Genomic DNA, 72,089 nt, shown 5'->3' on the forward strand with positions numbered 1-72,089 from the left:
CAGTGCCTCTATTATAACTGGATAAAAGCAAGCAGAGGTTATGAGAAAGCAGAAACTAGAAATGAGGGGAAAATACCAGCTCACTGGTGAAGAGGTGAAAAGCAAAGACATCACTGAGAAAAGAGACCCAAGTCTAGTTTCCAGTTCCAGGGAAGCTGGCTTCCTAGGAAGATAAATAAAGCTTATAAATTACCAATTAGTTGTATCTTTACATTAAGCCTATTATATCTGTACAAGAAATCCCTCCTAAGTTAATTAATCTTAAGTGTGCCTCTCTTCCTTTCAATTAAACAAGTCTGACTGAAGAATGTACTATAAATGCGCACATTTTAAATAATGTCTCTGAAATGATAGGTTAAAAATATAGGTGACACTAAACTATGAATGGGACAGTGGAGGGTTATTTATGTTTAAACAGATTCACAGCTGACTAGGAACTTGTTAGATATGGTGGAAGATTATTGAATATGGGAAAATATGCGTGCATTGTAAATTCTTCCCTTAATATCAAGTATAAGAACAAGAATTCTGTTAATTGATGATCTCACTCATGCAACCCTGTGGCTCTCTCCATAACCTCTGCTCATAAAATAAATTTCATGGAAGTGCATTAAATATTGGAAGACATGCTTATTTGGTTGGCATTTCATTTTGTGGGTTGAACCCATGCATCAAATTTAATGTGTATCTGTATACTTTGTAAATGGTAAAACAAATACTGAATAGGTAATATTTCCTCTTTTTTTAATCCTCACCCGAGGTCAGGTTTATAGATTTTAGAGAGAGAGAAATGGAAAGAGAGGGAAACATTGATGTGAGAGAGAAACATCCACCTGTTGCCTCCTGTAGTAGCCCCGACAGGGGATCAAAACCGCAATCTAGGTATATGCCTTGACTGGGGATCAAACCTGAAACCTTTCTGGTGTACCTAATGATGCTCCAACTAACTGAGCCACCCAGCCAGGGCAATAGGTAATTATTTCATTGCAAATTATTATGAAATAAAAACAACGGCAGTGACAAAAACAGGATGGTAAATACAAGTCCTTTCGAAGTTCTGCAAAAGACCTCTTGTTCTGTCAATGAGATTTCAGTTTGTAACATCCGGTATCTGAAGAGAACGCAGGAGGTGGCACTGTGGGGTGTTTTGGTGCAGGCAAGTTGTGCCGCCAGGGGTGTAGAGCTGGTGATGCCCGGTCTGATGGAGCTGGGTTGGGTGGAGAGTGAGGGACAGTAGTCTGGGTGGTGGGAGGAGAAGGTGGTACTGAATGCATATAAATTGCACTAAGCAGGGACCTAAGCCTAAATTCCAGGAGAATGAGCGAGTGCTGTGCTTTCATGGGCTTCTCTTCTTTATGAAGCAAGGAGTGTAAAAGCTGCCATAAAGGACAAACAAGTGAAATACTTTATACTTTACAGTGGTTGGAATAAAAATCGGGATGAGTGGGTTCCAGAAAGCAGAGTACTCAAATACTTGGACACCAATTTGCAGAAACAGCCAGAACTTCAAAAAGCCAATCAGGAGCAAGATGCAGAGGGAAGATAAGAGGGACTGCCCATGAACGAAGAAAAATGTAGAAGTAAAAACAAAAAAACCCCAAACAAACAGAAAACACCTGGAAATGGAGATGGTGGCAATACCAGTGAGACACCTCAGCTGCCTCTTGGAAAAGAGAGTAGACGCTACCGTTGAAAATGAGGGAACGTTGATGAACGGAGTTGAAGTTCAAGATTCCTGAAGAACTAAAACCATGGCTTGTTGAAGACTGGGACTTAATTATGCAGCAGAAACACCTCTTTTATCTTCCTGCCAAGAAGAATGTGGATTCCATTCTAGAGGATTATGCAAATTGCAAGAAATCTCCAGGAAACACAGATAATAAGGAGTATGCTTGTTAGTGAAATTGTGGCAGGGATAAAGGAATACTTCAAGGTAATTAATGCTGGGCACTCAGCTACTCCACAAATTTGAGAGAATACAGCATGCTGAAATCCCCACAGGTCACCCCGATGCACCTGTGTCCCAGGTGTATAGAGTGCTATACCCACTGAAATTATTTGTACGGATGGGAGCAATGTTGGCCTATACACCTCTGGATGAGAAGAGCCTTGCTTACTGAATAATCATCATGATTTCCTAAAATACCTGGCAAAGAATTCGGCAACTTCATTTTGTGGCAGTGATTATGAAGTGGCTCCCCCTGAGTACTACTGGAAAGCTGTGTGAGGCGCCCGCCTGTACGTGTGCTCGGACGTCTGTAAACACATTCCTCTTCTTAGTCCTTCTCTTGTACAAATGAGGTACCTTGTAAGTGGTGTTGTATAACAGAATTGGTATTTGTTTTCTGTTTTATTTTAAACAGAGAAAATAAGAAGGGCTATAGCTCTTTTTTTTTTCTTTTTTCAATTCAAATTTGCTACCAGTGCATCGACAGACAAGGGAGAGACATACATATAGAGTGTTCTATTGCCTGGCTGACAAAGCTGCTTTTGAATGCTGAAAGTTCTATTCCTTTAACACCATGCATTTGTATAATGTGTTAATGCTATTCAACAAAATACTCTGATTCCTAGCGCCAAAGGTTCAATTCAGTGTATGTAACTAAACACACTCATCCATTTGTGCTCCTTTTTAAAAAACTGGTACTTAAAGGGCCCATCCTTTGTAAGTCATCCGTGTTGTTCTTTAGTTATTTTATTTTTACTCAGGTTGTTGAAGAGTGGTGGCCTGTTTCATGGTTTTGTATTTGTGCCTAACACGTGTTTTAACGTGATGGACATAATGTCTTGTGTAGCTATAGTTTTCTAGAAAAGTTAATATTTTAGGAATTGTTTTTCAGATCTTCAATTAAGTTTTTCTTTAATTTTTTTTAAAGGAGAATGGCTTTAGGAGAAGTCATTATGGGGCCACCAAAAGAGGAAGAGTGAACAGAGGCAGAACAATAAAAAAACAGGCGGATTTTGGGTGGTGGGATAGGATGCAAGGTTTGGCCAATTTCAAGCAAGAGTTTAAATGTTTGGTTGTCTAATGAAAATATTAAAGCTTCTGAATTTCTATGGTTTGTTTGTATATGAACATTAAAAAAGAAAATCCTAAAAAATACAAGGGAAGGACTGCCAGCTAAGAAAATACAATTTAAGAATACTATTTATTGTATTACTGACCAGCGGTCTGGGTCAAGAGTCTTCCTGTAGGTAGGGATTTGTTTAAGGTAATTTCTCTGCTTTACAGGTTTGATTTGCCATTTTAATTAAAAGAACAACAGGAATTTAACTGGTTATTTGACACCAGGTTGGTAAAACTAGCAGGCTACTGAGTAATTTCTAAAAGTTCTACTGGTTTAATGGGAGGTTACATTAACATAACTGAATAGAACAAAGGCTAAGTCTTATGGTAAAGGATCATACAGACTATATTTATTACAAATAATATCCATTGTTAAGTTCATAAGGTGATATTCTTTAACCAGGGACGTTTCTTACTATATTCTAAACTTAGTTGCTTTAAAACTTCTTAAGAAAACCTCAACCCAACAGATAATCTATAGTTTATTTGTCAGACCCCCACTGCATTTTTGCTAGTATGTGGGAGGAGGGGCACTTGGGAATGTGAGCTTCAGTCTTCTTTCTGTCTAGGACCTATCATACAACGTTCAGACTCTGTAGTCAGTCCTTTATCTCTTTTCATTTTGGAGGAGGAAAAAACCCAATTTCACTAGACAGCTAGACAGCCATTCCTTTGGCTGTGCTGATCTCTCACCTTTGACCTTATTCCAATGAAAGTAAATTTTAGATCTAAACTCTAGTTCTCAGAACTTCTACTGAGAACAAATGACTTTGTAAAAAATGCTGCTACTGGGAATTCAAAGTGTTACCTAAACCCCGTGGATTGTTAGTTGGTAAAAGAGTTGTATAACAGGCAAAAATGTTAGATTCTATCGCTAGACTGCAACAGTTGTTTGTATGCCAGCCAGGAACTTGAACACAAATGCTTCTCTCTGAACAAAATACACTAAGAATTATTTTTCATCTGCATTGTGAAGAGAGAGGCATTGCTAAAAATGGGGGTAACATATAACTTTGGGAAACAATGACATTATTTGGGTAAGCACACATTGCTATTTACAGCTGTGTTGACAAAGGGGGTTGGAGCATAAAAACCCTTGTTTGTTTTTTGCTATTTATAAGAAATGGTATTTAAAAAATATTTTGTTGTTTAGGACAACCATAAAAATGTAGCATAGTGACATGTTTTGATTATATAGACTATATATATCTATGGATAAATCATATCTAGGGCACTTTAAAATTAATAAAACTATTACAATGTGTAATTATTTCAGTTTGTTAGGTCTAGAATCAGCTTTCTGTTCTCAGGTTGCATTTTCAGAATTCCTTTCATAATAGTCAAGAAAATTTTGGATTTTGGTCATTGATTTCTTTTCTTGATTTAAATTTCTAGAAGACACTAACTACATTTTATTTACTATTTTCCCCTCTACTTATAAACCTACATGTAGGGAAGTAATAACTGAATTATGTACAAAACACAAGTGAAAGTCTGTAGAGAAGCAATTTTCCTTGAGTCTTAAATTGAATTAAATTGTTGCCTATTCTCTCAACTATTCATATGGCTTTTTAATTGATATATTATCCCTAAACCAGTTTTGATTTTCCACACCCTCTTTCATTTAGTTGCAAAGTCCATGTCTCCTCTAGAACATTAAAGAGCAGACATTTCTCTTAAAACTAATTTCTAGCCATTTAAAAAGTCTGCCCGTTGAACTAAGAATGAAAACGAAAGAGTTGAAATCATTGTCTGAAGAATGAATCACACATTCTTAATCTGAATTGTGTTTGGAACAAGAAAAGGTATATATCCTGGAAGGATAAATGTCAATTTAATTTAACTAAATACAAGGATTGTAGTGCAGACCCTTCGAGTTGAAAGTAGAACAACCTTAAGTGAAAAGAATTTTTAAGGAACCTAAGGACAGGATGTGAAGACAAGTGACTGGAAACCCATTTGGATTTACATTTTTTCCAGTCTGCACATCTTTGTCATGTTTTTTCTTCTTTGCAGACAGGTGAACTCTGAATTTCTGTCTCCCATGGAGTGATCTCTGGGGATTGACTAGCATCTCTGTCCAAAGATGGGGAAGAGAAACCTAATTGGCCTAACTGAGGTCATGTGAATAGGTATAGCCAGAGGGCCAGTACCCTAGGTCTGCAGCTGATGCCCACTCCAGAGAAAGGGGCCGAGAAGGCACTCAAGAACTGTTTACTGCAATACAGCTTTCATCAACACATCTCCCTAGACCCCTTCCATCAAACAAGCATTTATCTGCCTCACAGGTAATTATAGTTATTTTCTGGTGCATCTCTGCCTTTTACTTGCTTCACATTTTATGCTCCAGAAACAGAGAACTGCTTGTAGTTCCACCTCCCTATCCTCTACTTAGCATCCATATGCCCTAATGAAATCAATGTATTTCATGCCTAAATTCCTGTGGTCCTCTTTGCTTGTTCTGGTCCCCTTTCAATTCTCTTTCTTGTTTAGGAGTCATGCCCAATGTTACTGCTTCTCGACTTCTTTACCTTCCTGAGCTAGTTATTTTCTTCTTTCTTTATGCATCATAACACTGCAGGTAAATCTCTACCATCATCAAGCTCCATTGCTTGTGATTTCCTACTTACGTTTTGACATCTTTATAACCTGAGACACTGTGAGCCTAGCCTACAGCGGGTGCTCCAAAATAGCTGACTGAATATACTCTCAAAGTTTCCGTTTGGTTAATGATTTGACTCTCTGGAGTTAACAGTGAGTCATTACATGAAAAGCATTGTCTGCATGAACCCCTTAGAACTGTTAACTTGTCAAAAAATTAGATGTCGGGAAGTTCTGATCCAACTCCTCTCCAAGGAATGGCAATGAGTCCACCATTTGAGAAAGCCTGCAGTTTACCTGGAGCCCTCACCAGTTTAAATTCCTCTTTAAACTTGTGTTGGGCTACCGTCTCCTCCTTTGGGAGGCAATGTTGATCTAGTGAAGTAGATCACTAGATGGTCAGAGCATCAGTTTATGAAATTATTTAATTTTTTCTGAATATAAATATTGTTTTCAAAGGCAATTTCATTAACCACATCCTTTAGTTCTGCGGACTTTCAATAACTTTAATTTACAAGGTTGGTCTTGATTTTCAGTCCTTGAGACATTTTCCTAGTCTTAAAGTCCATCCCTGCACTCTAGTCCTGAAGGGTTTGACTACATCTCCCAACTTTGCATCAAATGCACTCTTCTGCACCGTCCCCCCCGCCTTGACATTTTATAAGATAGGGAAATGATGGTTGATCCTAAAAGGAAATTTTGTAAATGGTTGACTCAGGTATTGGTAGTGGAGAGTAAAAGAGCATTTCCTCAGAAAATAGTTTTAAGTTGTATTTCCCCTCCACATAAATTTAAAACGGCAAAACCTCCAGGACCGCCGTTGGGTACTTTGGGGCACGCAGCCCCGCAAGTCCTAATAAATGAATTACCATTTCAGGAAGGAGATCACTGAGGGACTGATATTGATCAAGGTCAGCCGGTGTGTTTGCCTGCGATTGTTTGGGGGGTGGTTAATTGCGTGTCAGTCTCGGCCTGTGTCGTCTCGCTGGCGCCGGGTGCTTTTTGGATTTGCTAATTTTCGTTAAGTGTCTCTAGCCGACTACTCGTCCCCTGTCTACCCAGGAGAACTTAGCGGCTCCTACAGATCAACAGTCTGTCTGTCTGGGCTTTATTGATCACAGGGCAGGCGGCTGGAGGCAGATGCGCCGGGGAGCGGGGGGGTGGTTGACGGTGGGAGGCTGGAAGCAGACCTCAGAGCCCCGCCACCCTTGTTCCTGTTTTCCTACTGGACCCCCCTTCAAGGCTACGCGGGAGCCGGCGGTGGCTCGGGCGACGGCGCACGCCGGGGACCACCCCTACTAGTCTCTGGGGCTTCCAAAGCGCGCAGCGTGGCGGGGGAGGGCTTCCGAAGGCGGCCGCGCGGGTCCCCCGCATATTTTGGTAGGAACAAAAAAGAAGCCACGGGCTGGGCGATGCTGGCTCAAGGCTGAATTATGAGTCTCTAAAGACAGACCCAGAGGCGGGCTCGACGCGAGCCTCCGGAGGTCAGGGACATTCAGGTCTACACTAGGGGGAGCGCTGAAGACAGCAGCCATGGGAGCCTAAGGCCAGGCTCCGGCGCCGCTCGGAGCAGCCGGCTGGTCCCTCCCTTCCAGCGTCTGGATCCGCCCCCTGGGTGCTGGATGATTGACTTGAGCCTGGCGACCAATCGCACCGCGCTGGTGCGAGCTCGGGGGCGGGGCGGCACCAGGCCCGCTCCCCTGGCGGAGCGGTATTTAAGGCGCGGAGGATGGACAGAGGAGGCGGGCGCAGGCAGGAGCTCGCTGCCGGCGCTGTCTGTGTGCGCTTGTGTTCGCAGAGTTCCCGGCGGAGGGCGAGTGAAGCCGAGGGTTCATCCCAGCCTGCGGCACTGAGAGGAGCGAAGGAGCTGGTGCCTGCTGAGTCGGCCGTCGAAGGTCCTCTCTTTTCCTCGGCGTGCTCTATAGCCGCGCTCCATGCTCCGGACGGTGCCTGGCCCCTCGCTCCGTTGCTGACGGCGCCCGCCTCTCTGGGCAGCATCCATGCACTGCGCTCTCCGGGAGTCGTAGGCTGCAGCTGCCCGCGGCTCCGGGACCGGAGGTGGCTCCGCGGCCGTGGGGGCGTCAATGGATCGCCATTCCAGCTACATCTTCATTTGGCTACAGCTCGAACTCTGTGCCATGGCGGTGCTGCTCACCAAAGGTGGGTGCCCGCCGGCCGGCGGGGGCGCGGCACCTCGGGGAGGGGCACGTGGGGTCCCGGGGCGGCCTATGCCGCGAGCCTTTGAAGTCGGCTGCCGGGGCTTTGTTAGCGGCGTGCGAGGCTTCCTCCCGCGTTGGAGCCCGCAGGTCGCGACAAGTTGCCTGTTATTAGAAGTCGCGGCGGTGGCTTTGCCGCCGACCCTTCGGGTGTTTTGGGTCTGGCGGACCTCAGAGCAAGTGGTTGTCAAAATGTTTGTGTAAGTCTTTCTGTAGTGAACTTATGAATGTTTGTGCCCGGGGAGCGGGGCGGTAGTGTGGGCTCGGATGCCGCCTCCCTCTCCCCCTCTGGGCGGGGAAACCCTGGAGGAACCGCAGCCCCTGGCCCCCAATTGCCCTGTGCCAGAGCCTGTGTCCATACTCTGAGTCTCGGGTCTCTGTTGGGTGCCACTCTATTTCAGTAAGTTTCTGTATTTGATTATGTCTTTGTGTTTGAGTGTTTCTGCATTTGAATATGTCTGTATATTTGAGTGTGTCTCTGCCCGTCAGTGTGTCTCTGTTGTGTGTATTTGCATATATCTCTAATTCAGTGTGTCTCTACATTTGAATGCGCCTCTGCCCGTGAGTGTGTCTTTGTGTCTCTCAGTGAGTGTCTTCGTGAACCAGCGAGCGTGTGCCTCCCCGAGTGTAGGTGTCCTGGTGTGTATTCAGTGTGCAGGAGTACACGCTCAGTTCTCAGTGGCGCTGGGCTCTGTCAGTGGTCCCATTTCCATTCACCTCATATTTTGCAAATACTACTACTACTACTAAAAATCAGCAACAAAAACCAGCAGTTTCTTCCCCCCACACCTCCTCGGCAGGCTTTCACCTTTGAGTTTGAAATACGCCAAACTCCATCTAGATTTCAAGATCCCCCCACCTACCCTGCCATGAACAACAGATAAATTTTTTTTAATACCAAGTGTTGTTTAGCTTTTGCACCCCCCACTTTTCTCTAATTGCCATGTAGCAGGCATGAGGTTAAAGGATAAGCTAGCCCAGCAAGGATGATGTGCTACAGTATTTATTTATTTTGGAAGGAAGGGTGTAATTAACCCTAAATAACAGCCCTCGAAGCCTTCAGAGGGGAGCCTCCTGGCCCTATCAAAGGCGGGCAGAACTGGGAGGGACGGAGGCTGACATGAAGTCACAGATACCGAAACTATGTGCCTGATAATGATATAATTAGGGGATCAGAGATTTCTGACTGCTGCTGACTTCAAAAGCTTTAAAAGAAGCCAGCAGTCTCTCCTGTAGCCATCTTGACTAAAGCAGACATTTTTGTTTAATCACTACATACAGTAACAAGAAAGGGGGAAAACAGAAGAGCATTGTTCACTGTTTCAAAATACCAGTCCCCTCTCTGGCCTTTTGCATGCCACAGGAAGAAACTTTATGAAACGACAGAAATATAGTTTTAATACAGTAATACAAAAGTTAATTCAACTTGCTCAAATGTAGCTCCAGTTTTTTTTTTTTAAAAAGTTGTTAGAACTTTTCTAGTTACCTGTCAAAATGTTAGACTTTTTTAGGTCATTGAAAATATATATCATAGTATGTTAAATAGGCTCTTCTAAACATTTAGGCAGCATTTCACTTGTATTCAGTTTTTTTCTGCACGAGGTCTGAGGTGAATAGGATCAAAACGGACTTTTAATCTGTTTTATTTCTACCTGAGGTTTGTATATGGAATTTGTCAGACAGGAACATACAGTTATCACTACATAAGACCAGTGAGCTTTATGCAAAAAATCAAATAAGTTTGAAAAGAGGAGAAAAAGAACCTCTGCAAAGCATGCTCCTAACTTGAAGGTCTTAACTGGAGAAGGGTCTTGGGCTCAGACCCATGATAGGGAATGCAGATTTAAAATAGAAGCAAGACCTCCAGCTTTGGACAGTTAAACTTGGCTTGCCAAAGATCTGTGTATAGTTGGCTGGTCTTTTTAGAACTGAAGCATTAGCAGCCTCCAGTGAAAACTGAGCATGCCATACGGTGGCCTGGAATTTGGACAGATAATTAAATGAGACACCTTACTCAGGCATCCCTAGAGGAGAAGGAAGAAAGGTAGGGGTGGTAAGAGGTGTTCAATTTCAGAGCGGAGGTTTCAGTAACTAGACAGAAAGAACTTCAGATTGGGAAGCTGGAGAGGTGTGTGCATTAGTTCAATTTACAGTAGCATTAGCTGTGGCATGTGACAATGACGAGTCCACTGGGCTGAAAATCATACTAGTGATCACTCTGAGACTCACATGATTTCAACTAGAAATTGGTGTTAAAAGCCTCAGATCTTGCATTGCAGCAAAATGTTAGCAGTGACTTGCAACTCGCAAAATAAGTTTTATAAAGGAAACTTTAATCGCTTCCTGTAGAAAAATTTGAGGTTTCCTTAAGGATTTTTCATTCAACCAGCAGAGGATTTTCAGATTCAGTGTTTCCCCTTTTAGATCCCATGTTGAATTACATGTAAAACTGGGGAGTAAGGGGAGGAGAAGTTAGCCTTGCAGTTTCACACTCTCCCCTCCGCCCCCAGTTTTATGACTTTCCATTTGGGCTGAAAGAAATTGACTTTGGCAAGCAAACCACTAATTGTAAACTGCCTAGTTCCTGTTTTACAATATACTAAAAGCTCCTCTGCATGAAAAGATCTTTATAGGCAAAGTTTGCCTTTTCTAGAGAGGTTGCAAATAACTGCCCAGTTTCATAGTTTTAAAACCTCCTGACTGGAGCAATTTCTAGATTGTTGTGTTTCTAGTTAATAACTTTATAAGGTGTTAGCTAAAGCTCTTAAATCTTGGCACAGCCCTTCGAGGTAGTAAACAATTCAGTAGTTCCGATCAAATATTTATACTTACAAAATCAAAAAGCCTAGTATTTTCATGTTGTATGGTCATGTAGGATTAAAATGAATAAATAATGTAATTTACCTTGTGGGAGGAGAACTTATTGTGATTATTCTTTTCTTTCAAAAACAAAAGTATTATTGTTAATTACTAACTGATCAAAAACCTAAATTGAACTTTTATTCTCCACTACTGGGATTAATACATTTCTAAAATTGTATTCAACTGGATTGAAGTTTAAGCACAGGCTTGCACAAAGGGCTTTTCCAGTCTGCATGACCTGCTGTTGTAAGCACTAAGCTGAGTGTTCTAAAAGTTAGTGCCTTTGAGGTTGGGACTTAGCAGTCTCTTAAGCAGATGTGTTATCTTGCTTCTGAAGCAATTTGATGCAATTTCTCATTGTTTTCAGGTGAAATCAGATGCTACTGTGATGCTGCCCACTGCGTGGCAACTGGCTATATGTGTAAATCTGAGCTGAGTGCCTGCTTCTCTAGGCTCCTCGATCCTCAGAACACAAATTCCCCACTCACTCATGGCTGCCTGGACTCTCTCGCAAGCACAGCAGACATCTGCCAAGCCAAACAGGCACAAAACCACTCTGGCACGGCCATGCCCACATTAGAATGCTGTCATGAAGATATGTGCAATTATAGAGGGCTGCATGACGTTCTCTCTTCCCCCAAGGGGGAGGCCTCAGGTAGGTCTTTCTACCTTTCTCCAGCTTTTCCAGCCAAAATGCTCACCTGAGCTCTATAGGTTTATGACAGCCACGCCTTTGTATGTCTACTATTGATTTTGTTGTTAATGTAATTAGTTGCGTGGTTGAATGCAAAGATGCATCCCCGTTGAGTGGCTTTTATGCCTGCCTGAGCATCAGATGTCTGTCTACATACTAGGTTTTGCCTGACTTTTCAACAGTTCGAAGACATTAAAAGACCATTGTTACTCTGGAATGACAGTCTGTAAACAAATGTTTTTGTAATCTTTTTTGCCTTGTTTTTGCAACATTTATTTCCTAAATATTGTTGACTTAATGGTAAGCTATTTAATGGGGTGCCTGGTTTAAAATTGATCGATGAGCATAAGTATCTATAGGTAGAGTTAACACAGTTTTGCTTGTGCTCCTTTAGGACAAGGAAACCGGTATCAGCATGACGGTAGCAGAAACCTCATCACCAAAGTGCAGGAGCTGACTTCTTCCAAAGAGTTGTGGTTCCGGGCAGCAGTGATTGCTGTTCCTATCGCCGGAGGGCTGATTTTAGTGTTGCTCATTATGTTGGCCTTGAGGATGCTGCGAAGTGAAAACAAGAGACTGCGGGATCAGCGGCAACAGATGCTCTCCCGTTTGCACTATAGCTTTCACGGACACCATTCCAAAAAGGGGCAGGTTGCAAAGTTGGACTTGGAATGCATGGTGCCAGTGAGTGGGCATGAGAACTGCTGTCTGACCTGTGATAAAATGAGACAAGCAGACCTCAGCAACGACAAGATCCTTTCGCTTGTTCACTGGGGCATGTACAGTGGGCATGGGAAGCTGGAATTTGTATGACCGCGTCTTATCTGAACTGAGCTTCTTGGACGCTTGAAGGCCTTTGAGTTCTGCTGGACAGGAGCACTTTATCTGAAGAAAAACAAGCTCATGTAATCATCTTTGAGAGACAAAGTGACCTCTGCAAACAGAATCTTTGGTGTTTCTTCTGAAGGATTATTTGCACAGACTTACATACAGTCAAATGTATTTTTTGCTTTGAAATTATAAAAAGCAAAGAGAAGACTATGTACACACTGTTACTAGGGTGATTTGCATCTGAGGGAGCTGGAATGAGTACCTAAATAAACTAAAGTGTGCTCTATGTAAGCTCCTACATCTTGATTTATTGTGAAGATTTAAATATATATATATTTTTTGTCTGAAATTGAGCAGTGTCTTGTCATAAATTAAAAACTAAGTGGGAATTGTAAGAAACTACATGTTAATTAGGCAAATGAAGATCTGTTGCTCGAGTAGGATCTAACTAGGATTTGGCTGGACCTTCCCCTTCCTCACTCCCCTCCCTCCATCCCTCCCTTCCCTCCATCTCTCCCTCCCTTCCCTCCATCTCTCCATCTCTCCCTCCCTCCTTCCTTTCTTTTTAAACAAGACCAAGATCTTGTTTATTCTTACATGCATATGTGTAACTTTCTTACAGCATGGAGAAATTCTAAATGGACTGCCCATTATTTAGTGTCTTAACCACACTTTTTGTTTGGATCGTTCTGGTTTTTAACTTTCATCTAAGAGATCTTAAACGTATTTATACCAGGTCAGATATGCTTGATCTGTTTCAGAAGTTGCCTTAGCAGATGTACTATTATTTATCAACTTGATCCACTTGCTCTGGAATACTTTTAAATGTGTCTACCTCCAACCAGGAAGAAAAAAAACCTAAACGAATTTTTTTTTGTTAAAGTTAGTCACTGCTGACTTATACTGTTTACTCTGTCTCAAACCAAATTAAATATTTTGGACTCCAAGTTAGCCAACCTTCATTGTACCATGCTCCCAGTTTTCAAAACTTTTTTCAACACACTGTTATATTAACATTTTATTTTCTGCTTTTCAATTTTTAGAAAGGTTTTCCATAGTGAACACTATATATCGAGATTTAAATAACACACAGTGCTTCTAGTTTTCCTCCCCCAAATGATCCTTTTACTAACATAACCGAATAAAACATTGACTGTAGCCACTAACTTAATACACCAGTGTTTCCACTCCTGCAGGGCTTTGTCTGGCAACACTGCCCAGCCTGAATTTAAACCCATTCCACTCTTGTGTACTTTTCTTCCCATTTGTTATCTTAAATGAGAATAATTTGCCATGTAGGATTATTTTCCTTGATTCTTTTGTGTATTTGAAACTTTTGCTTAAAAATTAACCTATAGCCTGCATATTTGAGTATCGGGTTTTCTTTTATGAGTGTTAATGGATTTAAAAAAATATTTTCTGGAATATTTTATGATGAGCATAATATGGGTCCCTTAAGACAGATGCAGTAGCCAAGTTCATGGAAGAATCTGAATTGAAAGGACTAATCTAAAAATGAGAACCTAGATTATTTAATAATAGGCCACAGCCCCAAATTAGGTTATGGAATAAATATGCATTTTAATAAATGACAGATTTGTTTTGTGCTTATTGAGAATGACAGTTTGTACATTCATGATTTAATGATTTATAAAAGGTGTTTTTTAAACAAAGATTTTTTTAGAGAGAGGAAGGGAGGGAGAAACATCATTGATGAGAGGAACCACACATTGATGAGAGGAACATCAATGTGTGGTTGCCTCCTGCGTGCCCCCCACTGAGGACTAGGCCCCCAACCCAGGCACAAGCCCTGACTGGGAATCGAACCAGCAATCGTCTGGTTCACAGTCCAGCGCTCAATCCACTGAGCCACACCAGTCAGGGTGGGTGTTAAGTTTTGTGTGTCAATTTTTGAGGGAGCCAAAGAATTGTTTGACCCAACTATCCAAACCTGTCTAGAGAATTGATCAAAATTGCCATTGGTGAAATTTGCACCTTCATCATTTGCTTTCTAGCTCTAGGTCAAATTATAATTTTTCCACTTAGATCGAAAGACTTAATTTCCTTCTGCTTGCCCAGCTACAATATTATTCTCTATTCATCCTATTTTTTCCCAAGTACCAGTTAACTAAGAACTCAGCAATTCATCAGGAAATACAGCAATGAAGGATTTAAATCCATGTGCTTGGAAACACATGAAAGGCAGTAAAGGAAAAGCCTGGGTCCGGCCTAGAGCTAAAGTCACAAAACTGTAGTGGAAGGTGAATGCAAAGTATCTGCACTTGGTTCTCTGTTCTTATTCTTTCTACTGTAAATTCATGAGGCTGTTTACACCTCCCTGTTCGGTGGGGTGGTGGCACTGTGCCCGTGCTCTGCCAGACTGGGTGTTCTGGGGCTCAGGTTCTAGCCACTTAATAGACTGGCCCTGTCTCTTTTGCTAATAACAATCCCCTTTTAAATCCTCTCATTCACTTAGCATTTGCACATGTGTTACAGCCATATCTAGGTATACATAATTTGGCTTTTCAATAAAAACATTGCAGGTTTCTCAACTTTGATTTTTACTAAGAACTAAATATAGATTCTACTTTTGCTTTCCTATGAGAGTGTAGAAGATAAAGGACCCTTCATGAGATTGCTCCCTACCTGATTCAGTGATGTAAGAATGGTAATCACCGGTTTATTTGTTTTTCCCTCACAGAGATGTTTACTGTTACTTTGAGGTGTCAGTACAAGGCCAGGCTAACCAGGAACAGCCCTTGTTTAATATTGACATAAAACTCCCCCCAAAGTAATTTTCCTTTCTAAGCGGAAATTTGCCCAAACCAGAGACAAATGGTACCAAATTTTCTGTATCTATGCCCCTTACATTCTACCTCATTAAAAAACTGATCTGTACGTGATTATGTCTTTTATGTTATTTTCCCCCTTATTTTGAAAGGCTCAGAGGCTTCCTAGAAGTTGACAAATGCATCAAAATTTCTGCTGAGCTGATTTTATTAAAAACTGCACCATAGGGGGTTTGACCTTCTAAAATACCAAACATGTCTGCTTTAGAAAAATCACAAAACTCTCCCCTGAAGAGCTCGTAAATCTGGTTTCAATATGGGCTGATTATAGGCTGCAAGCTTGAAAGCAGTGGCATCCAGTATCATGAGTCTGAAACTAGTCTTCTGGGGGCCAGGACAGCTTTTTTCCCTTCTAACCTCTAATTGGACCTCTTTTCTGTCTCAGTTCAAATAACTTCAAACCTCCAAAAGTTACCTGGTGTGATGGGGCTGAACTCATACTGGGTAGGAGTCAAGCTCACTTTGCAGTCTCATAGCCTGAGGTCAAAGCCTGCCTTTGCCCCTAATAGCTTCATGAACTTGGGCTAAGTTGCTACCTGGGAAATGAGTCAATGATAATATACTTTATGAGATTATTATGAGGAGATAGTGGCCCCACATCTTTCCAAATTTGAGAACATAGCTATTTGTATAGTGGATATTTTTACTTGACTTTTTCATATTTCAGATCTTTGCATCTTTGCCCTCTAGTCCTACAGGCTGGATTTAGTATTTTTAATATTTGCTTTCAATTTACTGCTTTTAGCCTCATATCTAATTATGCTGGCTTGTAATTATTTCCTTTTGGAATAATCTAGATGGCTACTGATAAGAATATTTTAATTTCATGCAGGTATTTTGTTTTTCGGTATTAGCAGAATGAAATTCTCTCAGAGTTTCAGTTGTTCTGGATGATTAATCCATTGAGAAAACCGAGAGTCAAGTTAAGTGACAGATAATGTTTCAGAATTGCTTGAGCAGTTTATGTCTGATTGATGAGTTCTGGACAAGTGCAACCATCAATTTCAATTTGCTACACAGGTGCTCCCAAGGGAATACAAATAGTTGCACAACTAGTTTATGGACTTTGTGAATTGGGTGGGGCGGGGACTGGAGAGTGAAAAATCCATTTAATTTCCCTGGATGAAGTTAATTTAGTTAGTTACTGTGTTGGTCACAGTTGTAAAGGGAAAAATATAACTGCTTCAGACACCAACTCACTCCCTTCCCCTCTGCCCAATTCTTTCTGTCAGGGTCGCTCTCCCTCTCCCGACTTAAAAAGGCAGACTAGCGATCTGAGAATTTGAGAGCCAATGAGATAATGAAATTAAATGCTATTTCAAATTTCTACAGCTCTTTTGTTGGGGTACAGTCTTAGACTTCAAATATGTCCTTGTTTACTTGCTAACTCTGCACCACTCTGCAGCCTAGTGGTGTAATTCACTTGTCCACATTACAGAAATTTGGAGAGGGAGGAAGGAAGGTGACATTGAGTTGAACCAGATAAGGGCTTATTCTCGCAGCGAGGCAGCAATTTTCCAATGGATCTGCTTTGGGGTGTTGGGAAGTGTTTATTATTAGGGGAGGCCACCCAACCGTGTTCTGCAAACTTCCGCCATTCTATGAATATGGAAAGCATCAGCAGAAAGGCATCAACAAGCCATCTAGGGAGATACTTCAAGTAAGCAGTTAGATAATACCTCAAGGCATGTGTCATTCCTCAAGACTTAAGGGATTCATTCTACCTGGTGGCCAGTGGCCAGATGCCTCTCAGAGGTAATCTCAGATTGTGTTTAGCTACCTATATCTTGTAGAACCCTGAGCAGAACCCTGGAAAGATGAGTTGGTAATTATTTATTGCATGCCATGTGTATACAGATATGTCCTGCTCGCCCAGTGGTTTTTGTAATTCTGGAATAATTTTGCATTTAACAATTTTCAAGGCAGTGTAGTGTGTAAGCAGAAGATGGAATTTGTGAGCATTCAGCAATTTGTTTGTAGACATAGGAAGACCACGTTAGTTGTGACGAATTAATAAAGTCAGAGGCTGTTGTGTAAATTTACTCTGAGCGATCTTACATTACAAACCTAATGGAACAAAAATTGTTTTAGCAGTGAAAACCAAGAGAAATACAGAAAGCTCTTTATCCCTGGTCTCTTCCCCTTGGAATTTCCCCAGGGAACTGATGAGGATAGTGGAAAAACACCACACTTCTAAAAGCAGTTTCTTACTTTTTAAGTGTTAGAAGTCCACCTTGAAGAATTTTTTCCTGAATTTAGTAGATGTGATTTTCATACTATAGACTTCGCAGTGGACTTCGTAAATGGGGTGTTTCTCATGTGGATTTAGGGGTTAAACTGTGAACTCCCAGTGGGGAGGGGGAGGTGCAGAGCTAGATCAGCAACCTTTGAACAGCTCCATCATCCAAGCGAAGGACAAGACTGGGGCCTCTTGTCGTCAGACACCTGCATTCAGATTGTTGGTAAAGACACAAATGCTTCTCTCTCGTTTCCTTCTCTACCCTAAACTATTGTCTTACAGACTTATATACATATACCTGTATGCGAGGCCTAAAGGAAAACAAATTACTAGTAAGGGAGTTGCCAAGAAACAATTCAAATAGGTCTGAAAATTAATGAAGCACTGCTACGGTCAACCTGCTCAGCCCACCTTTTAAATCTGGGGCAGTCTCCAGGCTAATTTAAGGGTACTAATTCTCACTGAGAAGCTTATTATCATTCCCCATTAAGCTCAGAGTTGTACTTTCATGTAAATATTGCAAAGTATTCAAAGCTTTTATCGAACATTGTTTCTCTAAGGAGGTAAGAACAAGTCACTGAGAGTTTCCTTGGCCCAAAAGGTGAATTACCTGGACTCAGCAGGTTGACTTAGTACCTCAACTTCGATGCCTTGTCCCAGCTACACTGGGGCAACTTTGGCAAATTCTCTTTTCTCCTCCTGAATGAAACTCTGATCAGAGGCTATAATTAAAGCAACAAATAATGTGCTGAATCTGTTATTCAAAGACACACCAAAAGTTATAAACTACCATTCCTCCCACCAAGCACTTAGCATCTTCATTCAAAGATTACTTTTTACTTCAAAACTCAAAGGGCTGTTATGCATCCATTCACAGTTTTATAATTTAGACTTTTATGTTTATTTTATTATATTATTATGTAGTGTTCTCGTAAGAAAATTACTTATCCATAGATAAAATAACGAAAGGTAAATTAAAAAAATATGTGTGTGTGGGGGGGTAATCGTCCATGCCTTTCCAATCTTTATTTCTAGTTTCCCATATTCCTTGTATTTATTTAAAAATACTTTACATGTACATTTATTTCTATTTCCGATGAGCCCTGGCTCAAACCAATGTCAACTTGCTTCCAGTAGTGCTTCTTAAAAATATGAATAAAGTGTGGAAAAGAGAAACCCCATTTTTAAGAAAGCAGCACTATTGTCAATTTTTTCAAAGGCAAATGTCTTTGCTGCAAGGAGGAAAACTTATTCTCTCTGTAAAACCTGGTGGAGCAGTGATCCTGCTGGGTTGGAAGCTCAGTGTCCTCTGGGATTCCCCTCATCTGGCCACCGACTTCACAGGCCCACGAAGCTCGGAGTTGGCGCTGCTTTAGAAGGCTGTCAAGGCAGATGTGTGTGTCCATCCGGGATCACTAAATGTCAAGGGTCATTTCCCTGACCTGACACTTGATTGTGAAGCAGGTTAAGAAGTAAATCTTCCAAGGGGCTGAATTGTGACAAACACTATAGTCCGACAATAAAACCCGAGCTCCTCACCCAGCTTGTTTAACAGTGGGAGGTTGTTTGCCAGCATTAGTATGCAAATTGCGGTGAGTAGCTAACAGGTTGCTTTGAAATGCTCAATTTGTTTATCCCGACCTTTTCTTCGTGGGCAGAAGATTTATGGAGCTCTTTTTCATGGTTCTCAGCAATGAATGCGGTCCAGCAGGGTCTCCAGCGTGTCATTAACTCCAGTTGGGATGCAGGAGCGGAAGTGCTCTGCTGGTGCAGGGAGGGACCCAGACGGAGAGGACCTGCTGGGGAGCCGCTGGCTCGAGGAGTGCTGGAGTTCTTCTAGGCTCTCCCGGCTGGGTTCAGCCTCCGAAAAAGCAAACAAATAAAAGGGAGAAAAAAACCCTCCTGTCTTCAAATATCTGTCACACGAATGCCTCATCCGGAAAAAAGATAAATCAGCCATTTTCTTCGGTTTCATCTTTCTACCTCTTCTGGGTAAATGCCCTCCCCTCTACGCCCAAAGGAAGACCTGCCATTGAGGCTCTCACTAGGCTGAGTCTTTGTATAATCTGTTTTGGTCAAAGTCATTTGTTCAAAGTGCTCATCCTGACGTTTGTTTTTATCGTCTTCATGGTGGCTTTGCCTTCGGAGCGACCTGGGTTCAGTTTGGACTTGGTTTGTTACTAGAGGTGTGACTTTGGGGTAATGAACCCCTTCATTGCCTCACTGACCACTATTATTAGTGGATAATAATATTTATTATCAGCACTTTGCCTTGTTGGGAGGATTAAATGAGATAATGCAAATAAAGCTTTAGCTCAATTCCTTGCAAAGTTGTAAAAGTTAGCCATTACCAATAGGTATTGTTCCCTTATAATGCCTCCCAATGCGTAGAACCGAAGCACCCATGAGTCACGTCCTGTACTTTACAGACCAGAGGGCCAGACTGGATGGATTCAAAGATCCAGTGATGTTTATTCCTTTTTATTTGTAAGTATCTTTAATCTGCCCAATTTACCCTTCTGTGTTTATATTTTGCTCAGGACAATAGGGAAATACTTAATTTTAATGTAAAAATATTGAAAGTACCATATCCCTTGCACAAAAATGTTACTTACTAGGAATAATGTCAGTGTTTGACATCAGAACACAGCAGTTGATGTTAACAGTCTCCAAAATCAGGAAGGGCTTGTTATCTGCTCCCTGATACAACAAATACTCGTTTTGCACATCCTCTTAATGAATACACACCTGTTGAGTGTGTTAGTTTGCTCTGCTGAGTTGACAGAAGGCCAAGCCACAGGTTGATGCACTTGGCGCTGCCCACTGTCTTGCTGCTTGGGGGTCCGGGTGAAGGGCTGGTGAAGACCATCCGTACAGGAAGGCAAGAGATGCATTAAAATGTTGTTCCGGACCACACCTGTAAGCCATAAACTATGTGAGGACTGTTCTTATGAGAATCTGTGCTTCTAAGAAATCTGTGGGACTAAAACACAATACAGCTTTGATAATAGGAACATTAATTGCACATCTACCATTTTGTCATTTACTGTGTCTTGCTAAGAGCATTGTTACATCCATGAGTTACATCTTTAATGTTCTTGTAAGTCAACCCAATGTGCATGTTCCTTCAGAAACTGATAAATCAATGAGACTCCCCCAAGCCCAGGAGTTTTTCTGGGTCCCACATCTTCACAGAACCTTTAAGTAGCCACCAGCCACTTCTGGGAGGCACGTGCTGAGTGAGACAGGTAGTTCCAAGCACATTTCTCATGATCTGACCAGCTCTTGAACCTTTCTACCAAGTCTGAGCCTTGCCCCTTACCCCGTTTGTTTTGATGGCCATGGGCATGGGTTTTATTGCTGAGGATGGCATTATGCTCCTCTTTTCCCTTAGATTTGAGATTTCTTGCCTATGACTCTGTACCCCGCTCTCTGGGCTTTGCCTCAGGCTGGTTCTGCCCCCTTGTGCTCTGACTTAATGTCATTTCTCTCTTTCAATCATGTAGTTGGGTTTTCCTCTTCTGCCCAACCTATTTATCTTCCAGTGACTTGACTGGACACAGAACTTTGACTTTGGCTTCTGTTGGGAAGCTCTCTTGTGTCACCCTTGGAGCTGTGATGTGAAGCTGGCAGACCAGTCGTGGACCAGGCCTGAGTCATCTGGGCTGAGAGCACTGGGTGCTTGCTTGGGTAGATAAAAACTTGGCTGCACACTCAAGAGTCACATTTTGACTTGCCTCACTGAGCTCCCAAGACACTTATAACCCTGCATTTCCTCACCCAATGTGTTTCTCACCCAATAATAATTTAGGATTGGAACCTGTGAACTTAGAACATCTGAGGCAAATTTGAGTGTTCCCAGCCAAGCTGGTGGTTGAGGGAAGAGGCCACCACCCTTGGGACAGAGAACACCTGGCAATTTCTCTGGTGTCCTGTGGCCCCTGTGCTCTGACTCATTGTCACTCTAGAAGGCTGTGCTCATTCCTCCAACACCCTTGTCTGACCGTTTTCAGTGAAATCTGATACAATTGCCCCGTTCTTCTTGTAGGCAGAACAATCTATGACCATTCACACTATGGTTTTCTGATTAAACCAAGCAGGTGACATTTCTAGTCTGCTCTAGTCTCTTAACATGACTGGGAAATGAAGGGAGAGCCACCAGGGATGTCTAAGAAATCAAGGTGGGGTTCACGGTAGAGCTGGGAGGAAGTGTGGACACATGAGCCTTATGTGCTGCCTGGGACGAGAGAGAGCTCATCAGAGCTACCCCAAGAGCACACGTGCCCACTTGGCCTCTGCGTTGACAGGCCCTGGAAGGACGGCCCAGGTCCTGGTGGGACAACATGTTGCAGCTATTCTGGACAAATTGGTGGCCCATGGCAGGTGCTAGGCAGGCTGGCACCCACATGCTAACTGGGCTGGAGACTCAGCACAGGCTACCTGAAGGGCTGAGCCCCCCTTGCTGGCCACCCCTAGGGGGAATGTACACTCCCAGAGGGCCCACTGGACTTCTGTTGTAGCAGCCTTGTTCCCCTGTGCCAGGGGGACCCACGGAGCACTGGTCTCAGGCTGGTTGAAGACGGCACTGCAGCTCTGGCAGTACTTGGAAAGGAAGTGCAGGTCTTCCTGCGTGTTCTGGTTAATTCCTTGCGCAGCCTGCAGCACCATGCCTGGCACAGCGAGGGTGATCAATACAAGCTACCACAGCTATTGCCATTCCTCTGCTAAAGTGGTTCCTGGTCGCTACTGCACAGCTATGATGAAGTCAGTTTTCAGTGTTTAAAAAATAAACAATTTGTTCAAAGATTTTATACTGACTAGTGAGATTTAGTGAATCGCGCCATCTCCCAGCTTCATCTTTTTTCATTCGTAAAATGAGAGTCACAAAAACACAGTTTCCTTCCTACCTCAAATGTGTGCTATGGGAATTCTGCAGGGCTGGTGAGGCCCCTGGATCTCTTTGGGGAGGCACTATGAAATAGGAATTGTTGTTAACATACCGTTTGAAATGAAGATAACCTCTTTTTATGTGTTTTTTACATGTTTGTTTCTTCTACAATTTTATTTCTATTGCTCTTTCAATATAGGCTTTGATTCCTTTATCCTTCCTCTAATAGTTATAATTAAACCATAAATTTTGCTTGAAGGAGACAGAAAAATGGCATATACAAAAGTTATATGCTTAAGGCCATCTTTCCTTCTTTCCACCAACAAAAGCACTACCCATTTGGAACATTGTTTGTAATTGAATTTATATTTAATATAAACCTCAGGCTTAGATTCTGGGCTAGGGTGGGTAGAAAGAGAAGAGAGAAAAGTCCAAACAGCACAATTAACAGACGTGGTAGCAGCATTGTTGTGTACAGTGTGAAGCGAACATGCTGACTTTTCTTAGAGTCCTGAATAAAAATGAAACAGAACAAAGCAGAGAGTTCAACTTGAAAAAAAAAGAAAAAGAAAAACCAAACTTCAGAGACAATTTTGCTTAAAAATAACTTTAACCTTGTACTTTTCCTGTACTTAAATATTATATAACAATAAAGTTGTCTTTTGTTTTTGAAAAATTTCTATGATTTGCTGAACTGTTAAGATTTGGTAGAGTGTTTTGTTTAGGAACAACAGGAAGGAATATTTATGTTTCTTGTCGACCTACACCTAACTGTTTAATACTTAGATGGTGCTTAACTACTGCAAATTTGGGTGTTCTTCTGCCAACCTCGCAGCTGGGAAAACTGGCTGACTTGCCCACGGCAATGCTGGGAGCAGGGGTTTCTGCCCAGGACGCTGCTATGGGACATAGTCTCCACAATGGATGTTGAAAACTTGTGAGAAAAATAAAATCAAGTTCACCAAGTTTTATTTCTTTTCTTTTTTGAGTTTATTTGAGCCAAACTGATGACATATGCTATGGGAACTAGATCTCAAATTCTTCCCACAAAGTTTTATTTCTGAATGGAAGCCTTACAATGGTATTTTGTCTGAAACACGGTCTCTACCTTTCAGGAAGGCAAAACCACGCTAAACCCAAACCCTATGGCTTCTGCCAAATCTCACCCCATCACTCCCAGTGAAACCAGGAAAGAATTCTTTGCCTAGCTTATTCTGGGGGGGCTTGGGGCTGAGAAGAAATTTCTTCTCTTCTTTCTAAGTTTAATTCCTCAGGGAAGAAGAGCCCATGTTTTTTTATATGTTGTTCTGGCGGGAAGGGATTTTTATTCTCCTCTCCGATGACTTCCTTTGGTGATAAGGTGAAGACATGTTAACTGTCCTCTTCTTGGCTCTTGGGAGAAAGGGAGTTATAATGCAATTTCCTCCTCTCTGTAATTCTTAGCTGCCTCATACCATTGTACAAACCACCCTCTTAACCAAAAGAAGCAGAAACCAGTGAATTCTGATGACCCTTTTTGGTTTATATTAGTGAATCTTTCTGAAAGATTTTTTTTTGAGTCAGTAATTTTTCTCTTGGAAACACAGAAATACTTGTAGAAAAAAATATGTCCTGAATTCACTCTTTTAATAGTCTTGATTTTTAATTCTTATCTAAGAACAGAGAAATCCTGGTACAATTTCAATGGATAGCTTTTGGATATATTTTGTAAGGTCATAAAATGTCAAACTCCATATAAATTGTATTTCTAAAGCCTCCAGAGCACTCAGAAACTATCATAATTTTCCAGACAGTGTCTCTTCCAGCAAAGGAGACCTAGTTTTCTTCATGCCCATGCTTCGACAGCTTCATTCATTTTATTCATAACACTATCCTAAACGAATTTCCTGTTAAGAAACAGTCAAGAACCCAACACACTGAGAATTTTCTAGTGATTGAATTCATGGAAGAAAAGCATTATATTTCCGGAATAATATTTTAGAGACATTCAGCTTCTCACTGGCAATGAATATTTGGTGTTTCAGAACTAGAGAGAGCAGTATAATGGGAATTGTGGAGCACTGATGAAATGCTGGAATCAGAAAATTAAGACACCGGGTTACATGAAATGCTCCAGCTGGGTCTAGCATACAAAGGGTCACTGGCATGACTAGCATTAAAAAGTCAATGTTTAACTTTTCCAGGTTTTGCTTAAATGAAATGTATCAGAGAGGGAGAGAGAGAAAAAAAATTCTTGGTTGGTTGTATCAGTGCATTAAAATGTGCTCTGGATAGAGAACGAGGAGATTTTAACCATTTTCAAGAGGTCTTCATGTGCTACTCATATCTAATTTGTCTTGATTTTCTGTATTTTAGTATGCATGAGAGAGAGAGGAGGAGGAGGAGGAGATGAAATAAAAACAAACGAACAGAAGGAATGAGGGGAGAGAAAGAAAACAAGGAATGTTACAAGATTAGGAGGAAATAAAATTTTTTCTTGGGCGTGGAAGAGGGAAACAAATGAAACAGATTAACATTTAATAAAACAAGCCCTAGGGTCACATGGGCTTCCAAATAGCAGTTAATTCTGGTATCTAGAGCCTTGAGACTTTAGACCATGATGTAAAGAAATGCAGGGTTGCCAGCAAGGGCTTTCTTTCCCCCAGAGGTTTGTGCTGATTTGCAGCAAAGCTAGGCCCTGGCCTCTCTTAGACTATGGGTTCTTCATCATTTTTCATAGCTCTCTTCATTTTCCTTGGCCCTGCTGGCAAAACTCTAGGACAGGTGATTTGAAGGGTGGTCCACTATTGGGGCTGGTCCACACACTGTTTTGCACTGGTTCATGGTGAGATTAGTAAAAAAATAAATTGAGAGTAAGCATTTAGAAACTTTTATAGAAATTTGATGGAGAAATTTTATGTCTAGTGAATCTAATTAAAAGTGGAACTTCATTTGTATATCTTTGGGTTTTAATTTCATTTTGGCTAGTTATTTATTTTTATTATATTTTATAAGGTATCAGTCTGTGATAAATTGGGAAAAATTGGTCTTATATCACAGATAGTTTGAGAAGCACCGGTTTGGAGAACCAGGAGATATTGTTTTGAAGACGAAGGTATCACCCTCTCCCAAATGGGAATGGAGTTTATGAAGTGGAGGAGGGTCAAACATTTCTTACCCTGAAGAAGGTGGTCAGAAACAATGACCTCTACTTAGTGGCATTATTTAGAGCAATGGCTTTCAAAAATATTTGTCTTAGGACTCTCGATACATTTAAAAAATTCAGTTTCCACTTGTTTACTGCAAATACATAGTAATACAATTGGTTTATAAACTATTTTCTTCATATTCTGTGACCTTGTTTATCTCACATATTTGGTCTAGTAGTGTTTTTGTTTGTTTGTTGGTTGGTTTTAGATTCTTTGTGATTTTCTACATAGAAGGGCATGTTGCCTGAGAGTAGAAGCAATTTAATTTATCTATCTTTATTTTGTTTATTTATTTATAATCCATTACCTTTTTTCTTTTTCTTGCCTAATTTCCCTAAGGCCTCTGTTATAACATTAGATGGGAGTGGTAGCAGCAGACATCCTTGTCTTATTCCCAATCTTAGAGGGAAAGAATTAAATTTTTCACCATTAAGTATGGACAGTAGTTGTAGTTTTTGAAGAAAGCACTTTATGAGATTGAGGAATATCCCTTCATGTCCTAATTTGCAGACTTTTTATCCTGAATGGATGTTGAATTCTGTAAAAGGCTTTCTCTAAATCTGTAGAGATGATCATTTAAAAAATATATTTTATTTACTTTTTAGAGAGAGAGAACATAGGGAGAAAGAGAGGGAGAGAAAGATCACATGAAAGAGAAACATCGATTGGTTGCCTCTAGCACCTGCCTGAACTGGGAAGAACCGGAAACCTAGTCATGCAGTGCGACTGGAAATCAAATGCAGGTGACCTCTCGCCTGCGGGACAAGGATCAACCAAGTGAGCCACATCGGCGGTGTGGTTTTTTCTTTAGTCTATTGATATAGTAAACTACATTGATATTTGAATTCTGAATGTCTTACAGGCTCAGGATAAACCCCTCTTATTCAAATGTATTTTCATTTTAATATGTTACTGAATTGAATTTGCTAGTATTTGGTTGAGGATTTTAAATTCATGTTCATAATGTATGTTGGACTGTGGTGATCTTTCCTTGCAACATATTTTTTTTAACATTAAATACAACCCTATTTTCACATGCATCTTTAGATCAGAGCATTCATGGCACATTGCCTCCTAGTCCTTAGAGATGTTTTCAGAAATTATTATGAAAGTGATGAGAAAGCTAAGATAATTTCTGAAGGTAAATAACTATAAACCTGGACAGAAGTTTTCTCGCTTCTTATCATCTAGAAACAGCTTCACAAATCATTTGGAAAATCATCCTAGAGGTAAACATAATAAACCACATTTCCTGTCCATCCTTGAAGTCAATCTTTCTCAAGAAATGATCAAACAGCACCTGTTTTTGAAGTTGGCAGTAAGGCCTGACCGTGATGCTCAGCTCTGGTTCTGGATCAGTTTTCTGGCTTAGACCTGGTCAGGAGTCACTTCCTTCAGCATCTCCATCAGTGAATTTGAGTATGCGTTAACATTACCTTCTCTTTCAGTTCTGCAGCCTTTTCTGGTAGAGGCAGGTTTTGAATATCCATCTCAGGTGCATTTTCATAGCTTTTGTTTTTAAGAGCTAGCACACCATTTTGTCACAGGAAGGGCAACTCTCAAGGCAGCCAGGGTCATATGGGGGGAATACTGTTGGAAACCAGTGGGAATCCCACAGGACTACAGGATAAAAGGTTGTAAGAGCTGCGTTTGAGTGAACCTTCAATGCCAACTAGGGAGGAAGCTTCCAAAATCACGTTATTTGTAACCTGGAGAAGACAAGGGCCCTGAGGGACCAGGAGAGGGCCCAGGTGAGGTGCACTGAGTCACAATGCACCTCTCGGGCTGATGCCACGACAACGCCGTGGCTGAGCGGCAAGGACTGCTGCATCATCTGGGTGCCCCCACTCCATGGAAGTCTTAAAAGAAAGTTTGTCCATTGTCTTAGGGCCATCAAGAGTCCCCCTCGCACAGCTTTGCATATCGCCAACCATGCTGCCTGGCGGAGCCGCCATCTTCCTGCAGCCGCTGCCTGGTCCTTCTAACATTTTCGTCTGGTTTTGGGATCTGGGCAATGCTAGTAAGTTAAGAATGAGTTGGGAAGTGTTGCTTCCTCTTCTAGAGTAGAGTTTGTGTAGAATTGGTATTACATCTTGCTTAAAAATGTTCTGTAACATTGTCCAGTGAAACAATTTTGAGCTTGGAGGTTTTTTGGGGGTAGGCTTAAAACTACAAATTCAATTGTTTAAATAGATATAGGACTATTCATATTACCTATTTCTTCGTTAGTGAGCTTTGGCAGTTCATAGCTTTCAAGGAATTTTTCTATTTCTTCCAAATTGTTGAATTTATGGGTACACAGTTATTTATAATATTGCCTATTATCCCTTTGATTTTTATAGGATTTGTAGTAAAGTCCCCTCTTTCCTTCTTCACATTAGTAGTTTTGTGTCTTTCCTCCTTTTTCCTTTCATTCGGTCTCATTAGAGGTTTATCAATTTTATTGATTTGAAAATGTCTTTGGCTCCTTTTATTTTTATATTTTTAATTTTATTAAATCTTTTATTTTTATTATTTCCTTCCTTCTGCTTGTGTTGGATTTAATTTGTTCTTTTTCTAGCTTCTTAAGGTAGAAGTTTATATACTTGATTTAAGACCTTTCTCCTTTTCTAATGTAAGCATTTAATGCTATAATTTCCCTCTAGGCACAGCTTTATCTGCATCCCATAAATTTATATATATTGTTTTTATTTTCACTTAACTGAAAACATTTACTAATTTTCCTTGTGATTTCTTCACTGATTCATGGGTCATATATAGAAGTATGTTATTTAATTTCCAAATATTTGAGGATTTTTACTAATATTTTCCTTTCACCAATGTTTTATTTAAGTTCATTGTGGTCTGAGAACATAGTTTATATAATTTCAACTTTAAAATATGGTTAAACTTTGCTTGATGGCCAAGAATGTGTTCTATCTTAATGAATGTTGGGTGACAGACTCAGAAAATGTGTATTAGACTAAAGGTGGGAGTTCTGATCCAAGATGGTGATACAGGAGACTCCTGAACTCACCTCCTTCCAGGGACACACCGATTCTACACCTACACATGGAGCAATTTCCTCTAAAAGAAATCTAGAAACTAGCTAAGCAACTCCTGCACATCAGGTGGGTGAGAAAATACCCACACTGAAATGGATCTAGGCACATCCTCAACTACTGGGAACCAGTAAGAACAAGGCAAGCAATTTGGACAATCACAAAGGTTTGAGAGACAGCCAAGAACTCAGGCTGGGATCAATGATGAGGCTCATCTCCTACATCAGACCACTCTGTCAAGACAGGGAGAGGAGGCTGTTTTGTCTAATGCACAGAACATATAGAGAGTCAAGGAAAATGAAAAAGAAAAAAGAAAGGAATATGTTACAAACAAAAGGACAAGATAAAACTCCAAAAACAGACTAATGAAATGGAGACAAAAGGTTTACCTGAAAAAGTGTTCAAAATAATGTTCATAAAAATGCTCATGGAGGACAGGAGAGCAATGCAATGTGAGAATTTCAAGAAAGAGATAGGAAATATAAGAAAGCACCAATCAAATTACAGAGCTGAGGACTACTATAACTTAGCTATAAAAAAAAAATCAATACAGGGGTTTAATAGTTGACTAGACCAAGCAGAAAAAGGATCAGTGAATTTAGAGACAGGGCAGTAGAATTCATCCAGTCAGAGGTGCAAAAAGAAGAGACAGAGATGCAAGGATGGTTCAACATTTCAAAATCAATAAATGTGATATACCATACTAACAAAATTAAGGATAAAAATCATATGATTATCTCAATAGATGCAGAAAAAAAGTATTTTACAGATTCAACATCCAATTCTGATAAAAACTCTCAACATACTGAGTGTGGAAGGACCATATCTCAACATAACAAAGGCCACATATGACAAGCCCGAGCTAACATCATATTCAATGGTAAAAAGCTGAAAGTGTTTCCTCTAAGATCAGGAGCAAGACAAGGATGCCCACTCTTGCCACTTTTATTCAACATAGTACCAAAAGACCTAGCCAGAATAATTAGGCAAGAAAAATAAAAGGTATTCACATTGAAAAGGAAGAAGTAAAACTGTCTCTATTTGCAGATGACATAATATATGTAGAAAGCCCTAAAGACTCCACCAAAAAACTGTTAGAACTAACAAATGAATTTAGTAAAGTGGCAGGATACTACATCAATATACAAAAACCAGTTTCATTTCTATGCACTAGAAACAAACTGTCAGAAAAAGAAAACAATCCCATTCACAACGTCATCAAAAAGAACCCTGGCTGGTGTGGCTCAGTTGGTTGGAGAATCATCCTGTAAACTGAAAGTCTGGGGATTTGATTCTCAGCCAGGGCATGTGACTAGGTTGTGGGTTTGGTCCCTGGTTGGGGTGTGTATGGGAGGCCACCCATCAATGTTTCTCACATCGATGTTTCTCTCCCTCTTTCTCTCCCTTTCTTTCCCATCTCTCTCTTAAAAAAAAAAAATCAATAACCATGTCCTTGGGTTAGGATAAAAAAAATTAAAAAAGAATAAAACACCCGATATAAATTTAAGCACAGAAGTCAAAGATCTGTGCATTGAAAACTATTAAGACATTTATGAAAGAAATTGAACAGTATGCACCAGTTCCTAATTTGGAGACCATCGCTTTGAACGAGAAGCAAGAATCACTGAAGCCCTTTGTCCCCAGGGCTTGGTGAGCCTTGTTCCTAATGTTGTGGGCAGTGAAGAACAAGATCAAGGGATAATAAGCTCAATAGTTCACTAGCAGGTGGAGACCAGGAGTCAGGTGTGGCACCAATGGCAGCTACAGGAAATCACGTGGAAGCAGCATGGAGGAGATGAAGGAGACGCTAGGGGCCTATACCTGGTAGTGTGGAAAAGGTCACTGGGTATGAATCTTGGTCTCATGTAAGAGACCTTGAAACATCATTTCAAGGACTTTTATTCTGTGATGGAATTCTGTATAAGAGTAATCAGAATTCCAAGTTTCATGTGTAACAGCACCAAATTCATTGTGCCTCAGTCAGGGTCCTTCAAGGTAAGGGTATTACTGGTGGGTTTGCTTTGCTCCTTTCTGGTCCTGGAGTAGAGCATTGGGTACTGGATTCATGGGGAGACTAGACTATTCCTTGGCTACTTCTGTGTGGTTCCAATCTTTTCCTAACTCAAACAAAAACATAGTTTATTTTTACCCAGTTTTCAAGGGTGATTATCAGAGTCCTATAGTTTATGAGTATCAAGAGTGCATTAGTTATCATTTGCTGAGTAACAAATTATACTCAAACTGAGCAGCTTAAAAGAATAAACATGGGTGATCTCATAGTTTCTACAAGTCAGGAATAATGAGTGCAGCTTAACTGGGATCAGTCTCTTACAAGTCTACAGTCCAGGTGTTGGCTTGGGCTACCATCAGCTCAAGGCTCAAACTGGAGAGGATCTCACTTGTGTGGCTGTTGACTGAAGACAGCAGGTCCTTGCCACATGGGCCTCTTCATCAGTTAGCTCACAACAGTCTGTTGGTTTCCTTTGGAGAGAGCCAGTGAGAGAACACGAGAGCATTCTCATAATAGCTGCCTATGGGTTATCTTCCTCCTCTTTATAAGCCTAGGATGGAAAAAAGTCATCTTGAGAATACATTATCCATCACTGGAGCTGATAGGGCAAAGGTAATTTAGGGAGGGGAAAGAGAAAGTAGGTGTGAATAATAAAATGCTTTCCCTTGCTATCATCTCTACATGGTGAGTGAAAAAGGTTCTAGGGGAAATTAGCACTGGCATTTCCCATTAAAGTAGTAGTGATAACAATAACAACTGAACATTTATAGAATGTATTTCATGCCTGAGATTCCACTGGGCTTTACATCAGGAGGGTCTGATTCACATCTACTACCAACAGAATGAATTTCTTTCCAGGTTCAGGTCGGCTGTGAGGGACTACTCACAGGAGCTTACATCTATCAGATTGCAGAGCTAAGTATGGCCAGAGGTAAACTAGTCCAATGACTTTTTCTGATAGTCCCAGAAAAGTCAAGTGACTGGCCCAAAGTTACACAGCTACTTAGTGGAACTGCTAGGACTAGAACTCAATTATGTTTCCTTTGAATCTTCGCTTTCAGTTTCTAACTAGGTATTTTTGGGAACGTCACCTAACCTCTCTGAATATCAGTTCATTATCTATAAAATATGGATAATAATAGCACCTACATTATATAGCAGCTATATTAAACATGTGTTGTGAGGATTAACACATGCTTAGAAAAATTCCTGACACAGTAAATATTCAATACATGCCAACTCTTATGAATTATTATTTTTTAAGGTAACATTCATTTTTAAAAAGGCTTATGTGACCTGTTCTCACTTGCCACATATATAAAACAATCAATTGTGAGGCAAATGACAGGTAACTGCTGGTGGCCTGAGTCCCTTTTTGCCCCAAATCCTCGTTAACAGGGGTGTTAGATTACAGCTAGCTTGAAGCAGTCCTGGCTCCATGGGCCTCTTCAGTTCCAGGACAGTTTCAGAGACTTGGACAAAGCACCTGGATCAGTTCCTGGCTGTGTCTTCAGTGGAAGTTCTGTGTGGCTGCCAGGTAGAGTCTGGGAGGAAGGTGAAGTATAGTCACTCTGGTTTGGTTTGGGACTGCCTGACCTAATTAGAGGCAAATTACTGGAAAGTACTAGAAAGCACTAGAAAGTACCAGAAACCACAGTTAGGGGCTGTTTTGTAATTTCAGAAGCTCTGCCTCTCTTTCTCCTCCTTTTCTCCTACCCTATTAGTTAATGTCTGATCTTTAGAAACTGTTTCTTTTTATAAGCCATAGGACCCCGATTAATAAAAATTCTGAGGCAAGTGCTAACATTTTGGTCTATTACCAGTTACACTCTAGTGTGAATAGGTTCTATTTGTTCTTGAAAGGAAGTTTTGATGGCAGGGAAGAATGGAGGAAGGAGTTTCAGTGGGATGGGAGAAAAAACTCAGAATTCATGGTCAGATGTGTTGGACGATGATGGCTGCTTCACAGTTTAGCCTAAGAGAGGAGCTGCTGGAGACCAAAATACTCTTCTTCCCTCAAGTGACAGTAACCTGTTGTCATTTTGCATTCCCTAATAGCACTGGGTAAGCCATAAGCCTTGTGGGCTTGGGTACTCTCTATAAATGCTACTTTCTCAAACCATATCTCCATTTGAGTAACTGAGCTCCCTCTTTCTACCCTCGGCTCCGGGTAATTTATCAAATGAAATGATTTGTGGAAAGGGTCCTTTGGCATGTAAAACATTATAAACATGTTTTGATGATGCTATGGTGGTATTGATATTTTTCACATTGGGTGTGTCACTTGCTGAGTAACTGAGGTAACTACTCAACGGATGAGGAATAAAATAGCCATGTATTTCAGGTTTCGGGGCGGGGAGGTTAAAGTGGAGGGGAAAAAAGCTGCTTTCGGCCATGTTGCTTTTGGAAGGAGCTCTTAAAAATTCGGATTTCTTCACCAGAGAATCAGTGGATGAATGGAAAAGATGCCTTCTTTAAGTAGCTGCACAAGGGCAGGGACCCAAAGCTGACCAAACTGGGTAGAGACTGCACAGTGAAACAGGCTAACTCTGAAGGAGCAGGTGACCTTGTGTGTCAGGAAAGCCTGCCCTTGCTCCTTCGACAAGTTGCCCAACCTCTTTGAGGCTCCTATCTGCTGTCCCAGAAGGTTAAGTGAGAAAACATATGCAGGGTGCTTCGCACAATCCTTGCACAGAGTAGCTACCCAACAAGTGGTTATTACCATTACCATTGAGGCAGAGTTCACGTGCCTTTTCAAAATAACTGAGATTTCAAGCTATCACAAATAGACACTATCAGCCAACATGCTTCTTTAGCCTCTTGTGAAGAAATCTCAGCTTCTGAGTTTGTCTACTTTTTTTTTTCCACTTAAGTATTGATGCCCTGACTGGTAGAAATTTTGGTGAGTAAATAATTTTGGGCCCATTTGGCACAGGAAAGTTCTGACGATGGCTTTGAATCCTGTTCTGCACGAATCCACAGTGGCAGCGATGTGCTCCCATGATAAAAGCCAAGAAACATGCTGCCTTTCATTAAAGGAGACCGGCATTAACTTTCTTTCCCAGCTCAGTTACTCGGGACATTAATCAGCCCATAAAAATGGGATTGAGTCAACTCTCAATTTGGTTTTGTAGTTCAAATTTAAAATGTAACTTCTCTTTGTGTTTTAACATCAGGTGATCACATTTTAGATGCAATGAAAGAGCAGGGATATTTTCCCACAAATTTTCATGTGGATTTCTGTGACTACAGGTGGACTCCTTCCTGAAGATGTAACGAACAATTATTCAGTCTGGGGAATGTCTTGGGAGGAGCCATTTCAGCTGAGGGCATATAAAGTCAATTTCATAAAAGCTACATAGTAAGAGACTGGAGCACCCCAAACATATAGCCATCCATTCTATTGTTTATTGCCTTATGAATATGCTATAATATAATTAGCCCATCAGTTTGAAACTTTGCTCCTGCTCTGAATCCCCAAAGGCAAACAGATGGATTTTTAAATCCTTCCTTGTAAAGTCTTACTGGATTGCAAAGCTTTTGCTGAAATGTGGAGCCTGAAATTTTCCTGAGTTCTAAAGCATCCTCCTTGGCTTAGAAGGATCTACCCTGACTCTGCCCTACAGGTTTGCTTTTTATCTTTTTCAATTTTTCTGCTCTAGAATACCATGGTGGAACGGACCTCAGAGGTCATTCAGGCCAGAGTGTCTACCCCCCCCCCCCAACTAAAGAGAAAAATTAAGCCCTCGCCAGGTTGCTCAGCTGGCTGGAGCACTGTCCTGATGCCCCACGGCTGCAGGTTTGATCCCTGGTTGGGGCCACATTCCAAAGGCAACCAATGAATGCATGAATGAGTGGAGGGGCAGACAGATGTTTCTTTCCTTCATTCTCCCTCTCAAAATCAATAAATCTAAGAAAAAAAAAAAATAAAGGCAGTAGTGGAGTTTTCCCAAGAGACCATATTTATTCCACTTAAAGGACCAGTTCTTACTCTGTGATTTTGTTCTTTCTCCCTTTTGGTGTAAAATATTTTCTTTTATTAGATGATTTTTTTCAAAGTATGTTTTTGAGATAAAATAAAACATTTTCCCAAAAAGCTTTCCTTTTAAAATTTTGCTGTAAAAGCCAAGAGTCTGGGAACCAGTGGTTTAGCGTAGCCCTTCCATTTTGCAATTAAGAGTCTAAGGGCAAGGCCATGGCACTTCTCCAAGGTTGCTGAGTGAGTCCGTGGCAGAGCTGTCTAGCTTCTGCCTTCTAGTCTGGTGGCTTTTTTTTCCCATCAGGCCGTCGTTTGGAAGCTGACAGAGAAGGCCTTGCTAAGTGGACAGGGGAAACCATGGCTATCCCTCTTGGCAATGATAAAGGTCATTAGAGTGCTCCAAAGGGTCTGTCTCTGGAACGTGATTCTCACGGCGGTCGCGTCAAAGCAGAGAGAACCTCACATGCAGATGAGGCCAGAGCTACGGTTTATGTTCGAGGGTCTGGAATGTGCAGGCAGGCAAAGGTTTCCCTGTCACCTGTGATGCCCACAGCCCAACCTCAGGCACTTCTTTCTTTGGATTAGGCTTTGCCTTCTCTAGTTGCCTATTTTTTCTCCTTTTAAGAGCAAGTTTTCTTAGAATGTGTACCCAGAAATCCATGTTGGTCATTAACAATCTCAGAATTAATACATTTTTTCTTTTCCATTGGAAGTCAGCTAAGAGGTGAAATTCTAATGGGGAGGGGGTGTGGAGAGATAATTTTAGACTCAGGGGAGTTCAGAATGGAAAATAAGAAGCAGATCTAGATTGGATGGTCAGAGCGGGGAGGGGAGGCTGGAGTGGACAGAGATGGTGTAAAGGCTCTGGTACTGGTGAGTGAAGGTGTCCAGAGGGGAGGAGGTTCACCAGATTGGTGGATGCATGGGCAAAGTGGAAGAACTTGGCCATCTTGTCTGGAGTTGTTTATCTGGGAGGAAGGACTGCACTGAGAATGTGAACTCTCTGAGAGCTGTGCTTGAGCCAGAAACTTTCAGAATGCTTGATTCTATCTTCAAGAGACCCTTACGTCCATCAGCTTAGACCAGGCTCAGGACACATCTTTGCTGATATTGCCAAGTGTCCTGTTTCTTAAAAGACACCCTGAAGGCAATCTCAGAGCCTCCAATGAGTAAACTTTTGTGGAAGAAGCCAAGGCCCAGACAGGGAACTCTGAGTCGAGCGTCTGTTTTTGTCCTTGGGAATGGAAACAGAAGTGGGAGGGAAGGCAACACCATGTTTTAGCAAGGCTTTTTTAAAGCTTGGTGTTTGTGCAGAGACACTTGTTAGTAAAACTTCTCTGTGAAAAATGAGAGAGCTCCCCCCGCCAACTCAAAACAAACAGTTCTCCAGAAGTAGATCTTTCTGGGAGTCTAAAATAGGGACTTTTAAGGCTACCTACCAGGTGCCGTGTACTAGGTCCCTATAAGTATCATAGGGTAGGATTTTAGTTGGTGTCAAAGGTGAAGTTTTTGCAAACTCTACAGTCTCAAGGTGCCTAAGGAAAACTCCAAGTTGAGAAGTTTCATTAGGTGGAAGTTCAAGCCTATAGACATTTCTCAATAGATAAAACTTTTTCTTATTACAAGAGAATTTATTATGTATTTGAGTATTTGAGCAAAATTAGATATTATAGATAAATAATAAAGAAAATAGAAAAACACCATAATCTCAACACTCAGAAAACTTACTATTCAGGAAAGAGCACTATTAACACCTTGATATTTGTCCTTCCACATCTTTCTTTATGCTTACACAGGCACACGCACACAGATACACACATGCACACATATGCTCTTGAGAAAAAAGCAACATGGGTGCATACTATATAAGCTGGTTGGAAAGCTGTGTTTTTTTTTATGTAACATGTACTAGACCTAGAAGAAGAAACTGCTACAACTTTGAATTGACAGAATTGGCAATTGTATAGATTGAACATCTGTGTTCCCCCAATTTCATATTTTGAAATCCTAACCCTTGAGGTAGTGGCATTAGGAGGTGAGAACTTTGGGAGGTGATTAGGTCATGAGAGCAGAGCCCTCATGGACACAATCAGTGCCCTCATACAAGAGGTGTGGGAAAGCTCCTATGCCCCTTTGCACCATGGGAGGTGACAGCAAAAAGACAACAATCTAGGAAGTGGGCTCTCATCAGACACCAAAACTGTTGACACTATAATCTTGGAGTTGCAGCCTCTAGACCTGTGAGAAATGAATATTTGTTATTTATGAATCATGGAGTCTATCGGGTTTTATTATGGCAACCAGAATTGACTAAGATAGCAATGTAGTGGACAAAAGTATCTTACAGAAGCTAAATCTCTAGTCTCAAGGTATTTTAAGGTTGGCTGACAGTGCTGACCTGAGCAGAATGCAATATTGCTGTTCACCTCCGCAGCCTCTCTCAGAAGGGCCTGCATTTGAGGGTAAGGCCATTGGTCATGGAAGACCTAAGCTGGAGTTCCAGCTCCACCAGTTTCCAAGTCTGTGACCTTGGCATTGGTCCCCATCATCACAGTAGTTGCCATTTGTTACCACTCATTAGCGACATGTGCAAGGCACCTGGCTAGGTTCTTTTTTACTTTAATTCCACTTCTTATGGTAGCCACACATTTAGAAATAAGGAAACAGAGCACACTGACCACAATTGCCCAGGTAGTAAGTGGCAAGTCTGTCTGAGGCCCGTCTGGGGCTGAAGTGCGTGGGTCCACCACCATGATGGGCTGCCTTGGGAGTGCTACCATTTTCTTATTTGAAAAATGACAACAATAAGGCAAACAGCTGACTTGTAGAGCTGTAGTCAGTATCACAGGAAATAATGCATGTGAAAACATCTTATCAATCAGCCAGCAGATTATCAACAGCAATAGATGTTATTAAGAAAGAGGAAACAGGGGCAGATATTGAGAGCTGTGATTCTCCTAGAAAACACATCCAGCAAAAGTGAAGAGTGGCAGGCGAGGGCCCAACTAAGGCAGCTGACGGATACATTTTCTTTGGCTTGTACCATGCTTAATATTTTTCAGTTGTCATTTAAAATCAGGAGATTTCATGTACACATTTGAATTTCCAGCATTTCTCTTAAACGTGTAAGATCTGCTGTCGCTGGGTCCATCTTCTTCAGTGCTCTGCTCGCTGGAGCTGAGTAGCAGTCTCCCCTTCTCAGAAGGGCGTGTGAGTTGGGTGTGTCCACACCCATCACAGCTGGCATCTGCGAGTGTGATGGTTCTGGAGAACGAGGCATGTGCATACACCCTTGCTCAGGGTGGAGGGGGGAAGGTGCTTTTAAGGTGCTGTGAAGGGCTCTGGCCACCTCACAAAGTATTGTGAGGTTAAAGCTTGAACAGAACTGAAATTCTGCTGAGTGGTTCACAGGCCAAGACCAGATGAGCCCATCTTAGATCAAACAGGAAAGCCTCTTAGGTCTGAGCAGAATTTCTAAGAGGGCTCTAGCTTCCTGAAGAATCGTTTGGTTCCCACTTAAATTCCCAAGATATAAGGAAAGGATCCTGAGGACAGGTATTGATATTGCTTTGTAAGCACAAATTAAGAGCCTTGCTGTGACTTCCCCGGGCTCAGGCTGCCGGGTGCCCCAAAGAGGCCCCTGCCCCCCTCGTTTTCTCCCTCCACCCTTTTGTACTGCACTACACAGCCCATCTTTATTCTGGGTTGATGGGATCAGGGTCTACATGTGTGTGCTGCTGAACAGAGAAGCATGCTGCCCCCCATGAGAGAGGAACTGCAGAGTCCTACAGCCCCGGGAGAGGTCGAGGGCCAGCAGCGACTCTAAGGGGTAAAGTGTTGCCCTTTGTGTAGCTGAGTGGACCATGAAGTGAAAGTTCAGACAGACCCAGAGTGGCTTTCAGTTAGCACCTTCTTAGAAGAGTAGAAATGAACAAATTCTGATCTCATTTGATGTCTGTGATTTTTAAATTTTATTTTATTTTTAAATCCTCATCATTGACCTGAGAGAAAGAAAGAGAGGGAGAGAGGAGCATCAACCGATTGCCTCCCATATGTGCCCCAACTGGGAATTGATCTGGCAACCTTTTTAGTGTATAGAACGATGCTCCAACCAACTGAGACACATGGCCAGGGCTGATGCCTGCAGCTTGCACAGTATAGTTCCCTCAAGATACCGCTGCTCTTATCATGCAGCCTGCTAGACCAGTCACCTCCCACGAGTTTATTCTAGATAGAAGGCTATTTTTTGTTTTAAAGGAATGCTGCTTAGAAAGATCATCAAAAGGTCATCAAACCTCTTGTTTATTTACTGGTTTTGAAGATGAAGTTTACTGCTAATAGATATGGAACTCTAAAAGAGAGAAGGACTCCCGGTCTAGTCTTTGCCCGAAGGACTCAAGTTTACAAAGCATGTTGAAGAAAAAGGGTAGTTTCTCCTTTAAGGGAAAGGAAGCATGTGGGAGCAAATTTAATCCCTTACGGTTCCCAAAGTTTTTAAAATTTTTATAGAGCTGAAAGCCTTCAGAAAAGATCCAAATAATGTTCTTATCTGCAGTTTTCTTTGGAAACTGTTCAGCAGTAGATATAGATGTCCAAACATGCATCCAGCCCGTCTTAGGGAGCTATATATGGGAGACTGTTGCCAGAGGCTAACACACACTGCTCCCCTGGCTCCCCTTCCACTCTCCAAGTTAAAACTATTTTTTATTCACACACTTGACCTTCAAAATGCCAAGTTCAAGGATGGCTATTCAAATTTTATTTATCTTGAACAAAGTACACCCAAATTCTCTTTGATCATTCTTTATCTTTCCATTGAAGTTGGGGACTTGAGCACAGAGCACCAAAAATGGAAAGTCCTCAGGCCGCCGCAGCCCCAGAGTCTACACTCTGCAGCCGAGAGGGTGTGTGCTCTAGGAAGCCCACTTATCTGAGCAGGGTGCATCTAATTGAAGCATTTCGCCTTCAGTATGGGCTTGTCCTTAACAGCATCCAAATGGTTGTTCTTTCTAGTTTTATTAAAGGAGCCGGATCCTTCTCATAAGTTTTCCATTAATGGGATTATAAATTGATATAATTTTAAGTCCAAGAATGCAGAACTGGTATGTGGTAAACACAAACATGTGTTTGGTGTTAGATGTAAACTAGTGTAGCCAAAGTGGGCAAGTGCTGTAAACTTCAAACATAAAACAGATGTCAGGTAATTAGAGGCATGAAAGTGATGACAACAGCAGTGAACTGTAGCAATGAAATGAATTGTTAGTTTAGGCAGGCATCGCTGTGGCCCTGCTGGATTTATCACGTTTCTAGCTGCTGTGTGAACTTGATGTTACCCTTCTCTAGGAGCACACAAGAATTGCTTTTCTTTTATTCCAAGGCAGGAAGGACAGCTTGGAAACATGCATGCCACGGGCTTCTTTTCTGAGTCTGAAAAAATGAAGCGGCTTTGCCTGTTTCAAAATGGAGTAACTAGTTGTTGAGTGATTTTTAAATTGTATTTTAACGATTCTCTCATCTTAGGAGAAAGCACTTAGCCCACTTTGGGAGAAAGTCAGCTGAACTGTAGGAGAAGTCTGTATACTGGGCCTCCTCCTGGCAATGCTGGGGGTCTATTTACTCTGTGTGGAGGTGACAATAGCATATTTTAAGGAATACTTTTAACTTTGGAGCAAGTTTCAAAGTCGAGTGAAACTTAAGTGAAAGAAACCCTTGCTATAATTTTCTGATGCACAGAAACAAAAATTTTAAGCAAAAAATCTTGGATTTGGGGAGAAAGAGCTGTGGGATTTTCCTCCTGAGCTGAGAAGAACACCTTTGATCTAGCTTTGTGTAGTGAGAAATCGCTATGGTACTGTTTGGTTGTCAGAGGATCATTCCAACAAGTTACTTTTGATTCAGAGGGATCCAAATCAAACTAACTCTGAGGTCATCAGTGTGTACTGAAGTCAGGTTTCACAAATCATGCATCAGCTCAGCTGACACAGAGCTGGTTGTTGTAAAATCGTGCCCTTTGTCTGTGTCCAGCTCTGGAAAGCAGTGGGGGAAGATGTGTATTTGGTGATGAAGGTGCAGAGAGCCTGCGAGTGCTATGGAGGAAGCGGATGTGGAGAACACCAACTCGTTATTGGCCGGACAGAGGCCCAAACCAAGAGAAGCATGGAGTTAAAACCACCTTGTATTTCAAAGTGCAGCCCTTCCGGGGATGATGAAAGCACTGTTGACGCCATGGGTCCTCTTTTCTTTTATGGAAAGGACATCTGGATTTGGAGGTTAGGCAGCTGTCACATCCGACCAGAACACTTCAACTCTCTACCTGCAGGCATAAGGTTATTAATCCCCATTAATTTATGAATGTTCACTGTCTCTCCCACAGTCGCCAGTTTCCAGCTTTGAAACAGTTGAGGGAGTGCTCTAAGGAACACTTCCTCCGTTTTCTTCCGACGCTTGTGTCTGTCTAGGTGAAGGAGCACTGGACATGGGGTGAAGTGGCCTGCCACGACAAGTTTAAGAAGAGTGATACGCGCTGGCCCTCAGATTCTACCTTTGTATAATGGGGATAATGATATTTGTCCCCCCTACCCACTGAGTCCTTCAGTGGAATGATAAATATAAATGTTTTGTCAGTCTTATTCTTACCATGTGTTTATGCTGTCTGCCTTGGTTTGGAACGTTCTTCTCCTGCTTTATCAAGCCATCTCCCATACAGCCTTCAAGACCCTGTTAAAATGTTCCCTCCTCTGCCAAGCTCTGGGCTCCTCAGTGCAGAGGAGCATCTTCTCCTGGACTTCTAAGATATTCTGCTTCTATCACTGCCAACCAACCACATGGTATTGTCACTGTCTGTTTACATGTTCACCGCTACCACCATTGGGCTCTGAGCTCCTTGAGCAGAGGGACAGTGTCTCACTCACTTTGTGTCCCCATCTTCCAACATCATAGCTGGCTGTAGTGGGTGCTCGAGAAACGTATGTGTGGAGGACATTGGTTGGATTACCTCTGATCTACATGCTTGCATGGAGGATTCTCGGCCACAGAGCTCTAGTGATAACACCCAGCTTTCTGCTTTGCCTACTGTGCCGGAAGATGGCCAAGGAGAAAAGCCTCCCCTGGTCACAGTCAGATCCAGGCTGTGTGGGGGTAAATCTCTTTCAAGGCTTCCTTGGAAGTGAAAGAAGAAACCCCCCTTAGTGCTATCATGTTCATGCTGCTCACCGAGAGACTCAGCTTTCGTTCTCTTGTACTTAGGAAATACACGTGAAAGGGTTTGTAGACTGCAAAGCACCAGACGTGCTGCAAGGCCTCATTCCATGTGTGCTTCTCCCCAATTCAGTAGTGAGTTTTTGAAGGTCCAGAATCACGGCCTTAGCCTTCTTTGTACCCGCTTCAATGCAGAAGACATAGTCAATGACCAATATTTATGTATTGATTAAATAGGTCCTTACTTTGACCATTATAATTTTTCTTTTTTTCTAGCCACATAACAGACAAGAGCAACACCAAATACGCATTGCTCTTCCCTTACTCTTCTTTGTACTTTTGTATATATAAGTTAATAAATTATTAGAATTTCACTTATAGAGATTTTCACTTAATGCTGTGGGTATAAGTTTAAGTGAATATTTGTAGTTGAAGCCATTGGAACCTTTCTATATCATACGAGGGGGGATCCCCCCAAAACAGAATTATCTTCTGGATGGCAGGCCCCTTGTGGTACATGCTTCCCCCGCCAGGTGAGTGTTCTAGGAGCCCACCTGTATAACTGCACTAGCTGGCGTTGCTGTGAGAGGCTGCATTCAGCTTCAGTGAAATTCTTTTGAAGATTCAATGTGTTTGCCCATTTCATGATGGGCAATTTACGAGCGCACCTGCCTACACCACACAGGTTGTTCAGCAATTTTTGACCAAAAAAGGCATGACCTTCACCCTCCACCCACCCTATTCACCTGATGTTACCCCGAGTGACTTTTTTTTGTTTCCCTGGATGAAAATAGGCTGGAAAGGGTAACAGTTGGCCGATGTGGAAGAGCTGAAACAAAAAAACAGCAGAAGCACTAAAAGACATCAAAATTGACGAGTTCAAAAACTGTTTTGAGCAGCGGGAGAAAAAGTCTTGATAGGTGCGTAGCATCAAGAGGACAGCACTTTGAAGGTGACTGAAGTTTATACATGTAAGAAAAATACACAATTTTATATAAATAAAGTTTGTTTGTTGAGCTCTCCCTTCATATCTCCCTCTCCATATCAGTCTAAAAATTATTATAATTAAATTAAAGAGAAAGATATTTTTTGAGAACTTCTGCCATTGGTTCCAAGTGCCAAAAATGTTGGGAAGTAATCTTTATTTTTATTCCTGTTATATTTCCTTGGGTGAAAAGAAAATAATGAATAGTGCCTTCCACTGTCACTCAATATTTACTTATCTATTGGTTTGAACTGAATTAAAGCACACTATCTATGGCACGTCTATGGCATGTAAAGTGCAAGCTGTGGGGACCGTGCAAAAAAATAGATGTGATGTTGTTACAAATAGTTTAAATTATGATTTTGGAGATAAGGTACAATAAAATAACATGATAAAAATCAATGTATGATTTATAGACCCATCTATAAAGTGAGATAAGTGCTCTGGAATTTCAGAAAAGGAAATCTCTGAGGGAAAGTAATAATCCTTCGGTTCTACCAACAGTAGGGGTGTTTGTAAGAGGCTTCTTATCTAAAGATGTTCAACACGTATTGATATGTGGAAGATGAGGAAAAGGTGGGCAAGAGGGAGGAGAGAGATATTTTGATTTAATAATAAGCTGTTGAGTCAACTTGCCTGAGTTTCAATCCCAGTTCTAAGTGGACTTTGGCACATTTCTAAATCTCTTTAAATCTGTTTTCTTTTCTATGAAATGTAAGTAAGAATAGGATCTTCATAATATTGTTGTAAATATTAAATAAGAGAGATGTAAAGCGCTGGACATGTAACTCATACGCAGTGACTTTTTTCTATCTAATATTTACTATAGCACGTATGTGTCGGGCAACGTCTAGGGTTTCCCATACATGCTCCCATTCTGTCTTCCCGGCAATCTTTGAGGAGGTCACACATGCTCTGTGTGTTTCCAGATGAGCTACCATAGGTGACTGCTTTGCAGAGTTGCCTGTGTCAGCGCCTGCTCAATAAATTATTCATTTGTTCATTAACTGAATTGTGCAAATTAAATGTTACATATCCAAAGTACTTAGCACAAAGTGAGTGCTGCATAAATGCTTGCCCTTCTGGTGCATTCTTCCTGCCTGGCGCTGTACCCACCGGGGAAGTGGGGCAAAGAACCCAGGGAGCCATTTGGTGGAGAGAAGGCTCAGCGTCTGGGGAAAGAGCTGCCATTGCTGTCTAATGACAGTTTTCCGGAGTCAGGGTGCAGATGCTGGGAAGGAGAGGCACATCCCTTGTAATTAACTGTTTGGCTGCTGAGCTGGGGGTGGCTTTGAAAGACACCCAGGTGACAGTGGGGTGCCTGTGGTCCCAGACTGTAAAATTACACTGACTCAAGAGTTAAATGGCCTTTCGCATCTACTCATTTTCTCTTAAATTACATGTGATTAGGAATATAATTACCATTCCTTACTCTTTCCCCCCAAAACACTATTTTTCTTTGCGAGGGCAGTGCTTTGATAGAAGAACACACCGAGTTTGAGCTCAGGGGTGTGGGAGGCAGAGGACCTGAGGGAGGGGAGAAGCCAGGCAGCAGCAGGGGGATGGAGGCCACCCTTTGCGGCACTGGCCAGCGTGGAAGTCGACAAACAAAAATCCTGGGGCAGGAGTGGTGATTAGAAAACGTATGCGAAATGCGTTCATTACTGAAATCGCACCTGCCCCCAGTTCCTGGGAGAGCCTGAGATAATACGTGTGCTTGCATTAGAATTATAAAGCTCAGCTGTTGATCTTTTTATTTTTGGAATGTCTATCCCTCTAATTACTTTACAGTCCAAATGATTAAAAAAAGGAGCAGAGAGCAACAGATGAGCCCAAATTGCTGTGTTTAAAGGAAGCAGGGCTGTCTGCGTGGGGCTCTCCCTGTAATGAGAGCCCCTGCTGGGGGCTGTTTAGACAAACTCCTAGGACAGTCTCAGCGCTTCGGAGCCATCTAGGCTTCCCAGTGAAAGGCAAGTTCGGCTTGGGGCAGCGTCTGTCGGAAAGGGGCGGCGGGAGGAAGCTGGTGGCTGTGTTTTGAATTAATGGGTTCAGCTTCATTTTGAGTACAAGGTTATTTTAGAAAAACCTTCCCAGGCTGGCCGTCCCTGATGTGGCCAGTGCAGCCTTGGAGCAGACAGTCTGGAAATAGCAATGTCTCGGAGTCTCAAAGGCAAACGCGGGGGCCTCCCCTTCAAGGAGCGCGGCCTTGCACCAGCCCTTGGTCCCCGACGCCCCGCAGCCCTTCGTGACTCGTAGCTTCACCACCAGCCAGGGTGGTTGGAGGAGTCTCATCCGCACTAGCTGAAAGGGGGTGACCCCAGCAGCGAAATCTCTCTGAAATGTGTTAAGTGGAATAATGCAAAGGCCCCCGTCCCCATCCGGTGGTGAGTCTCTCCAAGAGCCTTTTCGGCGTCACAGACTCTAGTGCCAGGTGCAAATATGACTTGGTAGAAGTGGCTTCAGACACCGCGGGCGATGGCATCCCGGTGCCTCAGATGACTCCTCTCGGCTACAGCCACGTGGGGGTCAACATTCATTTCTGAGGAGGAGCCTTTGGAAGGGGGCTACAGGCATGCCCACCCAGGAAGGGCTTGCTAAAGAATTTGTGTTATTAAAGATAACTTAGTCTCTTAGTGACTCGAAGAGAAGTTAAACCAAAGGCATTTCGCTTTTGCATTGTTTTCTTAATTTAAAAATATCTTTCTTTTCCTTTGGCCTAGGCCAAATAACCTTTGAACATCTGGTCAAAATACTGGGTTTTTTTTCAGAGTGTTGAAACTATTTTTCTCAGGTAACTTAAAAGAGACCCTCACTTCTTGATGATTAAAAAGATAGATGGGTCCCTTATTTGCAAAATCTTTAAAGTCTCTAACTTGTTCTGGAGAAGGAAGAACAGATTAAGTCAATACAATCTGGCCACTACATTGGTTTTCCAAGTTGATGAACTTGGACACATTTCTATAATTACAGGTTTCCCTTTGATGCTTGAAGAATTAATTTTTTTCCCACGTAAAGCATCTCCATATGCTATTTATTTATTTATTATTAAGGGGGATGTTTTGACCTAACAAGCTAAAATCCACATGAGTGATATGCTCTCTACACAGGTATAATGGACTATGAAACGATCCACGTTCTGAACTTTGATGAGGCAAGACATAAATCCTTTTATTTTCCCCACGTGAAGTAATGCTTTTGGGAGTTATATGGTATCAAGTTTTCCAAAGGGCAGTCATATTAAATGTTTTAGCCTTCTACCTTCCTCTTTAACCTTGAAAAGTTAGTGTTTAATCCCAGTTTACGGATGGGCAAGAGGTAGGCAAGATCGTCTGGGTGCTGGGCTTACATTCGCTTATGCTGATGGAAATGAGGTTTGAAACTGCTGATGGTGGCTAGTTTGGGGTTCGTTTCTGCCGGGTTGGGTTGCCAACCCTGACACAAGCCAGAACCTTAGATCAATAGCTCTTCACACAGGAGGCGTTCTCATCAGATTGCTCATCTGGCAACCACAGACACAATGGCAGGCTGCAGGTTTTAGCCAAGAAAGATATTGGCAGCACTGTATGTCAGCTCATTAAAAATTTTGCATAGGAGGAAGTTAAGCTTATAAGATGGTAATATTATCTTCTGTGACTAGGTAGAAATTAATTGATGCATTTTGGTAGAATACCATAAAGAGTAACTTTGAAGTTGAACTTGATTTACATATTTAATTTTAAGACTGAGGACAACCTTTTTCTCTTCTTCCCCCATCCTCCCCCTAAACCAAATTAACAACAATAATAACAGTGTTTTTTAATGATAGTAAGAAGAAAACAGATTAAGACATTAAGTTGGGAGGTTTGGACTTTGGACATATGGGGACCCTATGAAATGGGCCAAAAGGTACTCCTCCCATCCAATTTACTTCAGGCTTGGCCCGATGTGGAGAAGGATGTTCCTTCTGTGTTATCATAGATTTTGAATTAAAAAAAGAAATCTCGACTACCAAACTATTTATCCTTTTCTGGGAACAGCTTTTATCCTCATTTGCATATTTTGGAAGGACAAAACTGACCCCTTCTCAGTTCCCTCCTACTCACACTTCCACACAGCAAGTTCCACTTAAACATGGCCACCAGGGGCTTTCCCTCAGGAGTTTGTACACTTTTTTCATAAGGGAACAGAATATATTGTGGTAACACGGTCTCAGGTAAATCATTCATTTAAAGCAGTTCAGAAGAAACGTCTGTAAACTGTAACCGTTTGCAGGGTTGTAGCACTCAAGTAAAGAAAATGCCAGCAAAGAGGATTCAGAGCAGTAGTCAAATTCTGCAGTCAGAGACAGGCATCGGTGAAGAATTGTTACAGGGGCTAACTCTGTAGGAAATGATTTTTCTTGTGCCATATATTGTAGTTGGAGGACAATTTCAGTTTTGTTTCGTTTTCCCCAGGGTGGCACATTAATATGAAGATATTTAGAAACCTTCACTACAGAGCATGATTTCAGAAATGATGAAACAATAAACAAGAATCTGGTATTAATAATCTGTGGGTTTTAAATTTGGTGCCATTAAAAGATTTAAGGGTTGGTAATTTCATGTGTCCTACAAAGTAAAACATGCCTCAGGACACACAGACACATGACTCGTGTGGGGCTTGAACATCTGACATTAAACACACAGGTGGAGGCCTGGTGTCCATGGGCTCCGTGGCGATAATACTACCTCATTAATTCAAACCTCACAGAGCCAGACTTGGGGATGAATCAGGTTGAAAAGACATGGGGCTGAAGTTTACATTTGTGTATTTGACAGACTTTGCTTAAAAAAGACAAAAGACCTAAGAGTTGCCCATAGTTGAGGCAAAGGTGATCAAAGAGAGCACACGAAACCAGAGGAGCACCAAACACAGATAAACCATTGGGAAGCTAAATATAACTGATGTCACCTCAGCCTCAGAACAGGTTTCCCACAGGCCTCAACAGAGCAACACTTTATTAACCAAAGTATGCTCCAGGAAGAGTACGAGAGCAGTCCTTCTTGCAAAACATCTCTCGAGAGGGTCTGAATTAACAAAGGGTTTTCTTTACCCATTCATCTTTTATAAAGAACACAATTGAAATAAAATTATAAGAAGAGCTATTTTAATAAAGGTGATCAGGGAAAGTGGTTCCATTGTGTTGGTTCAGGAGAGGAGGTTTTCTTTCCTCACACACACCAGCCACTTCTGCCAGAGGCATTTCAGGCGCCAGCTCTGCAGGTTGTCATTAGTGGGATTTGCAAGCCCTTCTCACCACCAGCACTTGCCTTTGCAAGTGCCTCTCTGATTGAGGAGGATGAAGATGATGAATGTGGCTGGGACATTCTGGATCTTGTACTTCGATAAATTTACCCATACGTTAACCAGGGTGTTCTCTGATCCAACCAGGACATCCCAGGACACACTGCCTGGTGGCCAGACAAGCTGGGCTTCCCCTGGCCTCCTCCCCAGAAGTAATTTGTCATGGTGTCTGTTCTTACATGACACGTAAGTGCCTTTGTGAAAAGCTGCTGCAAGCATGCACGCAGCTCTGTGTGCTTTCAGCTTGAGGCTGGTACACTCTAGAGCCACTGAGTGCCCTGGGGAATGCGAGAGTGTTCTGAATAGCAGAGAGAAGCCAGGACGTCAGTTTTTAGCCACATGTGTTGTGATTTTCTGAAAATCACAACAAATTTCTCTTTCTTCCCTCTGCAAAAAAGGGACTCCAAAATGCTTCTCACTTGACAAAGGTCAATTTTGCTCTTTTTGCAGTGGCAGTATTTTATGAGTCAGAATCCTGTCATATCATATTTTATGTGGCTCTTTCCACTGAATTAATTGCACAAAGTCCTGTTCTGCTAGAGAAACAAATACTTCTGTAAAATATTTATCTTCTCTAATAGTCTAATCCTATGCCAACATAACAGTAACACCTGCCAAACAGAAAACCCTTGATAATCTAGGATTAAATAACATTACTATTATTTTTTGTAGGCCAGCAGGATTGTCCAAAGGATCAGTGATAACGGAGATCCATGCAGGTGGGTAGACTTCAGAAGATAACACTGGAATAACATTCTGTCTTTATACCAAGTGAAGGGGACACTACACAATTTAAACAAGAGAAAGTTCAGAGTGGAAAATAATACCTTGTGTTTTGTAGCATGCATTGTAGCTTATGAGATGTTTTCATATATGTTTGTCTTTCCCATTTCTGCAGACTCCTCGTTGGGCATTAGTAGTTCCCTCTAATGGATGAGAAAACTGGGGTTCAGAAATATTACTGACTCAGCTAGTAGGTAGGAGAACTGGGCTGAAAACCTAGGTATTTAAATTCTGACTTCACTATTTTTTCATTACATTCCCACTAATAGGGAATATGTTAGAATGAATCAGTGTTGCTTTATGAATTTCTGCATAAGATTTTTCAAAGTAAAATTTGTATCATGGAATGAAACATTGAACCAGCTCACAGGGATGCTCCTCCAAGACCTTTCCCTTCAGAGATCTCCAGGAAGTTATCTCAAGAAGGAGCATCTCAGATGTGTGTACATTAAAAAAAAAAAAAAAAAAGGAAAGAAGGAAGGAAGGAAGGACGGAAGAAAGGAAGGGAGGAAGGTCAAGGTCAGGTAAGTAAAAAACAAAGCAGAACCAGACTGAGGGAGAAGTGGCCTTTGTGAATGAACCCATCCACCCACCTAGGCCTCCACTTGGAGAGTTCTGTGGGGTTGCCCTATTCAGCAAGGAGGGCCTGAAGCATGCAAGGGTGTGGGGAACTCCAAGAATGTGGGTTTTGAGTCAAAATAGAAATTTTCCTTACATTGACTCACAGGGGATTAGAAAGTAGTGGATGGATTAGAAGGAAATGCTTCAGTTAATGATTTAATCCTATTAGGCAACAGTAAGTCATTTTTCTTAAAGGCTCTCTTGCCAAAAAGTAGAAAAAGAAAAGGTACATCTACAGTTTGTGAGATAATTGTTTCTGAAGAGTTGCTTGCCTAAGGCCTCTTGAATGCTACATTTTCTTCCATTTTGCATGACTTTCTCTTCTAAAGAAAACAATGAATTTTATTTTGGGTGTGAGCTGGGACATTAGTATAAGGCTTCCCAGCCTGGCTGTCCCAGCTTGTTGTTTGAGTCCTTCCTAGGAGGGCGCTGACAGGAGCAGCAGCAAGTGAGGAACTCTGGCTTCCATTCCCGTTGTCAAGTCCAGTTATGCAGGGGAGTGAAATAGAAAATGAAACCAAATGGTTAACCTGATTTTTACTTTGTAGACTTGAAAGCTGAGCTCCTCCCACCCCCTTCTTGCTTCACAAGACTCTCCTTGAAGGGTGAGAACTTTGTTTAAGATATTTTGTTCTGTCATTTCTGTTGTATTTAAATGTCCCTTAGTGAATACAGATTGGTACAGCCACTATGGAAAACAGTGTGGAGGTCCCTCAAAAAATTAAAAAAAGAAACTGCCTTACAACCCAATACTTCTATTGTACTTCTGAATGTTTATCCCATGACATCCAAAACATTAATTTGAAAGAATATATGCACCTCTATATGTTCATTGCTACATGATTTACAATAGCCAAGATATGAAAGCAACCCAAGTGTCCATCAGTAGATGAGTGAATAAAAAATCAGTGGTACATGTACACAACGGAATATTATTTAGCCATAAAAATGAATGAAATCTTACTATTTATAAGAGTATGGATGGACCTAGAAGGTATTATGCTTAGTGAAATAAGTCAGACAGAGAAAAACAAATTCCGTATGATTTTACTTATATGTGGAATTTAAAGAGCAAAATAAAAAAGCAAAATAGAAACGGACTCATAGATGCAGAGAACAGACTGATGGTTGATGGAGGGGAAGGGGGCTGGAGGGCTGGGTGGGAAAGGTGGAGGAAATAAGAAGTACAAATTGATAGTCGCAAAATGGCACTGAGATGTAAAGTACAGCATAAGGAATGTCGTCTATAATATTGTAATAACTATGTATGGTGTCAAGTGGGTACTTGAAATATTGGGGGGACCACTTTGTAAAGTATATGATTTTCTAACCATTATGTTGTACACCCCAAAATAATGTAAAATAATTGAATGCAAACTGTAATTGAAAATTATATTAATAAAATGAAATGTCCCTTAGTGGAAGAGTGGTCTTGGGGTTCAGATAAATTTGTTGACATAAAGGAGGCAGAGGAACATGTATTATTTTCATGATTTGCCCACAGAGCTCCCCATCCAACGCAGATGAAAATAAGTCTACCAAGACATGATCTGCCTGGGGAGGAAAGGTGGCCGAACTCTCAAAGGAGAAGGACCAGAAGCCTTTTCCCCAATGGGCTTTTATTGGGTTGCACAGGAATACAGGTAAAGCTCATCAATCATTGTCAGGCAGTAAGAATCAAACAATAGATAACATTCAAAGAACTAGGAGGGCTTATTCTGAGTCAGGGTCAGTTAGCTTAAAGGGCTACAAAACTTTGGGAAACAAACTCATTTCCTGCTTGGACCTTATCAGAAAATTGAGGGCATTCTTAGTAAGGCAGGTTTCACAGGATTTTATGTATTCTTTCTTAGGCCTGATTGCCCCAGGGAATTGCCCATTCCTGCCCAGGGCTGCACCGCCCTCCTGCATTGCTTCAGGCTTAAGTCAGGCAGGGGAAGTAAGGCAGCCAAGAGATTAGGAGGCTTCTGGCAGACAGAATGAGGACTCAGGCTATGCCAAAGCTGAGGGGTGAGGATCCAACATCCCCCTTTTCTATAGCCCCCCAAGTCCTTCCCTGAAGACCCCTTCATGACTGTGCCTGTCTTAGGTCATCCCTGCCTTGAGGAAACTTACCTGTCATTGGCTAACCAGTCATCCACCTGGGGCCAACCAGGGTGAAGTAAAAGTGGGCAGAGGTGGTGCCCCTGCCAGGGATAAGCTTTGTCTCCTTAGTGGCTTATGGTCCCAAGGTCTCTTATTTAGCTTTAGCCCTGGGGCAATTATAGCTTCTGAAACCAGGCAGGGCAGTTCCCAACATCTCCCCCTTTTTTGTTTGTGAAATCAATTGTAGTTGTTAAGCCTGTGAAACCTACTATTTACTGTTCCTGAATGCAATCTCAAGAAAACAACCCCCATATACACCATAAAGCACAAATAAGGAGAAAGACAAGGAGACACCCAAGGGCTGCCATGACCCAAACCCATAAATTCAGTCCGTTGAACCAGTTCTTAGGGTTCAACCATTGTAGATTATCGTGGAAGATCTGGAACACCTTTGGTCCAGTAAGGCATTTAATGTCACTGAGCTGCTTTTGGAGCTCAAGCTGGAGCTGATCAATTTGTCCTTTGAGACTGGTAGAGAATGTGCCCTGCAGACAATGATGAATATCTGCCCAGGAATGTTGACTGGAATTCCACTTCAGGGAGGTGGCACACAGTTTAGAGAAATCTGGATCCGGGGAGTCCAATGGAGCAGTGGTGAGTCGTGGCTGGGGAAGCCTTTTCTGTGATATGGCTTCACCCTCTTAACCAGCAGCTCCAAAGGTCCTTCTGGAGAGTAAACACAAGCATACTCTCTCCCCCAAGTTAATAGTTCAACTGGGCCTTCCCATTTTCCTTCCCCTAACAGGTCTTTGTATAAGACCAAGGGTTGTGGGCCTGCAGGACTGTTTTGTACAGCATGTCTGTCTATGGGTGACTTTAGATTATCATCACAATTCAAAAAATTGTATGTACATAATGCTAGCATGGTAAAATTCCTGGGGGATGTTTACTGACTCCCCCTTTTTTGTTTATTTAATTATGTTTTAAAGCTCTGGTGAGCTCTTTCAACAATTGCTTGGCCTGTAGGTTTATAGGGGCAACCTGTTTTATGCCGAATTCCCCATTTTTCTAAGAAAGCCTGAGTGGCTTGTGTAATATATTCTGGGCCATTATCAGTCTTGATTTCTTGTGGATGGCCTAGGTGGCTGAAGGCCTCGAGCTCTAACATTGTTTGCTGATTCCCCAGTGAGGGGAGGGGCCTGTGGAGCACCTGAGTGTCTGCTTGGAAGGACAGGCCCCCTGCTGTTTCTGCAACCTGCAAGCTGCAAAGAGTTGGAGCAGTGAGTTAATTACCCTATTGTTCTCAGGACCTAGTAGTTCCTAGGTTTAGAATTTGCAGTGTTTCAAATGCTTAGATGCTTATTATTCCTTTTATTTCTTTTCCCATGTCACACATGAACAAGGTATCTATCTTTTTCTTTTATTCCTTCTTACCCTTTTCCTTCACAATCCTACACTTTTCTTTCCTTCACTTTCTTAATTCCTTACTTACAGACCATCTACGACTTACTTGAACTTTTTACAACATACATAATCCACATAACGTTCCTAAATAAGCTTAATAAGTCTTTTAAAACTTAAGCCTGACTATACTGCCAAATGTTTCACTTAAGGAGTATATTATGAAATGAAGAGGGGCAGAGTGAGTAACATCTGTTTGCCAAATCATTTGAGGTTGCAACCTCTAGGGTTAATCCCAAGAGTAGGGGGTGCTTTTAAAAGCACTTGACAATCTGGACATTCTCTGATAATCAGTTTTGCTTGGGCCCATGGAATATTAAATTCTTTACGTAGGGCCTGACTATTTTGGTGAAAAAAATTGATGAGAGATCACTGCATATTGAAAAGTATCTGCTAGGCTGACAAGGGCATCAGCCCAAGAATTACCCTCTGCCATAGGTCTGGGCAAGCCCAAATGAGATCGGATATGGGTAGCAAATAAGGGGTGCTTCCTTTTATCTAAAAGACTTTGCAGGGTTAGAACTAGACTTAGTAACTGAGGCTCAATGGACCCTTTTAATAGAGCCTGATCTATATGAAGGAGTGTATATACAGTATAACCAGAGTCACAAACTAAGTTAAGAGGCTCTTGGGCCAATGCTGGAGGGCAAGAATAGCCCTTGAAATTTCCGCCCATTGGGTGGAAGAGTGCCCTCCAGAAAGAAAATGTTTCCACTCATTCCCTTCTTTCCAGGTGATAGCAGCTTTCCCTGTTTTTCCTGAACCATCGATAAAGATGGTTCTAGCTTTAGGAATAGGAGTGGTGCTGAATTTTTCCCCTATGCAGATATTAAGAGTGGGGAGGTTTTGGAGAAGTCTATTAGAAGGTAAATGAATATTAAGATTCCCTACAAAATCAGTGACTGCACATTGAAATTGTAAAGATTGACTATAAAGTTGTAGATACACTTGGGTGAGGGGAAGATATATAACAGCTGGGTGGTGGCTAAAAAGCGGACTTACTCTATCATGGCCTTTGGTAATAAGCTGACGTAGCGCAGTAATATAAGTAGTAATAGTGTGCTGGGGTTGATGGGATAAAAATAACCATTCAATCATTTCTAAATTAGGTGACAACTGTCAGGTTAGGCCAGGAAGCATCCCTAGTGTGGGGAAGCAAAAAAGTCTGACAGGTAATTGTCAGTTTACCTTAATGAGCTGCCTGGAAGAAAGTTACTGGTTAACTAAATCTAATTCCTGTCTAGCCTGATCACTTAAGGATCTAGGAGAATTTAGGTTTGAATCTGGACAGTGGCCGCTATGGAAAAGGTGGCAGGGTGATTTGTATTCCCCACTGAGTGAGGAGGTCGCTGCCCCAGATATTAAGTGGGGCAGGGAGGATGTAGCGTCGAATTCGTCTAACTTGACCATCTGGACCAAAGCTTTTAAGAGTCCACACACTTTTGTGGGGCTGAGAAATGTCCCCTATTCCAGGTATAAAAATGTAAAGAAAATAGAAATCCTTTTCTCAAAATTAAGCATGCCAACAGCCTCCCAAAGTGCGGGGCTGCTGTCCCTTACCTCAGAGATGACCTGGCTGGAACTCCCCTTCCAGACGTGCTGTATGCGCCAGTTTTACGCCTGCTGCTAGGTGCTGGTGGACCTGGCGGGCCAGGACCTGCGCCTGGCATCAGGTCAGGGGAAGGTTGCGCCCTCGCACACAGGGAGGCGGGGATTGGAGCCCATTGTCCTTTATACTTTAAGTCTTTGAACATTTCATAAGGTAGAGGTTCATGCACCAGATTTTGTCTGCCTTGCCAAGTAACGATAGGGAAGGCAGCAAAGGACTGCCAGTCCCCCTCCCTGCCTGCGTCTTTAAGACACTGATACATGGTAGTGGTTACTGGCAAAGGGACGTAAGTGGTTGCCACCGTCCAGGTGGAAAAATCAGTAAGGGAAACCTGATCCTTAAAGTTTTCCTCCCAATTAGAAGTGGAGGGAGGAATCAGAGGCAGAGAAGGTATCTCCTTGTTTTTAAGGAGCGGACTTAAGTCTTCGTTATAGGAGGCGATTGAAGTGGCCTCCCCTGCCCTCATATGACATGGATTTTCCCTGCCCCGTTAGTCTTGCTATCTGAGTTGGGAATGTGAATGGGCGTCAAAGCAGTCCTGACCATTCCCCAAGTAAAAAGATTCTGATGCCCGATAGGGGTGCTGCTTTCCTGGTGCCACTTCAATTTCTGTCCTACCTTTCCCCATATTTCCAAATCTAAAGACCCCCTATCGGGAAACTAGGGGCAGTATTCTTTAACAATATGAAGTAAGTTAATTAAGTTCTGCTTTTTAACCTGACAGCCCGAAGCCTGAAGAAGCTGCTGAATTTGCCTGAAATATTGGTCCTGTTCCTTAGAAAGCCCATTACACATGGTTGAGAATTTGTAGATATGCTTAAAGAAATTCCTTAACAAATAAAAGAAGCTTTTCTGAAATTCCTCCTGCTGCAAGTGCAGCGATTACGAAACCAGTTCCAGTTTTATTTTCACTCCATCTGCACCCTCAGATCATGTTTCTTGCTAGTGAGGAGAGTGTAGTGGGTCGAAATGTGCTGCTGGTGGAAGACAGTCAGGGAGGGCTGCCGGATATTTCGGGTACCCTCACCCTGCTTATGTGTCTTGGGTTTCCCCCCAGTCATCTAGACCAGCTGGGAGAGCTCGGAGCACTGAGTGACCAGCCCTCAAATCGCGCTTCCCCTGATGAGCCAAAAGTTAAATTACGTGAGGTGAAATTCTCTGTGAGGCCCCTGTGCATCTCAGGGATTCGACCCCAGACACCTCCGTGAGGCCTGCACTCACGTAGGGACGCCTGAGGTCTCCAGCTGGAGGGAGGAATGCCTCTTTGGCGCTCAGCAGAAAGCTGAAACATTCATAAATACCTCGCTACAAAAGCTGATAAAAGGGGAAAGTCTTTGCTTTCTCCTCCCCAAGCCTAGACCTAGGCAGGGATCCTGCTGCAGGGGATGGGACTGTGAATGCTTTTACAGTGTGCCTCTCGTTTCATGGACTTTTGCTCGTGGCTGGTGAGAAACCTAGTGTTCTGTCCTGGTCCACTTTCCAGCTTATTCTCTCACAGGAATCTTCTAGCAGCGAGCGCCCTAGTGGCCTTTAAATGCTTGACCTGTGCCCACGAAATGCAGCAAATGCTTGGGAGAGAGAAAGCAAGACTCCTATTCATGGAAGAGGGTGCAGGGGAGAGAAATGAGAAGAAAACCGCTCAAGGGGCAGCAAGACAGAAACCTTTCCTCTTATCTGTAACACGCCTGGGGGCCTTACTGAGAGATGCCCCTGTCCCTGAGGGGATGAAAGCGATAATTTCTGTCCTCTTAGGTGTGTCATCTGTCATGATGGCTTGTAGCCTCTGGTTGAAGCAGATCCCAAATCCTCAGGTCCCTGTTTGGGCACCAGATGTGGGGGAGCTTTGCCCTCAGGGCCCCCCATCCAACGCAGATGAAAATAAGTCTACCAAGACATGATCTGCCTGGGGAGGAAAGGTGGCCGAACTCTCAAAGGAGAAGGACCAGAAGCCTTTTCCCCAATGGGCTTTTATTGGGTTGCACAGGAATACAGGTAAAGCTCATCAATCATTGTCAGGCAGTAAGGATCAAACAATAGATAACATTCAAAGAACTAGGAGGGCTTATTCTGAGTCAGGGTCAGTTAGCTTAAAGGGCTACAAAACTTTGGGAAACAAACTCATTTCCTGCTTGGACCTTATCAGAAAATTGAGGGCATTCTTAGTAAGGCAGGTTTCACAGGATTTTATGTATTCTTTCTTAGGCCTGATTGCCCCAGGGAATTGCCCATTCCTGCCCAGGGCTGCACCGCCCTCCTGCATTGCTTCAGGCTTAAGTCAGGCAGGGGAAGTAAGGCAGCCAAGAGATTAGGAGGCTTCTGGCAGACAGAACGAGGACTCAGGCTATGCCAAAGCTGAGGGGTGAGGATCCAACATCCCCCTTTTCTATAGCCCCCCAAGTCCTTCCCTGAAGACCCCTTCATGACTGTGCCTGTCTTAGGTCATCCCTCCCTTGAGGAAACTTACCTGTCATTGGCTAACCAGTCATCCACCTGGGGCCAACCAGGGTGAAGTAAAAGGGGGTGGAGGTAGTGCCCCTGCCAGGGATAAGCTTTGTCTCCTTAGTGGCTTATGGTCCCAAGGTCTCTTATTTAGCCTTAGCCATGGGGCAGTTATAGCTTCTGAAACCAGTCAGGGCAGTTCCCAACAGTTGCTGTTAAGAATCCTCCTCTGCTCAGAGTCAGTGCCCATGTGTCTTCTTGCACTTCCATTATTTCATTTAAGCTTCATTACATTTTTGGAAGGAGGTGATTTTTATCCCCACTTTCACGTATAGGTCCAGTTGCCTAGGGATGTAAAATATGCTTCATGAACTTACACACTAAGTGGCAGAGATGGGATTCAAAATCAGGTCTGCCTTTGAATTTAGACCACCCACTCTTCCTATGTTGCCTCCCCAAAGTTTCAATATTCACACTTTAATTAGACAAGATGGGGAAAAAGTAGAGTTTACAGTTGTTTGTATGGAAAATAATATGATTATTAATAATACAAGGATAAACTCTGTTTTTTGCATACTCAAAACTGTAAACCTACTTTTTCCCACCCTGTGTAGTTGTGTCAGGAAGTGATGCATCTTTATAAATTATTTTCCAGGATGATTAAAACTTAGTCGTTTAAGCACCAACAATTTGAAAATCATTGTAGCCATAAATATTTCTAGAATGTGTTATATATTTTTCTACCTTCAACAGAGTACATTGAACAGATTTTAAATTAGCTTGATGATTCACAGGATCTTTATGAACATCACTTGTTATATAATGCCATAATATAGGGATTTTAAGTATCTTGCCCCAGGCTAGACAGCTGTTAAATGGGGAAGCCTTTCAAACGCAGGCAGTCTGGCTCCAGAGCCCATCTGCTTAGCAACTATGCTATGATGCCTCACCAAGGGCTCAGAAAAGTCAGAGAGTACTGTGGGCTCGACATGACTTGTCCCAGTTGTGTTGATTATTCCAGTAAAGAGCAAGGAGGCAGGACCTGAAATCTTTAAGCAATCATAACAATGGCAGAGATGAAGATCCATTTTGCTGACATTTCAAGCAAAGAAATACCAGGTCACCTCTGAAGTCCAGAAAGAATTAGGTCAGAGTTACAGGTATGTTTCATTAAAAAAAAAAAAACAAACAAAATATAGCTATCAAGGAATTTATGAATAGAAGCCTGATATAAAAGTCATATGTTAGAGTTTCTTTGGGAGACTGATAAATATCACCCCTCTCTCCTGCTAAAGTTCTGAAAAAAAACCTTGGAAATCCAGAGTAGCAGATGGGGCCATGATATTCCTGTGTTATAGTTGAAGGCTAAGTTAGAAGCCATAGCTCATTGTGAGAATGAGATGGACCTGCGAAGTAATTCCACAACTGAATATATTTATCCCACATTCATGGTGGCGTGGACCAGCTTAAGACTGAGAGTGCGGAGGAACAGAGAACTCTTCGTGCCTGCAGTCAAGTTCACTCCCAAGAGAGAAAAGGGTGGAGCTGAGCTAAGAATGCCCAGTACATTCTTCTGAGAAGTTTCTTCATCTTCTCTTGGACAGAGTAAGAGGTAGAGAAAGGCCAGAAATCACATTAATGGAAGTTCTTTCACATGGAAGAAAACATCAGCGGTCCCTCTAACATTATAATGAAGAAATTTTAATGGTGCATGCTGCAATTTCTACCAGGGATGTGCAAACTTTTGGTGTCTGTGGACCACACTGGAAAAAGAAGAGTTGTCTTGGGCCACACATTTAATACACAAATATTAATGAAAACTGTTGAACAAAAAAAGGTTTTAAGTACATTTATGATTTTGTGTTGGGCAGCAATTCATAGCCATCCTGGGCCACATGCAGCCTGTGGGCTGTGGGTTGGACACCCCTGTAAGCCATACCGTGTTCATCTAGACTTGGTAATACTTGTCCACCCTATCTCGACAGTGGTGATCAGGAAACACTAGCGCAAGATACAGGAATAAACTGGGATTTCAGAGATCAGTTGGATTTCAATAAATAGAGAGCACAAGAATGATTACTCCAGGCAGGAGAAAATGATTTGAGCCAAGAATATTCATTTCATATTTAGAAGACAAATATGTTGATGAGTTTGGAGAAGTTTGGAAAGGTAAGTTTGCCCAAACCATGCTTGCTGAAGTAGTTGCAGGTTTTCAGAAGTTTCATGGCTGAGCTTTCTATCTGAAAAGAAAACAAATCCACAGATGTATAAAAGTTCTACACCTTGATGCCAGTTGTTTGCTGTTACATCTATTTCCTACCCTCCCCTTGCTCTGCTCTATATTGTAGGGAACTGAACTTTCCAGGATTGCTTAGCTGACCTCTGGCTGGGTTTGGTCAATAGGAGGCATTGGCATGAGATCGGAGGGTAAAAAGTTGGAAAAGCTAGAACATTTTTTGTTTTCTCTCTCTGCTCCAGGTGACATCTCCAGTAGTAACTTCTCCTTCTAGGCTCCTGCTCCTGACAGATATCCCAGTTGTGGTTCCAGCTTCTCCTGGGTGGCCCCAGATTTGAGACTAGTCACACTGCCTCCTTCACAATAATCTCTTGATGGCCCCACTGCCTTTTGGGCCCCCAGACTGTCCATCATTTGTGTAACCACTTCTCTGTATATTAAACTCCTTCTATTTGAAATATATAGACTAGTTTTCATTTTCTTGGCTGGACCCTGACTACTCCACCACTCATGCTCCCACTCAAATAGAATAAGATGACATTACGATGGAGTTTCCAAGTGGGACATGTCAAGATTTGCTCCTTAGGATTTGACTTTGGTGGTGAACACACAAGGCAATATGCAGATAACATGCTACAGGATTTCTGTTACATACAGAATAACATGGAGCCCTGGCTGGTGTGGTTGAGCACTGGACTGTGAACCAGAGGGTCACCAGTTTAATTCCCAGTCTGGGCACATGCCTGGGTTGTAGGCCAGGTCCCTGGTTGGGAGCATGTGAGAGGCAACTGATTTCTCTTGCACGTTGATGTTTCTCTCCCTCTCTTCCTTCTTCCCTTCCCCTCTCTCTAAAAAAAATAAGTAAATAAAATCTTTAAAAAAAAAGAATTGTACACTGGAAACCTATGTAATTCTATTAACCAATGTCACCCCAATAAATTTAATAATAAATAAATAAACATTAAACAAAAATATTTCTTCATCAATAAAAGTCTAAAATTCTTAAAAAAAAAAGATTTGGTCCTTAGTATGATAACTTTGGTAACATGTGGAGAAGGATGCTAGATGCTGAGACTAGAGGAGGGAAGCTTTGTTTGGAGGCAGTGACAATGGTCCAGGAGAGAGATGATGGGGCTTAGGTAGACACAGTGCAGAAGTGTGTGTGGCAGGGGGCGGTGCTGAATGGACACAAGAGATGCTAAAGAGCATATAGAGGCAGGACCAGGTACCTGACTGGTTGTGGGACTCTTAGGAAGGTGGAGGAGACTGTAATGATCCTCCAGTTTCTCCCGGGTGACTGAGAGAGAAATGGCTTAAGTCATCAGTGTAGGATATGTGTGAAGCCATGGTGTAGGTGAGGCTCCTTGGAGGTGTAGATAGAAAAGGGCTAGAGGTTGAACACAAGGAGCATCAACAGAGAAGTGAAGGCAGAGGACTGTGTTGGAACAGCCAAAGAACTCAGAGGAGAACCAGGAAAGAGTGACAGAAGCCAAGGGAGATCAGGTTTTTAAAAGGGACCATTCACTGCTGTTAGACACTGCACAGTTACCAGGGAGGACCAGTCAATGCAATTGATAATTAGGAGGGTGAATACAGGTTTAGGTAAAAGGCAAATGTGGGGACTGAGATTTGAATAAGTTTATGCCTGGTGGCTCAACACCCCCCTCCCCCACATACATGTGCACACACGCATGCCCACACCCATGAGAAATTGCTTTTCAGTTTTATTTTTAGGCAGGAAAGGCAGTAGCTATTCTATTGAGTTGGCCAACAGTTTGTTTAGTTTTTTCGTAAGATGGTTCTAGTAGCTCTTAGTTGTCTTTAACTTCATTCAAAACAATTTTGTTAGATTGCATTGTGACAGCTGTCATATCAGTGTGCATTTTTAAAAAACATCAAAATTGTTGAATTTTTACATAGCCATTTTAATACTGAAGATGGAAGAAAACATGCAACATTTTTGGCATATTATGTTTTATTATTTCAAGAAAGGCAACAATGCAACTGGAATGCAAAAAAAAAAAGATTTGTGCAGTATGTAGAGAAGGTGCTGTGACTGATCAAATGTGTCAAAAGTGGTTTGAGAAGTTTTGTGCTGGAGATTTCTCACTGGATGATGCTCCACGGTTGGGTAGACCAGTTGAAGTTGATAGCAATCAAGTAGACATTAATTGAGAACAATCAATGTTATACCATGGGGTAGATAGCCAACATACTCAAAGATCCAAATCAATAAAGTTATTGGTGAAAATGAAAAATGTGTCTTTTATATTATGGAAAAAATCTAACAGGCTTTTTGGCCAACCCAATATATCATCTGACTGGTCTCAAGGAAAAAACAGAGCCAATCTTTCTTTTTGTTTTATGCTCTCTGGTACGCTTTGCTACCTGATACACACATAAGACACACATCACACATCAAAAGACCAGGAGAGCCTCCAGGGCTTAGCCCCCTGGTCCCAGTCTGCAGAAACCCCCTGCGTCCCAATTGGTGGGGCTAAAGCTGTGTGGATGCAAAATACGCTCTCCCTTTTCTACTGTAGGGCACTGTGGCTACTTCAGTGGGTGATGTCCCTGGCTCTGAGAGTTCTGAGAGTTATTTTGACTTTAATTTTCAGTCCACTCTAGCACCACTGCTGGACATCAGGCCATCCGGATGACAGCACTTCCTGGTGCCACCTGAGAAGATGCTGCTGCCGTCCAGACAGACACACCGAGAGGCTGACTGTGGTTTCAGTATCATTTTACAGCCACAACTGCAGACTCACTTTCTCCTGTGCGAGGTGTGGTGTGGCGGGTCTGAAGCAGTATGAGAAAGGCTAGTTAAGGAACCAACAATGAGTCCAGTCTCCTGGCTTTGAGTCATCACAAATATCTGAAAGGATATTGTTTTGAGCCCTCTTCTCTCCCCTTGGTGCACTGAGCAGAGTCGAGCCCATTTGCTTGGGGAAAGGGGGTGTCACTCTGGGGTCATGAACTGGATCACAGGTAGAGGTGGTTGTATCTCCAGAAAGCCCCACACACAGTCCTGGAGAGTGACATGACAGCTGATTAATCAGAATCTTTCTGCTGTAATAAACCAGAACCACAAGGAAAACAGCTGCTGGTGAGTTTTGGGAGGCCTTCAGACAAATCACTGATCCCGAGGGTGGTCTTGGATGTCAGAAGTGAGGAGGGTCTTGGGTCTGCTCTCTTACCTAACAGGCCTGTAGGACATTTCATGGACTTTGGCTTTTGGTCCATATGAGTTCAGGTTCCTTGTAGGCTTTTGAGCAGAGGAGTGACATGCTCCAACTTATGTCTTAATGAGATTGCATAAGATACTGTGTTGAAAATAGGCTGAAGAAGGACATAAAGGTAGAGGTGATGAGAACGTTTCTAGCTGGCTATTAAAATACAGTTCACAGAAATGATGGTGGTGGTTTGGACTAGAATGGCAAGACTTATGTGTGAGTCTATTTGCAAAATAGAGCTAATAGGAGTTACTGATGGAATGAGTGTGTGAGAGCAAGAGGAGTTGAGGATGACTCCAGGTTTTGGGTATAAGCAATTAAAAGAGAGAAGGCAACTCTCACACGGTAGGAGGCAGACAGGCAGGGAGTGGGACGAATGTAATAATATCGATTACAGGTTTTTATAAAGTTCCCCTTGACCCTATTGTTCAATATTTGCAGAGATAATTTAATCCACAGGCACTGCCTTTAGCTTCAGGAGAGTGGGGGTGGGGGATATATACACACATGCATGCATACACATAGGCATACATATATACACACATGTGCGTATGTCTAGAAAATGTTTCCTCTAGTTTAAAAGTCAGAGTGGTGATTCCATCCTAGTAGGAACTATTCCGTATCTACGGGTGACAAGAGATGGATGTGGAGTCTAAGAAAAGTGGTCAGAAAGGGACCAGGACCTAGTTTTTCCAGTGCCTGTCTGGTCCCAGATGTGAATGGAGCTCCTCCATTTCCTAATATGCCTCCACAATGTGATGTACAACTCCAGATGTGAAGGGGGAGGAACTGAGGCTGCAGGTACAAAAAAGCAGGAGAAATAAAATCCTACTTCAGTTTGATAGAGATACAAGATAGATAGAAAAAAATCCAAAAAGCAAAAGCCACTTTTCCAAATGATATATAGGTATCATTACAAATGTGTATTACATGAAAACATCCAAATCCCTTTGTTATAACTGTCCCATTAGAGCAAAATAAAAGTTGGATGGTTTCTCTGTAGGTGTTTTTAATCATCAGTCTAGCTGGTACTCCACATCCACTCAGGGTGCAGCTGTTGACGGGAGGTAGAATAATGGCATGGTCACAGGGATCCAAGGCAGTGTTTGGAGGGATCCAAAATGAGTTAGGGAAGGTCTGAGATACTCAGAGGTATGTAGTGTGATAACAGGGTAGCTTGGATTCAGGGGAGAGACATAGTTGGAGAAAGGCAGGGAAGGAGGGAGAAGATGGGAAGCCTTGAATGTAACTCTCAGGTGACCCTCAAGAGTTAATAAAAGTAGAAACGGGAAGGGGCAGGCTGATAATGTAAAATGATGGCAGGGGTGTTGCACATTGTTGTGTAGGCAAATGATGTAATGGCGCTGGCGTTTAAGAGATTAATCTAATTTTCATTCCATAATTTAAAATATGCAAAAGTTGAGAAACCAATTTGCTCATCATTTCGTTAGGAATAAGCCTGTATTTATTAAATGCACATGGCTTCTCTTGTTAATGGCAAGCAAGTGAGTGCACTGTGCACTCTACAAGGTCATGGAGTGAAGAAAGTGAAATTACATGATAAACCAGGGCCAATACACTGCATAAAGATGTAGATGAGATAGCTACACAGAAGAGAAAGGGCAGCATGCCCAGGAGGCAGCCCATCAGGGGAACCAGGCACTACTCTTGAGTAAGGAATAAGGAGAGGTGTAGGTTCTGCTCTTCCCTCATCCTCTATCCTTCTTTCCCCTGCTTTTCCTCTCATCCCCTGTCCTCCCTTAACTTTTCTCTGCCTTCCTCTCCCTTCTCATGGCTCCTCTTCTTCTTTTCTCCCCTCTTTGCCTCCTTTATTCCTTCACTTTCTTCTTTCCATTCAAAACATGAGGGCTACTATTTTACAGGAACTCGAGAACATAAATGTTTTTTTGACCATGACTCTCCCTTTTTCTCTCTCTATTTTAGAACATGACAAAATGAAAACTCAGAGATGCAGGAGACTGTAAGTAGGCTAGTGTCTTCACCTGGTTTCTCAGCAGATATGGAGACATACTCAAGGCTCAGGTGTACATGTTTTACTGGGGAGTGTGATCCAGGAACAGAAACGAAGGACAGGGATGTAAAGCAGGAAGGAGGAAGAGTGAATTACAAAGATGTGTTGCCAAGCTGGGTGCAGATTCTGTGCCTAATCCCATGTGTCTGGGGACCATCCACCTAGGGGAAGAAAGCAGGGACATGTTTATTCACCTGTTCCATTCCCCCCATGTCAAAGGTTTGCCCAATAGGACATTAAATATTATCTCTCCAAATCCTAGTTTGCACATGTGCAAATGCCACGCTGGTTTCCCCACATGTCACCCACCATGCCAGAGCTGGCAGTGGGGATTGTAGTCCAGGTGCTGTGAGGCTGCAGCTGCTGGTCAGATACTATACAGAACCAGCACCAACAGCAGTGGTTGCAAAAAAGAGGATGAGGAGTGGGGCCCAAGAGGCATCTTGACCAATGCAAGGTGTCTCATATAAGTAATGACCCCAGGAAACCTCTTTTCTTGGAAACACTACTATGTTATTTATGGAAATCTAGTTTGCGGGTTCCCTCCAAGTCTGTTGGTAACATCTGTGGTTTACTATAAAGCAATACCTGTGACAGACACAGATGGCTTTTGTTTATCACGGGCCACTCATTGCAATAGACTTTGTCCAACAAGATGGGGGTCTTTGTGTTTTTCCTCTGTCAGAGGGCCAGAGTGTGGCTGAGGTTTGGCTTTAGCTAAGGAAAACCAGTTATTCAATCACTGTGAGGGCTGACAGAGAATTACAGTGAACTAAAGACTAAGTGAAGCATGAACTGGCATGCTTTGGGAATGGCAGATTCCTATATGTCTCTTTTAGACTCTTGTGGGAAAACCTGGCTCTAAGAAACAAATCCTTCTGTTGAATCACTTTAGAGAAATGGACCTAGAGAAACAAGAAGTAAATAAACCTTTCTCAATATTTTTCACCCATTTGACCTGCAACTGAGTCACACAGTTCAAACAAAGCTAAAATTAAAATAAACATTTGAGGACAGAAAGGGAGATGTCAGACAAGGACAGAATGAGTTAGTGCCTTATAGCTCATATTTGGAAACCATCTGATATTGCTACTTCTTTCTTCGCTTCCATTCAGCACTATTGAGACAAGGGCAGAAATGGATGCCTATTCCTAACTAAACAACTTGGAGGGTCTGCCCTGGAGCCTGCAGTGAAATTTTCTGTATGTCTGAGAAGGCTTGTCCTCATCCTTTGCAGGGGGCAGTTACTGAGCTGTTTTTGTGATGAGTTTTAGGCTCTGTGTGTCTACACCCAGAAGGCTGACATCTCATAAATGCACATGGTTTTTGTTCAAATAAATACATAGTTGACACATACTTGGCTAGAAGTTATAATGATAAATTTAACCCTGCTGTCTGAACTGTCATCTTTATTTGGGTTAAGTTTGCTAAATGTCCATTGGAATTTTGTACTATAAGAACCTGCAGTGTGGCTCTAAAATCAGCCGTGTTCGTTAACATATATAGGTAAATCCACTTGTCTGTAGAGGCTCACATGTTATGAACTGATTAAAGAGCTGTCTTTCATTATAATTGTTTACCCCCAAGTCTGATAACAACATCCTATTTTTTCAATTTCTGCAACTACTTTCCTGACTAGAAAACATGGAATGCCCCAGAATGCTTCATATCTTTGGAAGATTCTTATTTTGCCTTCAAAAGAAAGTTGTATGTTTGGGAAAATAACATGAAATGATGTGAATGGTAGAGATTCAAGGAATTACTCTTCAAAAAAATTCTATAGACATATTTCAGGAAAGCCAAAGGTTTCACATTGTCATGAAGAGGCTGCAGGAGAGATGTCATTGTTTTGTTTTGTTTGTAACTTTAATAAGCTATTATTTTAAAATCGTATGATATTTATGCACATGAAAAACTTTTTCAGGGCTGTGGAATCTAATAAAAAAATTTACAGTAACCAAGAGATTCTTTAATGAAGAAAAAAGGAGATGAATTTTGGTAAGAAAGTATTGTATTCTTTTCACTCCTCAGCCTAACAGTCTCTATTTCCCAGCATAGTGACAGCTATGGGGACAGTGGCTATTGTTCCTGGTGTGACTTGGATGTGCCAGGGATCTAGTGCAGACCTTGTTCTTAAAAATCTTATGATTGCGTGTTTTGACCTGTCTGGTAGTTCTCTGATGTACTGGCCAGAAGCTGAACTTTCCTTTGCCAAACATGGGTTGGAGTGATTTTCTGGGCAGCAGCATAATTTGTTGAAAAATTCAACTCTGGCTACATGCAACAATGTGAATGAACTTCACAAGCAATGTTTAGTTAAACAAAAAGGTTTAAAAGACATGCACTACCTAAAGCCATCTGAAGTAAGGGATAGTAAATGGAGAAAGCATCAGACAGACTGAAAAGCCTGGAAAACAGGGGACTGAGGAGGAAGTTTCTTGAGAGAATAAGGATTTGGAAGGGATGTCACATATAACTGAGAAAGACAGAGTGAAACATGTATGCATAGGGCTGGGTGCATTCTCAGAACTGACCTGAGAGGGCCCTTTGCTTGCACCTTGGTGGATCTGTGTGCTCCGTGCAAGCAGGAGGTAAGGCTAAGGCAAAGTTGTAGGTAGCCAGGCTTGGTGTTGAAGGAATTCCCCACCCACCTCAGAGCCAGGATAGAAAGACCAGAGAAATATGCTTTGCCTTTTGAGGCCCAAATATTTAAGAAAATCTCTGTCATGTCACTGGTTGTCCAATGAGATAATTGGATAACAAGATAATTGGAACAGAGACTTTAGTGACAACACATGACATGGAATACAGGTTTTACAAAAATAGTTTGGAAAAGTCACCAAACAATTGGATGACCACAGCGCTCAGCAATCAATAATAGCAAATCCAGGGAAGAGAAAGGTCTAATTTCAAGAGTTATTACATTCCACTATTCAAAATATCTAGTTTTCAAAAAATGACAAGGCATACAAAGACACTGGAGCATATGGCTTATTCACAGGAAAAAAAATGGACAAAAATTTTTGCTAAGGAAGTCCAAATATTGGACTTACTAGACAAAGACTCTAACTAAACTGTTTCTAATAGATGAAAGAGATAAAGAAAATCAGGAGAAAATGTATGAACAAATTAAGACCATCAATAAAGGATGGAAATTGTAAAATAGAACCTAATAGAAATCCTGGAGCTGAAAAGTAAAATAGCTGAAATGAAAAATTTGCTAGATGGATTCAGTAGGAGGTTTGAATGGGCAGAAAAATAATGAGAGAATTTGAAAATAAGACAATTGAAATTGTCTAGTCAAAAAAGAAGGAAAAAGAATAAAGAAAAAAAAAGAGGTCAACCAACATCTGGGACACCATCAAGTATACCAACATACACATTATGGTAGTCCCAATAGGAGAAAAGAGAGAGAAAGAGGCAAGATGTTATTTGAAGAAATAAAGGCCAAAAAACTTCACACATTTAATGAAAGAAATGAACCTACACATCCGAGAAGCCTAATGGCCTCCAAACAGGATAAGCTTAAAGAAATCCACATCAAGATTGTGATACCCACACTGTCAACTCCAAAGTCAAAGAAAGAATCTTGAAAGCAAGAGAGAAACAATTCATATACAGGGGATTCTCTCTAATATTAACACCTATCTTCTCATCAGAAATCACAAGGCCAGAAGGCAGTGGGATGACATATGTAAAAATCTGAAAGAAAAAGCATGTGAACCAAGAATTCTATTATGCAACAAAACTGTTCTTGAAAATGAAAACAAAATCAATATATCCCTAGATAAAAGTTGAGAGACTTTATTGCTACCAGGGCTGGCCTATAAGAAATGTGACTTGAAGCCATTTAAATAAACTAAGAACTATGGTAGCTAAATATATAGGTAAATATAAAGTGCAGTATTATTGCAGTTTTGTTTTGTATATCCTATACTTCCTTAGTATTATTATTATTTTTAATTATTTTATTGTTGTTCAATTACAGTTGTCTGCATTTACCCCCCTACCGCTCCCTTCTTCCTTTATTATTAAAAGACAAATCAATAAAACAACACTTATAAATTGATATCAATGAACACACAATGTATAAATATGTAGTTTGTGGCAATAACAACATAAGAAAGAAGAACTAAGCTGTATAAGAGCAGAATTTTGGTATGCTATTGAAGATAAATGATATAGATTCAAACTAGATTGTTATAAATTTAGGATGACAAATGTAGTAGCAACTAAGAAAACAACTAAGAAATATTATGTAGAAAAGGAAAGGAGGAGGCAATCAAAAAGGTGCACTAAAAAATTGATCAAATGCAAAAGAAGGCAATATTAGAGGAATCACAAAACAAAAAATATATAAGACACACAGAAAACAAAAGTATGGTAGAAGGCCTTCCTTATTAGTAATCACCTTAAATATTAATGAATTAAACTCACCAATTAAAAGATAGACTGACAGAATGAATAAGAAAGCATAATCTAAGTATATGCTGTCTACAAGAGACTCATTTTATTTATTTAAAAGATGTTTTTAACTTTTTATTTTTTTCAATTACATTTTCCAGTCAATATTATTTTATGTTAATTTCAGGTATACAGCATAGTAGTTGGACAATCACATACTTTACAAATTGTTCTCCCTGATATTTCCAGTATTCATGTGGCATTATACATAGTCACTACAATATTATTGACTATATTTCCTATGCTGTACTTGATATCCCATGACTATTTTGTAGCTACCAAACTGTGCTTCTCAATCCCTTTACCCTTTTCACCCAGTCCCCCAAACCCCCTCCCTTGTGGCAACCATCACTCTTTATTTATTTAAAAATATATTTTATTGATTATGCTGTTACAGTTGCCCCATTTTTTCTCCCCTTTATTCCCCTCTGACCTGCATCATCCCTCCCACCATTATTCCACCCCCCGTTAGTTCATGTCCATGGGTCATACAAATAAGTTCTTTGGCTTCTCCATTTCCTATACTATTCTTCAACTCCCCCTGCCTATTTTGTACCTACCATTTATGCTTCTTACTCCCTGTGCATTTCCCCCCATCCTCTCTCCACCCCCTCCCTGCTGATAATCCTCCAACTGATCTCCATTTCTGTGATTCTGTTCCTGTTCTAGTTGTGTGCTTAGTTTGTTTTTGTTTTTGCTTTTTTTAGGTTCAGTTGTTGATAGTTGTGAGTTTGTTGTCATTTATTGTTCATATTTTTGATCATCTTCTTTTTCTTAGATAAGTCCCTCTAACATTTCATATAATAAGGTCATGGTGATGATGAACTCCTTTAGCTTGACCTTATCTGGGAAGCACTTTATCTGCCCTTCCATTCTAAATGATAGCTCTGCTGGATAGAATCATCTTGGATGTAGGTCCTTGACTGTCACGACTTTGAATACTTCTTTCTAGCCTCTCTTGCCTGCAAAGTTTCTTTTGAGAAATAAGCTGAAAGTCTTATGGGAAGACCTTTGTAGGTAACTGTCTCCTTTTCTCTTGCTGCTTTTAAGATTGTCTCCTTATCTTTAATCTTGGGTAATGTAATTATGATGTGCCTTGGTGAATGCTTCCTTGGGTCCAACTTCTTTGGGACTCTTTGAGCATCCTGGACTTCCTGGAAGTCTATTTCCTTTGCCAGATTAGGGAAGTTCTCCTTCATTATTTGTTTAAATAAGTTTTCAATTTCTTGCTCTTCCTCTTTTCTTTCTGGCACCCCTATCATTCAGACATTGGAATGTTTAAAGTTGTCCCAGCTGTTCCCAAACTTCTCCTCATTTTTTTGAAATCTTGTTTCTTCATTCTGTTCCAGTTGAATGTTTATTTCTTCCTTTTTTTTCCCAAATCATTTATGTGAGTCCCGGTTTCCTTCCCTTCAATGTTGGTTTCCTGTGTATTTTTCTTTATTTCACTTTACATAGCCTTCACTTCTTCCTCTATTTTGCGACCATACTCAACCATATCTTGAGCATCCTGATTACTAGCGTTTTTGAATTCTGCATCTGATAGGTTGGCTATCTCTTCATCGCTTAGTTGTATTTTGGAGCTTTGATCTGTTCTTTCATTGGGGTCATATTTTTTTGTCTTAGCATACCTGTTACGTTGTAAGGGGAGGAGACTTAGGTATTTGCTAGGGCAGGACAACCCAGGTTGCTGTAGTGTGGTGCTGTACGTGAGGGAGGGGTCCAAGAGGAAACAGTGCTGCTTGCTTGGCTCTTGGCCTGCTTTCAGTCACTTCCCCCGCTACCCATAAGCAAATTGGGCCCTTTTGGTGCTGATTCCTGGGTGGGCGGGTTTTTGTATGTTCTAGGACCCTATGGGTCTCTCCAATGAACTCTCCTGTGAGGCTGGGAGTTTCTCCCACCACTGCAACACCCCCAGGTTTTTATAGCCAGAGATTTTGAGGCTTTATTTTCCCACACTGGAACCCTGGGTTGTGTGGTCTGTCTCACTCCCCAGTTGTTCCTCCTGGTTTATCCACGTGGAAATGTGGGACTACCCAGTCTGCCAGCTGCCAACTTGCCCACCCAGTCCTTCAGCCCCACTTTGCTGAGTGTCCTCTTTGCCCTGGCTGCCTGTTTCCGCCCATCCTACCAGTCTTGATGAATGTTTCTTCGTTAACTCCTTGGTTGTTGGACTTCCATACAGTTTGATTTTCTGGCAGTTCTTATTACTTTTTGTTTTGAAATTTGTTGTTGTCCTTCTTTTGGTTGTATGGGGAGGAAAGTGTATTTACCTATGCCTCCATCCTGGCCAGAAGTGAGACTCTTTAGATCTAAAATCACAGACTGGTTGAAAGTAAAAGGCTAGAAAAAAGAAATTCCATGTAAATATTAACCAAAAAGAACAGGGGGAGCTATATTAGTACCAAACAAAAATACCAATATTTAACTAAAAATTTGTTTTAAGAGATAAATAAGCCATTATGTACTGCTACAAGTTTCAATTCAGCAATTATAAACATATAAGCACAAAACAACAAAACTCCCAAATATATGAAGCAAACCTTGGCAAAATCTATGGGAGAACAGATAGTTTTACAACAATAGTCAGGAATGTCGATGCTTAGATATTTTAATGAATAGAATATGTAGGCAGAAAATCAATAAGTAAATAGAAGATTTCAACAACACTATACCCACCTAACCCTAACAACATGTACAGAACACTATATCCAACAACAGCAAATGCACGTTCTTCTCAAAAGGAACATTCTCCAGGATAGACCATGGTAAGCCACAAATAAGTTTAAAAAAGATTGAAATCTTAAAAAGTATCTTTGGTGACCACAGTGGAATAAAGCCAGGAATTAATAACAGAAGGAACATTAGAAAATGCACAAATATGTGGAAATTAACAACACACTCTTAAGAAACCCATGAGCCAAATAAATCACAAGGAAAATAAAATACTTTCAAATCAATGAAAACAAAAATACAACACATGAAAACTTTTGAGATGCTGCAAAAGCAGAGCAGAAGGAAATTTATAACTGTAAACATCTACATTAAGAAAGAAGAAAATCTGCCTTGACTGGTGTGGCTCAGTTGGTTGGGTGTTGTTCCACAAAGCAAAAAGTTGCCAGTTTAATTCCTTATCAGGGCACATGCCTACGTTGC

At 41.6% G+C, this 72,089-nt stretch overlaps 1 protein-coding gene and 1 pseudogene across 1 annotated transcript; both read left to right on the plus strand.

Moving 5' to 3' along the window:
• Positions 1–1,268: 1,268 nt before the first annotated feature.
• LOC112316788 (mortality factor 4-like protein 1 pseudogene) lies at positions 1,269–2,255 on the plus strand (annotated as a pseudogene).
• A 5,135-nt stretch (positions 2,256–7,390) lies between these two features.
• On the plus strand, positions 7,391–12,620 carry BAMBI (BMP and activin membrane bound inhibitor). Its single transcript, XM_024573814.4, has 3 exons — positions 7,391–7,828; positions 11,114–11,401; positions 11,835–12,620. Exons 1-3 carry the CDS (start codon positions 7,753–7,755, stop codon positions 12,251–12,253), a joined length of 783 nt encoding a protein of 260 aa, XP_024429582.1. The 5' UTR covers positions 7,391–7,752; the 3' UTR covers positions 12,254–12,620.
• The last annotated feature ends 59,469 nt before the right edge of the window (positions 12,621–72,089 follow it).

Source organism: Desmodus rotundus, chromosome 4, assembly GCF_022682495.2.
Source record: "Desmodus rotundus isolate HL8 chromosome 4, HLdesRot8A.1, whole genome shotgun sequence".
NCBI lineage: Eukaryota > Metazoa > Chordata > Mammalia > Chiroptera > Phyllostomidae > Desmodus > Desmodus rotundus.

Excerpts from the sequence above, each read along its gene's own strand:
- BAMBI (XM_024573814.4), top strand. The coding sequence starts at position 7,753 with ATGGATCGCCATTCCAGCTACATCTTCATTTGGCTACAGCTCGAACTC. Across the intron at positions 7,829-11,113 it reads GGCGGTGCTGCTCACCAAAG|GTGAAATCAGATGCTACTGT; the intron begins GTGGGTGCCCGC and ends CATTGTTTTCAG. Across the intron at positions 11,402-11,834 it reads CCCCAAGGGGGAGGCCTCAG|GACAAGGAAACCGGTATCAG; the intron begins GTAGGTCTTTCT and ends GTGCTCCTTTAG.